Raw genomic sequence first — 54003 nt, 5'->3', positions numbered from 1 at the left:
CCATCTACACCTTCCCATAACCACCTTCTTCACTATTAACCACTCAAACAATCAATCTTGATGTCATCTGCAAATTTGCTCAACATGCCCCCTCACCTCAACATTTTCATCGATATCATTTATGTATATAGCATACATTAAAGGTCCCATTACTGATCCTTGTGGTACCCCACTGGACATCAGCTTTTAGTCCATTGAACAGCCTTCTATCACTACCCTGTGTCCTATTACTAAGCCAGTTTATGATCCATCTCACCAAGTTTCCCTCATTTCCATGTACTTTAACCTTCTCAGTAAGTCTCCCAAGTGGGACCTTGTCAGAAACTTTGCTAAAATGCATATAAACTACATCAACTGAACTCCCTCACTCACACTTGATCACATTTTCAAAAGCCTCAACAAATTCGTTAGGCATGACCTCTCTCTGACAAAGCCAAGCTGACTATCCCTAATTATAGCATGCCTTTCCAAGTGTGCATTAATTCGCTCCTTCAGAACTTTCTCCAATAGTTTCCTTACCACTGATGTGAGACCCACCAGTCTATAATTTCTTGGTTTATCTCAACCACCTTTCTTGAAAAGTGAACCACATTAACTGTCTCCCAGTCCTCTGATATTTCTCTCATGGCCAGAGTATGTCAGAGCTCCTGCAATTTCCTGCTTTGCCTCCCAGAGTCGCCTGGGAGGCAATTTATCCAGGCCAAGGGATTTGTCCATTTTTAAGCACAACAGAGCCTCCAATATCTCCCCATTTCCTGTAGGGATCATATTAATACAAAAAATATTGTACAAATTATATTAACTTTTATTACAGAAATTGAACATTTAAGTTTTTATTTACAAACCAACAAAATATCAGATTATATCGTAAACAGTTGTTTTAGTGATAAATAGTAGGTATAAGGCTCCATGATTTATTATTGTTTTCCTATCACTAAAACAATAATCACCAGTTTTGGTGATTAAGAGATGCCCATCTATCCTTTCCTCACAATAGCTTTGCATTGTTGACAATTTTTTTTTTACTTTATATTTCAAAATTAGTTACAATAAGATATAGCTTAAAAATCAGCTCATCAAAACATACATGAAAGTTGCACTTCATCTTGTATACACTTTGGATAAATGCAAAAAACGGAATACAATTCAAAAGAAAGGTTATGCTAGACTTTTCCTTGGTTGATCAGTATTTAGTGTTAATATGTTTTTGCATTTACTTTCAATGGTACACAGCAATTCAATTAAGATAAATTTTCAACAAAAAATGTATCAGAATTCATATTCCATACAGTAACTTACTGATCAAATTTGAAAAACTTGAATTTGCAGCAGTTTACCAAAAATAATCATATTTGCATTCTTAATGTGCTTATTATTGAAATAATTTTACAATGAAAACTGAACAAACTAAATTAAAGGCCTCATATTTCAATGGGGGTGTTGATTAACTGTCACCTGATGTTTTCCACTAAATACAAATTGAGTCAGCTACATCATTTAAGGCCAAATGTTGGACCATTTTATTTTGATTTGATTGACAGTTCAACTGATTTCAATTTATGACAGCTACTGAAATCAGAATGAAATATAAAGTTAATTGTAAAAATGTAATTCTTTACTTTTAGATTTACAGTTGAAAACTTGATTTAAGAACCATCTCTGGTACAATAATACAATATGCAAGTACATAATTCTGTAGCTCCAGTTTGTGACTGGTTAGTTGATTACATTCCATTATAAGCAGGGCCACCACCTCCTTCAGGTACCACCCAGTTGATATTTTGGCTGGGATCTTTAATATCACACGTCTTGCAGTGAACACAGTTCTGGGCATTAATCTGCAATCTCATCCCATTACCACTTTCCAAAGGAACAAACTCATAAACACCTAAGAGGAGGGGAAAGAAATGATTCATATGACAAATATCCAGAAGGTTAGTGCTATTGGAAGTTACAACAGCAACATTTGTAGGAACTACAATGCAGAGAAATCTCACAGGCTAACAGAGAAAAATGTTACTGCATTTATCTCTTTCATGACTGCACGATGTGTTGAAGCACTTTACAATGAAGTGTAGGATATGCAGCAATTTACACATAACAAGTCACACAAACAGTAACATGATCCTAACAACAATATAGTTTTCTGATATGTAAGGAATAAATATTAGTCATGACAAAACAGAGAATGCTACTATTCTTTGAAATAATATCTTGGTATTTTTAAGCACATCTGACAGGACAGATGGTGTGTTGGTTTAATATTGTATTTAAAATGTAGCATTTTTTACTGTGCAAAACTTCAGTATTGAAGAGTGTGGTGCTGGAAAAGCACTGCTGGTCAGGTAGTATCCAAGGAGGGTCCAATCCATCATGAATGGCTTATGCCTGAAACGTCGACTCTCCTGTTCCTCAGATACTGTCTGACTGGCTGTGCTTTTCCAGCATCACACTCTTCGACTCTCATCTCCAGCATCTGCAGTCCTCTTTCTCCTAAAGCTTCAGTATTGTCAGACTAAATCATAGGCCCACATTTCTCCAGTGTTCCCAAAAGACATCTAATTCAGAGAGCAGAGTGTTAGTAGCTGAGCAACAGAATCTCATTGACAATAGTCAGTTTACTATTAGTGGGTTACATCAAGTGCCAGCAGGAAACATACAAAATACAATCACTGAACCTTCCTTCAATTTATAAATCTACTCAAAACAGCAGAATTTCAAAGTTTCTGCATATTGCTTATCACAGACTCGAACACAACTATATCCTATTAGTTTTTCACTTTAAAAAACAAATCTGAAGTAGCTTTCTAAATTGTATCACTTATTTTAACAAGTACAAAATCAAAATTCACCTGAGACTGTGGGTTTTGATAGTTGGAACTTGTAGGGTGAAGAGACTCTTTACACTATTCTTACATAAGTAGATAATCTTGTTATGTATAGTACACTTGAGAATATCATAACCCCTACAGGGAGAGTGTGAGGAAAAAAATCAATCGGAGACTGGTACAGTTGAGAACAGAAGCGAGTCAAACAGGCAGGGACAAGGTGGGACTAATAAATTAAACTGCATTTATTTCAATGCAAGAGGCCTAAAAGGGAAGGCAGATGAACTCAGGGCATGGTTAGGAACATGGCACTGGGATATCATAGCAATTACAGAAACATGGCTCAGGGATGGGCAGGACTGGCAGCTTGATGTTCCAGGATACAAGTGCTATAGGAAGGACAGAAAGGAAGGGAAAAAAGGAGGGGGAATGGCATTTTTGATTACAGCTGTGCTGAGGGAGGATATTCCCGGAAATACATCCAGGGAAGTTATTTGGGTGGAACTGAAAAATAAGAAAGGGATGATTGGGATGAAAGGTCTATATTAGGATATAGACCCCCCCAATAGTCAGAGGGAAATTGAGAAACAAACTTGTAAGATCTCAGCTATCTGTAAGAATAATAGGGTAGTTATGGTAGGGAATTTTAACTTACCAAACATAGACTGGGACTGCCATAGTGTTAAAGGTTTAGATGGAGAGGAATTTGTTAAGTGCGTACAAGACAATTTTCTGATTCAGTATGTGGATGTACCTACTACAGAAGATGCAAAACTTGACCTACTCTTGGGAAATAAGGCAGGGCAGGTGACTGAGGTGTCAGTGGGGGAGCACATTGGAGCCAGCGACCATAATTCTATTCGTTTTAAAATAGTGATGGAAAAGGATAGGCCAGATCTAAAAGTTGAAGTTCTAAATTGGAGAAAGGCCAATTTTGATGGTATTAGGCAAGAACTTTCGAAAGCTGATTGGAGGCAGATGTTCGCAGGTAAAGGGACGGCTGGAAAATGGGAAGCCTTCAGAAAAGAGATAACAAGAATCCAGAAAAAGTATATTCCGGTCAGGGTGAAAGGAAAGGCTGGTAGGTATAAGGAATGCTGGATGACTAAAGAAATGGAGAGTTTGGTTAAGAAAAAGAAGGAAGCATATGTCAGGTATAGACAGGATAGATCAAGTGAATCCTGAGAAGAATATAAAGAAAGTAGGAGTATATTTAAGAGGGAAATCAGGAGGGTAAAAAAGGGACATGAGATAGCCTTGAAAAATAGAATTAAGGAGAATCCAAAGGGTTTTTACAAATATATTAAGGACAAAAAGGGTAAATAGGGCCCCTCAAAGATCAGCAAGGCAGCTTTTGTGTGGAGCCGTAGAAAATGGGGGAGATACTAAATGAATAGTTTGCATCAGTATTTACTGTGGAAAAGGATATGGAAGATATAGACTGTTGGGAAATAGGAGTGCCACAAGGATCGGTGCGGAGTCCTCTACTTTTTGTCATTTACATAAATGATTTGGATGTGAGCATAAGAGGTACAGTTAGTAAGTTTGCAGATGACACCAAAATTGGTGGTGTATGGACAGCAAAGACCTCAGATTACAACAGGATCCGGACCAGATGGGCCAATGGGCTGAGAAGTGGCAGATGGAGTTTAATTCAGATAAATGTGAGGTGCTACATTTTAGGAAAGCAAATCTTAGCATGGTAAGGTCCAATGGAGTGTTGCTGAACAAAGAGACCTTGGAGTGCAGGTTCATAGCTCCTTGAAAGTGAAGTTGCAGGTAGACAGGATAGTGAAGAAGGCGTTTGGTATGCTTTCTTTTATTGGTCAGAGTATTGAATACAGGAGTTGGGAGGTCATGTTACGGTTGTACAGGTCATTGGTTAGGCCACTGTTGGAATATTGAGTGCAATTCTGGTCTCCTTCCTATCAGAAAGATGTTGTGAAACTTGAAAGGGTTCAGAAAAGATTTACAAGGATGTTGCCAGGGTTGGAGGATTTGAGCGAATGGGAGAGGCTGAACAGGCTGGGGCTGTTTTCCCTGGAGCGTCGGAGGCTGAGGGGTGACCTTATAGAGGTTTACACAGTTATGAGGGGCAGGAATAGGATAAATAGGCAAAGTCTTTTCCCTGGGGTCAGGGAGTCCAGAACTAGAGGGCATAGGTTTAGGGTGAGAGGGGAAAGATATTAAAAGAGACCTAAGGGGCAACCTTTTCACGCAGAGGGTGGTACGTATGGAATGAGCTGCCAGAGGAAGTGATAGAGGCTGGTACAACTGCAACTTTTAAGAGGCATCTGGATGGGTATATAAATAGGAAGGGTTTGGAGGGATATGGGCCAGTGCTGGCAGGTGGGACTAGATTGGGTTGGGATGCCTGGTCAGCATGGACAGGTTGGACCGAAGAGGCTGTTTCCATGCGGTACATCTCTATGACGTTATGAGGCTACCTGTTGGCTGCAGCCTGCTAAATTCTCATCTTGGCTTTCATGCAACTGCCTCTTTTGAATAACGTCCCTGCATGTTCCATGGCCACCATTTTTGTTAACCCTTCAACCACTAAATCAAAGTCTTTATTGATGGAATTCTGGTTAGAATGCCATGCCTCTAAGAATTCTCATGTGTGTGTCTTTGTTTCACCTGTCACACCTTAAATCAAAGACATATCAGAAATGGCTTCTAGACTACTCAGACCCCTTGGCATCATGGTAGTTCACAAACCTACCAACACAATTGAATAGCGACTTGTGAACCTAAAGGATCGATTAGATACCACCAGCAAAACTATCATTTACAAGATACCTTGCAAGAACTGTAAAAAAAAAACTACATTGGACAAGCAAGCAGGAAACTTGCCCCCTTGGTACATAAACACCAACTGGCTACCAAAAGACACGACCCGCTATCACTAGTTTCTATACACACAGACAAAGAAGACAATACTTTGACTGGGACATCACACACATCCTAGGACAGGCGAAACAAAGACAGGCATGAGAATTCTTAGAGGCATAGCATTCTAAACAGAACCCCACCAACAAAGACATTGATTTAGATCCTATCTACCTTCCCTCGGTAAAACAAATCAGGAATGATATCACCCACCTTAAGAAGCCAAGACCTATAAATAGCAAGGCAGGACATACCACCAGTGCTTCACCAGAGACTCTCACTGATGATGTTGCCTAGTATGGTGATGGAATGTCCGAGAACAAATTTTCAAGCTCAGCGAGCTAACTTACATACTTACAAATGGCAGCGTATGAAATTCAAAGGGACCAGACTTGAGCAGAATGAGGGGGCACTACCATTAGCCACTGCCATACATGGTCAAGGGAATCATCTCAATCCTGTCTGGGGGTACATGGCCATGTCTGGAAAGAACAGGGCCCTGAGTATTGTTACATGTACCTTTAAGTACACACAACTGTGCCACACTATGAGCATCACTGACTATCCTAATCTAGTTGTCAGCCTAACCATTGCACGTTCAGGATTAACCAACAAATGTTGTCAAAGTGCAGCTCTGTCTAAAGTCAAACACAGTACTGAGAGTTTTGCAAGCATGGGCTGGTTGAATAGTCAGTTCTTTGCTTGTTGTGAACAGCAAAGGGATACGCCGTTTGATACGATCTATCAGTCTTTGGGATGTACAACCTAACACCCTGCTTCACACCAACATTGAAAAATCATATTACATTACTTATTTGACTTAGCAAATGTATAGCATTACTCATAGGCACAAACTCTTTTGACTTGATGTCTGCATCACAGCCTCCTTCACTGGTCCCCAGCATCACAATTCAATTCACTTTCTGTAATATCAAGAAATGGAGGCACTGGATACTGCAAAAGCTATTGAACCTGATAACTCTTCAGTCCTATTGCCAGAATGTGGTGTTCCAGAACTTGACTCCCCTAATCAAAATGCTCCAGTACAGTTATAATACTGGCATCTACCCACCGATGTGGAAAATTGCCCAGGTATGTGCTATTCACAAAAAGCAGGACAAATCCAACCTGGGCAATTACCATCTCATTTGTCATAATCATTAATAGAGTGATGGCATATGTAATCAACAGTACTAGCAAGCAGTACCTGCTCACTAATGCCCAGTTTGGGGTCCACTAGCGCCACTCACCTCCTCACTCTTGCAGCCTTGATTCAAACATGGACAAACAAGTTGAGAGAGACAGCCTTTGACATGAAGAAGCCAAGGTAAAACTGGAATCAATGGGCAAATTCTCTGCTGGTTGGAGTCATACCTGGTACATGGATCAGTAGTTGTGCTGTGGGAGGTCAGTCATTTCAGTTGTAGGACATCTCTCCAGGAGTTCCTTAAGGTGGTATCCTAGGCTCAACCATCTCCAGCTGCTTCATCAATAACTTGCCCTCCATCATAAAGGTTAGAAGTGGGGATTTTTACTGAGGACTGCACAATGTTCAGCATCATCCGTGACTCCTCAGATAATGAAGCAGTCCATGTTTAAATGCAAGCAAGACCTAGACAATATTCGCAGTCAGGCTGACAAGTGGCAGATAACGTGCAAATGCCAGGTAATGAATGTCTCTTCTTGGAGATCATCTAACCACCATCCCTTGACATTCAATAGTGTTGCCATCATTGAATTCCCTATCAATATCCTGAGGGTTACCATTGACCAGAAAACCAAATGGAATCACCATATAAATACAGTGGTTACTAGAACAGATCACAGGCTCAGAATGGTGTGGTGACTAACTCACCTCCTGAATCCCCAAAGCATGTCAATCATCTACAAGGCACAACTCAGGAGTTTGATGAAATATTCCCACTTCCCTGGATGGGTGCAGCTCAAAAAAATCATCCAGGACAAATCAGCTCACTTAGTTGGCACCACATCCTCAAACATCTGCTCCCCCCACCACTGATGCACGATAGTGGCAGTGTGTACCACCTACAAAGTGTACTGCAGAAGTTCAAAGATCCTTAGACATCACTTTTTATACCCATGGCCACTTCAATCTGGAAGGACAAGGGCAGCAAATACATGGGAAAACCACCAACTACAAGATCCCATCCAAGCCACTTGCCATCTTGAGTTGAAAATAGCTCGTCATCCCTTCACTGTTGCTTGGTTAAAATTCTGGAATTTTCTCCCTAAGGGCATTGCGGATCTACCTACGACACACGGAGTGCAGCAGTTCAAAAATTCAGTTCACTTCCATCAACTCAAGACCAACTAGGGGTGAGCAATAAACCTGGCCAGCCAGTGATACCCAAGTCCCATGAGCAAATTTTGTAAAGGTATCTTTGTAGAATTAATGCAATAAACCATGACACTTCACCTTAGAATGAGATATCGATGTTAGATTAGCATAGACTGGTTGGACCGAAAGGCCTGTTTCTGTGTTATATGACTTGATGTAATTTTCTTTCCACATGTCAGAAGTCTGACTACTTATTTTATACTTGTCGTATAAGCTGATCAATAATTTTGGGAGGATTTTTGCATGCTTCAAAAGTCAATACAAATCACAGATTTCCAGTACTTATGGTACTTCATGTCAAAAAATAAAGACCCCAAATAAAAGGAATACGAGTATTAATTTCAAAAGTTTGGTTTTTCAAAAGATTTCAGCTATAAAAATAATTGATTAACAATTATAAACCATTCAGATTATGAAGACTTCATCCAAAATTTAAAAACTAACTGAAATAAAGCAAGTTACTAAAAGTACCTGCAGGACAGAATCTTTGTTCTGGTCCATCAAACTGAGCCAAATTTCTTTTTACTGGTATACTATCATCCAGTAGAGTCAAGTGTGGTGGCTGATCATCTGCATGATTAGTTCCACTAAGGGCCACAGAGGATAGAAGATCAAAGCTGATTTTTCCATCTGGCTTAGGGTATTCAATGGGTGTGCAATCCTTGGCTGGTTTTAACTGAGAATAATCTGCACCTGAAATTTGACAGAAATATTTTATAGACAAACATTACGTAATCCAAGGTTTTACACTGCATACCAGAGAAAGGAGCCTGGCTCATTCCAAATTAAAACTTTTCTTTCAGTGAGACCAGATCATCTGATATCCTTTCATTTCTGTCTGAAAGTCAACTCCTAACTCAGTAGAATCAAGTACTATATTTCAGCACAATGGTAGATTCAATGTGACACTGAGAAAAGACCATATTGGAGATCAGGATTAGCCAGATGTTGGAGGGAAGAGCTCAGGTGCAAGTTGAGATCTATGGTGTGAATATTGAGTCTGGAGAGCTAGACTGAGTGACAAAAAAATTACTTCTCACATGAAAATTTAGCTCTGGAAGAGAAAAAAAGATTTAGGATCTCCCGATAGGTAGGTCAGAAGCTCCTTAAATTAAATCCAAACTGAACAACTCAAGTTATGACTTTAGTAATGTGCTATAAGTGGAGTTTTATCATTTTCCATTTCATCCTGATTTTCTTACAGTACATGAAAATCCATTCATTTCACAGTTAAAGGAAATGAACATTTTTATTATTTTGTTATCATGGCCACTTTCTTTGATTTTGTCAGGGATTACTTTTTGGTTTCAGACTTTTCTTGGATTGGAAAATTTAAGTTAAGAACCAAACTGCTCTGTAAGGAATAATTCGAAAGCTCACTCTGTACATGCATTAGGAGGATATTAAAGAAATAAGAAACTCAGTGTTGGGCTGGTGACCACAAGTTCAGTAATTAAATTATTTAGGGTGTGGGGTTTCAATGCAAGCTACCATTCATGTCACGAGCGTCTGTGCAAACAATCTCAGTGATTGAGTCAATAAATGCAGTCCATTTTCTTAACATTTTCTTACCACATGCCATAAACACAACCATGCAATATACAGATAATCAACTCAAGATGGTGGCTTTATTTTCCTAATATTCCTGTAGTTTTATGATTCATTGGGATTGCAATGAACAAAATGCAAAGAGCAACATTCAGAGAGAGTTACAGTCACATGGCAAGGTCTGATGTTTATAATGAATATATTATTCAATTATGCAACTGACAAATAACCAAAAGGTGCATCTTAAAGATAAAGGATTTCTTTGAAAAAGTATAAGCTTCCTCAATGCTCTGTGACAGTTCACCAGTTTCTACCTGAATACAAATTTACAGATGGTTTCTGAAATAGTGAACCTAATTTCTAAGTAAAATGATAGACTACAACATAATCTATGCCATTAGCAAGACTGAGCAAAACTAAGTCACCTTTGTGTTTCAGTGTCCAGGGCTCCAATCCTCGAAATATCCAGTAAAATATTCCAGTGTAAATCATTCCACCATAAACACCAAATGGTCCATGGCAGGAGGGTCGGATATTCCTCACAGAATAAAGTTCCTTCCAAATCCAAGAGTTTCTAATATCCATGTCATACTCTGGTACATGAAGGCCTGAGTTCAGAAAAAACACTTACTTCAGGTTTCAGAAAATAATTTTAAACTGTTTTAAATTGAGTAAAAGTAAGTTGACAACTTGAAGGGTTCGCAGCAATAAATTAGATTAATCACTTTACAAATCGACATAACGTCTACAATTGAACTTTACACGTTCTTCCTCTTTTGCACAAACTGCAAGGAAGTTTTGTAAAGGAGATTTCAATCAAAAGCTTTCAGATACATACCCTGAGTCACAGGTTGGTGATTATCTTCGATTAGTTTATTAAAGATGGTATCTGCAGCAATCATTCCACTCTTCATAGCAGTGTGTGTGCCTTTAATTTTAGGGACATTCAACAATCCTGGGCTGCAGCCAACCAGCAGACCACCAGGGAAGGACATCCTGGGTATAGACTGTGGAATAATGTTACTTTCGTCATAAATTTCTTAAATTCTACATTAATAACAAAATAAAAAAATCTATATATCTGGCAATGTTAATAACAATATAGCAACATTACAAAAATGGTTTGGTTTTTCTGGGGTTGCAACAACTGAACTCATTACAGCTGTGGTCCAAACATAGAAATATGAACAAAAAAAAAAGAGTTGAACCCAAGGTTGAGATGGCTGACTGCTCTGTACATCAACATTTGAGAATATGGAATCAAGGAATCCTAGCAAAACTGAACTCAATGGGAATCAGGAGGAAAGCTTTTCACTGCTTGGACTCATATCTAGCACACGTTCCACTTTGTCTTGGAATCCATGAGCTTTTACATTCTTGATCAGTCTGCCATGAGGGACCTGATCAAAGCCTTTCTAAATCCCATGTAGATCATATCAAATAAATTATTCTCATCAACACTTCTGATTACTTCCTCAAAAAATTCAAACACATTTATCAAACACTACCTCTGAACAAATCTATGCTGACTATCCCTGATTAATCAGTGTCTCTCCAAGTGCATATTGTATTTTGTTTTGTCAGATTTTTTTCTAATAACTTCCTGACCATCAAGGTTTGGACTCACCAGCTAGTAATTTTCCTGGTCTATCCCCAAATTATTTATCATTAAATCAACTACTTAGTTATGTCAACTGTTCCATTGAGAAAAACAATCTGCTCGCAATAAAGGTCAATCTGTCCAGAAGATTATGCACAATGTAGATATTGGATTGTCACAATACCTGTAAACCACCCTCATTTAAGGCACGGGCTCCATAAGCAATCCTTTTTCCACCTTCTAAGGTCGGTGCTACTGAAGGATGGTGCTTCCATCTCTGGAATTCTTTAAACGGATTCAAATATGGATTTTGATAATCCAAACCCACCTACAGGGCAAATCAAACAAACAATCACCAATGATAAAAATCCATACCTTAACAAGTTTAGGCATAGACAGGCATGGAAAGAAAAATGGAATTTAGTGGAAGTGATACATACAACAGAAATAAATTTAACTGAGGACACCCTACCTACTCAATAGGCACTTAAGAATAGACATTGGCATTCGCTGCAAATAAGTACTGCAGTAGCAATCATACAATGATCATTTTCACACAAATGACAAATTTAATTCTTCCCTGTGTGAAATTATGCTTTTCGGAGCTTTAAATATAACATTTATGCCCATGATATAAATACATCGTCATTTTTCCAGTTGAAGGGGATCCAATTAAAGATTACAAACCAATACCTCAGGATTGCCTATGGATAATTATCTAAGGTCAGATAATTCATATAGTTAGGAAAAAGATTCAGGAGGATTAAAAAAAAATCAATAAATTCAGAGATGGGGGCAATTGAGAAATTGATCAGGGATTGACATCTCTGAGATGAGACCATGGGATGGAAGTAGGAATGGTTAAGGATGGCTAGCACATTGCTTGCAAATGATACTTCTTTCATATTTTTGTAGGGAAATATGGATTCCTGTTGGTCTGTTGGCCAATTCTGAAACACTGCGATGGATAAGATAATTAATTCCCAATGAGCACAAAGGATGATAACAGGAGGAAAATCAGTGGGAACAGCTGCACTTACAACAGCAGGTGCATACACAGAAATATAAATATACATTTAAGCATGTTGAAAAGCTCAGTAAGTAGCTGTGGTTATCAAAAGAGAGATTCAAACTTGGAATGGGAGAAGAACAGGAAGGCTGAGAGATTATATTGAGTTGGGCGGAAAATCAAGTAATGGTATTCAAGAGAGGAAGACTGAATTTGATATGACTTGCAAAAGGAAGGAGAAGCTGACGTAAAATTGCATTGGTTTCAGTGTCAAAACAGCCAGGCAAATTGCCAAAGAGAAAACTTGAGTTAGGTAGCTTTGACAGAATTGAAGTGACATAAACAAATGCATTTTCCCCTAATTCAGGCATCCTGTATGGAAAAAGTTAATGAAATTTTAGTTTTTAGATTAAATTACTTACAGTGTGGAAGCAGGCCCTTCGGCCCAACAAGTCCACACCGACCTGCCGAAGCGCAACCCACCCATACCCCTACATTTACCCCTTATCTAATACTACGGGCAATTTAGCATGGCCAATTCACCTGACCTGCACATCTTTGGACTGTGGGAGGAAACCGGAGTACCCAGAGGAAACCCACGCAGACACGGGGAGAATGTGCAAACTCCACACAGTCAGTCTGCCTGAATCGGGAAATGAACCCGGGTCTCTGGCGCTGTGAGGCAGCAGTGCTAACCACTGTGCCACCATGCCACCCACTCAGACTTATCGACTATAGAGTTACTTATAGACTGATGAAGGAAACCAGTGGACTTGGTGCAGGAAGAATAGAAATTGATAGCAATTGATGTCCAATTGATTATCTTAAACTGACAAATAATGGATTTAGAGATGGTGTAGTTGAAGGTACGGAATCATTACCAACAGTTGCTAGCAAAAAAAATGTAATAGTCATTACAGACCTGAAATTGTTGAACTCAATAGAGAGTCTGGATCAACAAAAAATGTCTAACTGAACAATGAAGGCTATGGACAGAGAAGTCAGAGTGAGCAGGGAATTAAAAATACAGGCAATTGGAAGCTCAAAATATGATAAGCAATACAGGCTTTCAGCAGCATACTCTGCAAGAATTGAAAAGTTAATGGAACAATTTTAAAAAGTTGTTCCAGTGGTCAACACAAAATAAAGAATAAACATTTCTGCAAATGCTCAAATCAGGAATTATCTGTAGAGGGAGAAATAGAATGATTGCTTTAGGTTGATCACATTTTGGTGGAACTAGAAAATGGTAAGAGATGTAAAGTGTTATAACAATTACACAGGCAAAGAAGGTCTGGGATGGATGAGGGACAGGCAGGAAAGCAGGACATTAATTGACAAAAGAGAGGATATGATGGCACACAGCCAATGGTGATAATAGGTCAAATAAAGAAACAAAATATGGATTTAAAGGTAGTGTAAATGAGAGAAGTACAATGATCTAAAGTGAAAGTGGGAACTGGCAAATGTTAGAGGTGGAAGTAGGCAGTCTTAATGATTAACAACTATGTTGTTAGAAGCGCAGAGCCAATTAGAATGGCAAACTTAAAAGCAAATACTTTAAATTGAATCTTATTATAGTACACTTGCATTGAAAATCTATCCCAAAATTAATTAATTTTATTAAGAAAGGAAATTAGTTTAATTTTACCTTTCCTTTAGCTCACCTAGTAAATAATCAGCACACAACCAACAACTACAATTATTAGTAATATAGTAATAACATACTTACTACAAAGCCCAAAGCCACCAAAGGTTCCCCTTCATTCAAGTGATAAAGGAATGATCCACCATATGTATGTCTGTCTAAAGGCCATCCCACACTGTGTTCCACTCTCCCGGGTTTCCATTTACTTTCATCAATAACCCAAATCTGTTGACAAAATGAAAGTCAGAAATTTATATTACCATGATAAACACTTGCTGAACGTTAAGATTTGAAACAATAAACCAGATAAAAACGATAAATAGAAGTTGAAATGAATACACTTCCAGCAACTTCATTACAATGACTCTCTCAAACTGAGCACATTACATCCTTAAATCATTTCTCTTGAGGTACTGAACTTTATGTGCCAATAGAAAATCCAGATTCAACCTTCGTGAAATTAGGTAATCAAGGTGCTCCAGTTGATATAAGAATCCCTGAATTGCATGGAAAGAAAGTAGGATTCTATTTAAATAAAGAAATTGAGAACATTAAAATTTAGGACTTTATTTCACTGCTGATTATACACTCCCACTACCCTTCACCCCCAACTCCACCCTTTGTTCCTTCTTGAAAAGGGGAGTAGTTTTGTTCCACAAAAGTAGTCAGGTGACTCTCAGCCATCATATGCAGCTTTTGTGTTAAATCTAAAAACGCACAAATTAGTTTGAACTTCAAAATATGCATGACAGATGGAGATGTGGGAAAAAGTTCATGTGCAGCATAAACATTAGCAGAGACTGGCTGGACGGAAAACAGCTTTGGGAGACTTAACAAACTGAACCACTTGGGAATAAAACTGCAAGTTTGAAGCTGGTCACATCTGGTGCAAGCAGTCAGTGATCGGAGGGATACACTCGTCCCAGCAAGATGCAAGTTATTTAAGATTGTATGATCTGCATTCGCACTGTGAGCCTGCAACTTGGAGGAGCATTGGCAAGCCTGGGGCACTGACTTGCCACAATCTAGCAAGGTGAAACATCTGTCAAGTCTGTGTACCCCTTGAATGTGACATGTAAATGGTGTATGTTACTCCTCCTTCTTATACCTCACTGATGGAGCACCCAGTGTCAATGAGTAAACCTGCTAAATAGAATGTTATCTCAAATTATGTGGAAGAGATTCTGTCTTCCTTGCAACAGGGAACCACCTCATCTTCTGTCTCCACGTAGGTGAAATACACACACAATGCCCATGGAATCAGTAGGAACTAGGGTGGGATCAATGCCAAAGTTAATATGTAATGAGCAGAAGAGGACCATGGATACTGCATGATTCTGCTGAAAGAATAAGTGTGTGCTAGCAAATCTCCTTCTTATACACAGGACCATGGAAGAGGCTTTACAGACGTGTTTCGTGGTGTTTGTTCTGGTAGTGGATCCTAAAGAATGGTCTTTCTTGGAGGGATTTATGAAAGGGGATGGATGGCAAAAAGAAAATCTGCAAGGGAATTGCAGTCTCCACAGCATGCTGAGGACTGGGAGTAAAAGTAAAAGGTAAAAAAAAATGTAAAGTTGCTATAGTGCAACAAGATGTTAGGGTCGCTCCCTCACCAGAGAGAGGGATAAGTCGTCGTGACTTAACCTGAGGGTCACCATGCTTCAAAAGAGAGATTGAGAAGGACAGTCCTTCATGGTAACTTCAGCCAATGAGAGTAGTGAACATACCAATAGAACATAGAACAGTACAGCACAGAACAGGCCCTTCAGCCCACAACGTTGTGCCGACCATTGATCCTCATGTAAGGTAAATCTAGTGTACGAACCCTCAAATTTCTGTGACCATATGCATGTCCAGCAGTCTCTTAAATATCCCCAATGACCTCAGTTATGCAGCTGCTGCTAGCAACGCATTCCATGCTCCCACAACTCTCTGCGAAAAGAATCCACCTCTGACATCTCCTCTATACTTTCCGCCAAACAGCTTAAAACTATGACCTCTCGTGTGAACAATTTCTGCCCTGGGGAAAAGTCTCTGGCTATCAACTCTATCTATGCCTCTCATTATCTTGTACACCTCAATTAGGTCCCCTCTCTTCCTAAGTATTCCAAGTGCGGTCTAACCAAAGTTTTATAGAGCTGCAGCAAGATCTCACAGCTCTTAAACTCCATCCCCCTTTTAATGAAAGCCAAAACACCATATGCTTTCTTAACCTGTCCACCTGGGTGGCAATTTTAAGGGATCTACGTACCTGCACACCAAGATTCCGCTGTTCCTCTACACTGCCAAGAATTCTGTCTTTAATCCTGTACTCAACTTTCAAGTTCGACCTTCCAAAATGCATCACTTCTGAATGCAAGAAGTAGTCAAGGATCTCTGCTATTTGTTGCATAAGCTTCTATTATGTGTAGCAGAGGTCCCATTGTGGGGAGCTGAGCAGTGAAAACCAGATTATTTCATCAAAACATCAGTGCAGATATCTGCAACTTGATAGGTCAATGAGAGGCTTTAGACTCTGGAGCCTCAAGTGCAAATGTCAGGACTTGTGGGCAGGTTTAAGGCACCTAATCAGTCAATTTGGGACTCTGTTTGGACACCTAGCATCTAAGGTTATCTAAAGTTTACTTAGGCATTGAGCTCTTTTTTTAAAAATTCTAGCATGGGATGGCATTGTTGGTATGACTGGCAATTGTTGCCAATCCCGAATTACCCTTGAACTGACAATTCAGAGGACAATTTAGAGTCAACCACATTGTTGCAGGTCTTGAGTCACATGTAATCCAGACTGGGCAAGGATGACAGGTTATTTTCCCTGAAGAACATTAGTGAATCATGTAGGATTTTGACAACCGACATTGGTTTCATGGTAGCCATTCGACTAGACCTCACTTCCAGATTTTTGCTGTTACTGAACTCAAATTTCACCGTTTTACATTGCGGTCTCAGCCCAAAGCATTAGCCTGGTGCTCTGAATTAGTCCAATAAATTTACTACATCATCACATCACCCTGAATGCACTCTCCATGTCTAAAGTCCATAGATCAGATGACCTCATCATGTTGGGGAGTTTATTTTACACACCAGCTGGACACCTCGAGAATGGTATTTGTTGATAGACCCAGAAATCCTCAGCTCTTTTAAAAGATGCATGAACTTGCACCTGTGACCTGCCAAACTTCAGACCAGGTCATAGAGTCAAAGACATGTACAGCACGAAAACAGACCCTTCAGTCCAACTCGGTAAAAACAGTGACTGAAGATACTGGAACCAGATTTTGGATTAGTGGTGCTGGAAGAGCACAGCAGTTCAGGCAGCATCCGAGGAGCAGCAAAATCGATGTTTCGGGCAAAAGCCCTTCATCAGGAATAAAGGCAGAGAGCCTGAAGCGTGGAGAGATAAGCTAGAGGAGGGTGCAGGTGGGGAGAAAGTAGCATGGAGTACAATAGGTGAGAGGGGGAGGGGATGAAGGTGATAGGTCAGGGAGGAGGGTGGAGTGGATGGGTGGAAAAGAAGATAGGCAAGTAGGATAAGTCATGGGGACAGTGCTGAGCTGGAAGTTTGGAACTAGGGTGAAGTGGGGAAAGGGGAAATGAGGAAACTGTTGAAGTCCACATTGATGCCCTGGGGTTGAAGTGTTCCGAGGCAGAAGATGAGGCGTTCTTCCTCCAGGCGTCTTGTGGTGAGGGAGCGGCGGTGAAGGAGGCCCAGTACCTCCATGTCTTCGGCAGAGTGGGAGGGGGAGTTGAAATGTTGGGCCACAGGGCGGTGTGGTTGATTGGTGCGGGTGTCCCAGAGATGTTCCCTAAAGTGCTCTGCTAGGAGGCGTCCAGTCTCCCCAATGTAGAGGAGACCACATCCTTCAGTCCAACTTGTCCATGCCAGCCAGACATCCCAACACAAGCTAGTACCACCTGCCAGCACCCGGCCCATATCCCTCCAAACCCTTCCTATTCATTTGCACTTCCAGATGCCTTTTAAATGTTGCAATTGAATAGCCTCCATCACTTCCTTTGGCAGTTCATTCCATACACATACCACCCTCTGCATGAAAAAGTTGCCCCTTAGGTGTCTTTTATATCTTTCCCCTCTCACCCTCAACCTATGCCCTCTAGCTTTGGACTCCCCACACCCTAGGGAAAAGACTTTGCTTATTTACCCTATCCATGCCCCTTATGATTTTATAAACCTCAATAAGGTCACCCCTCAGCCTCCGACACTCCAGGGAAAACAGCCCCAGCCTGTTCAGTCTCTCCCTATAGGTCAAATCCTCTAACCCTGGCAACATCCTCGTCAATCTCTTTTGAACCCTTTCAAGTTTCACACCACCTTTCTGATAGGAAGTAGACCAGAATTGCACGCAATATTCCAGCAGTGGCCTAACCAATGTCCTGGGCAGCGCAACATGACCTCCCAACTCCTGTACTCAATACTCTGACCAATAAAGGAAAGCAGACCAAACGCCTTCTTCACTATCCTATCAACTGGCGACTCCACTGCCACTTCTCAGCCTACTGGCCCATCTGATTACCTGTTATAATCTAAGGTAACCTTCTTCACTGCCCACTACACCTCCAATTTTGGTGTCACCGGCAAACTTACTAACTATACCTCTTATACTCACATGCAAATCATTTATACAAATGGTGAAAAGTAGTGGACTCAGCACCGATCCTTGTGCCACTCCACTGGTCTCAGGCCTCCAGTCTGAAACACATCCCACCACCACCACCCTCTGTCTTCTACCTTTGAGCCAGTTCTGTGTCTAAATGGTGAGTTCTCCCTGGTGTTGGAAAATGGGACTAGAATGAGCAACTATATTTTTTTAGGATACCAGGCATCATGGGCTGAAGGTCACTTGCCACGACCTTCATTTTCCTTTCCCAATTTTTCCTGAATATTTTATAATTAATGAAGTATCATTTCCAATCCAGTTTTAAGCCAGATCTCGATTATAAAATAATCCCATATGTAATATGCGCTTGTACTCAACAATCTCATTTGCCAATCTCCATGCATTTCCACACTGTTAGATAGAGTCACAGAGCTGTACAGCATGGAAACAGACCCTTCCATGCTGATCAGATACCCTAAATTAATCCAGTCCCATTTGACAACATTTGGCCTGTATCCCTCTTAAACCTTTCCTATTCATACACCAATCCAGATGTTTTTAAAATTTAATTGTACCAGCCTCCAACATTTCCTTTCACAGCTTGTTCCACCCCACCCACACACACCCACACCCAAAATCCTCTGAATGAATAAGTTGCCCCTTAAGTCCCTTTTAAATCTATCTCCTTTCACCTTAAACTTAGTCGTCTAGTTTTGGACTCACCCTGCAGAAACAATCTTGGTTGTTCACCCTATTCATGCCCCTCACGATTTTGTAAATCTCTATAAGGTCATCCCCTCAGCCTCTGATGCTCCAGGGAAAACAGCCTCAGCCTATTCAGCCTCTCCCGGTCGCTCAAACCATATCATCCTGGCAACATCCTTGTAAATCTTTTCTGAACTCTTTCAGGTTTTGCAACATCTTTCCTGTACCAGGGAGACCAGAATTGAACACAATACTCCAGGAGTGGCTTAACCAAAATCCCGTAGTCGCAACATGATCTCCCAACTCCTATACTCAATACACTAACCAGTGAAGGCAAGCACACCGAATGCCTATTATCCAGTCTACCTGGGACTCCACTTTCAATGAACTATGAACCTGCACTCCAAGGTCTCTTTGTTCAGCAACAGAACCCTGGACCTTCAATTAAGTGCTTTAAGTTCTGCCCTGATTTGCCTTACCAAAATGCGGCACTTCACATTTATCTAAATTTCTGCTTCTGAACTACCTTTAATTTCTCTTTTTCACAGTCTTTATGCACATTATGCCACTTTTCTGATGCTTCATTCCAGTGCTTCAGTTTGCTAAATTAATTTAACCCACCCATTCCACCCCAACTCTAATTTTCTTTCAAGGGCATTGGTCATAGAATTTGGGAAAATGTGGAACTTGTTCATCTAATGCAGGAACTTACTACCTCAGAATCAGACCAACCAACTGATATCTGAACCCCTCCTTCCTGTATTAGATTTCCTGTCAGCATTTATCTTTATGTTTTTGTATAAATACCAGCATGTGGCATTGGAGCTCCTTCTGAGAGCCTGATTAATACGGTGTCCAAATCCTGAAACATTGAGAAATCTGGCAACGTGGCCCTTCTAGGCAACACTCCATTGGTCGCACGATTTTGATACTTTACTGAAGGAAACAGCAGCAAGACGCTGTGTGGCCAGTGAACACTCCCGACTCTGAACTCCAGCATCTGCAGTCCTCACTTTCTCTTAGTATTGACCCAGACAAATGACATCCGACCCACTATAAAATGCAAATTGCTATTGTACTTCATTTTCAAATCACCTCCTTGGATTTACTTAATTACTTTGATTATTTATTTGCCTATTCGTTGCTTTGCCTTGATTTACACTATCTAGCTTCTCTGCCTTACTTTGTCACCCAATTCTCATTATTCTGATTAGCAAGTTATTCTATTAGCTCAGTGGGCTGGATGGCTGGTTTGCAATGCAGAATGATGCCAACAGCATGGGTTCAATTCCTGCATCAGCTGAGTTACCATGAAGAATTCTTGTTCTCAAACCCCTCCCCTTGCAGGAGGCATGACCTAATGAGACAGCAGCTCTATGGTCTGGTAAGACTAAGCTAACTTTAACTTTTTATTTAGCAGTTCACTCAATTCTCAAAGAGCTGTGATTAGAACAAAATATGAAAAGGTTTCAGAAAATACTTTTCATGGGGAAATTCAAAACTTCTTTTTACCTCTTTTAATCCAATACCATATGTCTGTGGTTCACAGTTCTCTCTGAGCTTGAATTGTTTATACAATTGCTTGGCAAGGTGTCCATGGCAGCCCTCAGCAAATATCGTGACTTTGGCATGAAGTTCCATTCCTCTTTCAAATGTGTCCTTTGTGAAAATATGAAGACAATTTTAAATTATTGTTTTTGAAATATTATAAATTACAGGTAACATGGTGAGGGTGATCATAAAATTAAGCACAATCTTGAGCTACCATGAGTGAGTGGGTGTGGGCCCACAGTGAAGCAAATAGTCTCCAAGAACAGATTCCAAGATGGTGTTGGCAAGGCTTAGTGAAGGAAAGTGGCTTCGACACATTGATAGGAGCCCAGTGCTGGATCATAGTGTCAGCAGCGAGTCAGCCATCACAATAGTGGCAGTGCTGGAGGGCCTAGCACAGGATGCATTGTGGTAGCCATCAGCCCCAGGCCCATGGTTAAATTAGAGGAGCCCACAGTGTGCCATGGAGGCAACATTGTTGTGGGCCGTAACAAGAAAGAAATGCGAAGATGACCACTCTCTTTTGCTTTATGCTTTAGATTTGTATTCTATGTTTCAAGATAGTGCCAGACAGTAGTGATACTAAACAATACTTTTCACTGTATTTGTACTATGTGACAATGAATAAATCTAACCCAATAAATCTAATCTAATCCATCCTGTGCATTTATATTTGAAAGAAATATAAACTCACTTAGTTCACAGCGCAATGTATAAAGAAAGCTTCTGCTGTTTAAGTGAACTAAAGAAACATTTGTGCTCTGATACTGGAGCAGGAAGTGAAGGATTCAGCTGTTGTGGTCCACGGAGGGAGAAACAACATAAGCAAGGCCAGGAAAGAGGACCAATTCAGGGTTTATCAAGCAATAGGAAAGAAATTAAGGAACAGGTCTTCAAGGGTGATAATCTCCGGATTAGTACTTGAGCCACGTGCAAATTGTTTTAGGAATAAGAAAATTAGGGAAGTAAACATGTCGCTAAAGAGTTGGTGTGGGAAAGAGGGGTTCCACTTCATGGGGCATTGGCATCAGTTTTGGAACAGGAGGGATCTGTACCAATGGGACAGTCTCCAACTGAACTGATATGGAACTGGTGTTCAGGTGAAAAGGATAAACAGGGTATTCATTAGGACATTAAACTAGTGAGTCGGTGAGGGGGAAGGGAAGGGAAAAACAATAGGAAGTATGACAGTAAATTAAAAAGGTAAGCTGCAAGTTAGCGTGCATGCAGGAGGGTTTGACTCGAAGGCAGTCTACGAAAAACGTAAAAAGGAAAGATAACTCAGGAGATAGTATTAAAGATATTGGAAATCATGTGGGTATGAAAACTAGCATAAGGCACTTTACTTGAATGCTCGCGGCATTCGTAACAAGGTTGATGAGTTAACGGCACAAATCATCGCGAACGAATATGATTTAGTAGCCATTTCGGAGACATGATTACAGGATAGTCACGATGGGGAGTTAAACATCCAGGGGTATTACTCTATCTAGAAGAACAGGGCTGAAAATGTGTTGCTGGAAAAGCGCAGCAGGTCAGGAAGCATCCAAGGAGCAGGAGAGTTGACGTTTCGGGCATGAGCCCTTCCTGAAGAAGGGCTCATACCCGAAACATCGACTCTCCTGCTCTTTGGATGCTGCCTGACCTGCTGCGCTTTTCCAGCAACACATGTGCAGCTCTGATCTCCAGCACTGCAGTCCTCGCTTTCTCCTATTTGGAAGAATAGACAGGAAGGTAAGGGACGTGGTATAACTCCGATATTCAAGGAGACATCAGGGCAGTGCTGAGAGATTATATAGGTTCTATGGAGAATAAGGTTGAATCCATTTGGGTGGAAATTAGAAATTCTAAGAACAAAAAGTCACTGATAGGCTTGGTCAATAGGCCATGCAACAATAATACCACATTGGGGTGAGCAATAATAAAAAAAGAAATAACTAATGCCTGTAAAAATAGTATGAGATTAAAAAAAAACTGCAGATGTTGGAATCCAAATTAGGCAGGAGGCTGGAACAACACAGCAAGCACGTTACTCCAGAAACGTCGACTTGTCCACTTCCTGATGCCACCTGGCTCGCTGTGTTCTTCCAGCCTCCTGTCTGTCTATTTTCTAAAATTATCAATTATCATGCGGGATTTTAATCTACATGTCGATTGATCGAGCCAGCTTGGTAGCCTTGAGGAGAAGTGTTTTTTAAGTGTATCCACAATAATTTTCTTGAACAGTATGTAATGGAACCAATGAGGGAGCAAACTATTTGGTTCTGTGTAATGAGACAGGAATAACTATTGATCTCACAGTTAGGGATCCTCTTGGAAGGAGTGATCACAGATTGGCTGAATTTAGAATACAGGTAAGAGTGTGTGAAGATAAAATCGAATACCAGGGTCCTGTGCGTAAACAAGAGAGACTACAACAAGATGAGGGAGGACTTGGTTAAAGTAGACTGGAAACAAAGATTTTATGGTGGGACAGTTGATCAGCAGTGAAGGACTTTCTAAGCAATTTTTCAAAAGGTTCAGCAAAAGTACATTGCAGTGAATAAAATGGGTAATCTGCCATGGATATCTAAGGAAATAAGGGAAGCTTTCAAATTGAAAGAGAAGAGTTGGGATAAATGAATGCTATTCTGGTTGGCAATCATTAACAACCGGTGTGCCTCAGGGATCACTGTTGGGACCACAATTATTCACAATTTACATAGATGATTTAGAGTTGGGGTCCAAGTGTAGTGTGTCAAAGTTTGCAGATGACATTAAGATGAGTGGCAGAGCAAAGTGGGCAGAGGAACATAGATACTTAAAGTGAGTGGGCAAAGGTCTGGCAGATGGAATGCAATGTTAATAAATGTGAAGTCAGCCATTTTTGTAGGAGTAACAGTAAAAAGGACCAGTACAAGAAGTTGCAGCATGCTGCTATGCAGAGGGTCCTGGGTATCTTGGTGCATGAATTACAGGTTGGTCTGCAGGTACAACATATAATTAGGAAGGCAATTGGAATTTTCTCCTTCATTGCTAAAGGGATTGAGTTTAAAAGCAGGGAGGTTATGCTGCAGCTGTACAGGGTGCTATTGAGGCCACACCTGGAGTACTGCTTGCAGTTTTGGTCTTCTTACTTGACAAGAACAGACTGGCACTAGAGGTGGTACAGAAGAGGTTCACTAGGTTGATTCCAGAGTTGATGGGGTTGTGATTATATTCATTGGAATTCAGAAGAATGAGTAAGATCTTATAGAAATATATAAAATTATAGATAAGATAGACCTAGAGAGGATGTTTCCACTGGCAGGTGAAACTAGGACAAAAGGACACTGCCTCAAAATTAAGGGGAGCAGATTTAGGACTGAATTGAGAAAGAAATTCTTCACTCAGAAGGTTGTGAATCTATAGAATTCCCTGTCCAGTGAAGTAGTTGACACTAATTCAGCAAATGTTTTTAAAGCTAAGATAGATATGTTTTTGAACATTGAAGGAATTACGGATTATGGTGAGGGGGCAGGCAAGTGGAGCCGAGGCCACAAAAAGATCAGCCGTGATCTTATTGACTGGTGGTGCAGGCTCGAAGGGCCAGATGGCCTACTCCTGCTCCTAGTCCTTATGGTCATGGAATTGTAGGTTTTTTAAAATGTGCACTTCAAAAAAAAAACTCTGCAAGGCTACAGACCAATGTAAGAACTTTTTTCCTAAATGACCTACACTCTGCTTCCAGACCTTCTGGATAAAAATCAGGATGTCACCAGGACTATTATGATTGTATGCGAAGATACAATCTGCCCAACCATTTTCAACAGCCTCACCAACGACTTCCATTCCATCATAGTTTGGTGGGAGCGTGAACTGCGACGAGGATGCAGAGATCCTTCAGCATGATCTGAACAGGTTGGATGTATGGGCAAATCAATGGCAGATGCAGCATAAATTTGGATAAATGTGAAGCTATTAATTTTGAAAGCAAAAACAAGAAGGCAGATTACTACCTGAATGGCAATAAATTGGGAGAGGGGAGTGTGCAGTGTGACCTGGGTGTCCTTGTGCACAGTTGCTGAAGGTAGATATGCAGGTGCAGCAGGCGGTAAAAGTGGCAAATGGTATGTTGGCCTTCATTGTGAGGTTTCGAATACAGGAGCAGGGATGTGTTGTTGCAGTTATATAGGGATTTGGTGAGGCCACATCTCAAATATAGTGTGTAGCTTTAGTCTCCTTTTCTGCGAAAGGATGCTTTTACTCTTGAGGAAGTATAGCAAAGGCTTACCAGGCTGATTCCAGGGCTGGCAGGACTAACTTATGAGGACTGATTGACTAGGTGAGGATTGTTTTTGCTGAAATTCAGACAAATATGGGGGCTGGGATTTCATAGAGACTTGTAAAAATTCTAACAGGACTAGACAGAGTAAATGTAGGGAGGATGCTCCTGACAGTGGGTGTGTCCAGAACCAGGGGTCATAATCTGAGGATTCAGGGTAGACCATTTAGGACAAGATGGGGAGATATTTCTTTACCCAAAGAGTGGGAAGCTTGTGGAATTCATTACCACAGAAAAGTAGTTAATGCCAAAACACTGAATGCATTCAAAAGACAGCTAGATATAAGCACTTGGGGCAAATGGGATCAAAGGTTAGGGGGAGAAAACTGATTAGGCTATTGAGTTGGATGATCAGTCATGATTATGATGAATGGGCCAAATGGCCTCCTTATGCTCCTATCTTCTATGTTTTTATAATATCAAGGGAACAGCTGTTCATTGACAATTCCATAGTGTTCAGTGCAGTTTCACTCAAGTTCTGCAATAATGTCAGCTTTTGATAGTATAACCTGGATAACATTTAGACTAAGTGCCAGGTAACAATAATCGCCAATGAGGTAAGACCAAACCACCATATCCCCATACCAAACATTCAAAGATATCACCAGTCCCATACTGTTCAAATCCTGAGTGTCACACAACCTAAGTAGAACCTTGCTCTCTCGCCCCAACTCTCTCTCTCCACCTCGCTCTCTTTTAAGACATAATAAAACGTAGTTGAAAAAGCCTAGCTTTCACTCAAAGTGGATTTGCTTCCTGACACCTCAAAGTCTCTCAATATACTGCAAGTCTCAAATCAGGAACGTTTCAGAATATTCAGTACTTGTGGGGCCGTGCTGCTACACTAGTACTCAGATACTCAGCTTACTACGTTTATTGAATTAATTTAAAAACGGGGCAACATTCAATTTTTTAAAAAATTTGCTTTTGAAATATAGCAGATGATGTTAAAATTGCTGTTACTAATTGCCTTGAGGTGGCGATGGTTGTGACACACCTGAACTGATGTAGGCTAGGACTAATTAATAGACATTTTTGTAATTGAACTTAGTATTCATGCCCTCCACCACTACTGTATCATATTGCTGAATGTTCTACCTGCTGTCGTAATTTATCATGCTAACTTCAACAGTTGTTCTCAACCATATGAACTTTACCACCAAGAATAAAAAGAATAATGAGCTCATATAAATACCTTTACATTCAAGCTATATATGACTCATAACTGGAAATCACTATGAAGTTACAAATCATAATGTATTGCTGGAAGAAAGACATTTTGTCAAGCTTTCTAACTTGCAATCATGGAAAGATTCACAAGAATAGCAATTCAAAAAAGGAAAACTAACATTCTTGCTGCATAAGAGAGCATGGATTGGTTGACAAGTTGTCTACGATTTGTAGAGACATTGCCTTTGAGAACATATCCATTAATGCTGATCAATAGTTAACATTCAAGCTTTGAAAATGAATCACATTGACTGATTGGTCAAAGCATTGAGATATGAACTACGGAACGGTTGACACCTATTCTTTTGAGTTGATAGAGATGTAGTGCGCAACCATGTTTTGTCTGCATGCAAAGAACAGGTCGTGTGTATTAATATATGTAGCCTTTAATGCACAGAAGCACCACATCGTGAGCCTAATTACCAATCTAAAATTGGTTGTCAGCATAATTTGTGTTGATTTTCCCCTCAAAATTGCACTTTTGCAAATTGTCCCGATGAGTGCAAGATAAAATGCTGAGACAACATGTATCTTTTTCAGGGCATGACTATAAGCTTCACAGGGAACTAGTGACAAGCAAGAAGAAAAACAGAACTTTCACAATATATGCATGTTGCAATAACAAATCAAAAAGAATTAATTGCATCTAATGCAAAATAAAAGCCTTTGAACAAAGGATATATCTACATCCACAAGTTGAGTAAAAGGTATTTCATTCAAAAACCATACCTTAGGAGATCCATCTTTATGAATACCAACGTCATTGGTAGAAATCCCTTTAACACTCCCATCTTCATGGAACAAAATCTGGATTGTTCACAAAATATTGAATTTTCTTAGTGCAATGATTTTAAATCACCAAGACATAAAATAGTAAAAGATACCACGATTTAGGAACTAATCTCATTAGCATTTAAATTTCTTTGGCAAGTAGAACAGAAAATAGAGTCAAACAGCATGAAAGCAGGTACCTTTTGATCCAACTCATCCACACCGACCACTCGTCCCAATCTGAACCAGTCCTAATTGCCAGCATTTGGTTCATATCCCTCTAAACACTTCCTATTCGTACACCCATCCAGATACCTTTTTAATGAAATTGTACCTGCCTCCACCACTTCCTTTGGCAACTTGATCTGTACATGCACCACCTTGTCTGGAAAAATTAACCCGGAGGTCATTTAAAAAGCTTTCCCCTCTGATCTTAAACCTACGTCCTCTAGTTTAGGACTCCCCCACCCTAATAACTCATAATACAACTTATTTTCAGGTTATCCTCCAGCAATAATAAAAGATTATGTTAATATATTATATGATTTGTTTTATTCTCATATATCAGCGCACTATTATAGGCGTTTTGCGAATACCTAGTCATGGACTGAATAATGTAGCCCACATACAGCAAAAGTAAGTCCAACCAGAGTCAGTACTGGTAAACAAAATCTAGAACAATACCATTGTAAAGATCCAATAAAAGGTTTCAACTTTTGTACTAAATTATATTACAGAGAGACCTGACGTTTGGGTTTCATTAGTTAAAATTGCAACTTTAAGAGAAGAGACGAAATGAATTTAAATCAGAATGAGTGAATCAATGTTAAAACTGGACTTAAGTTCCATAGTGCCTTTTGCCTTAGCAGACAAAATAAATTAAAACATTATACCTATACCTTATACTGAATCACAGTACCAATTACACTTTGAATGACTAATTTGGAGTGCTGGTGCTGGACTGGGGTGTACATAGTTAAAAATTATACAACACCAGGTTATAGTCCAACAGGTTTATTTGGAAGCACTAGCTTTTGGAGCTCTGCTCCTTCATCAGGTGGTTGTGGAGTTATAACATCGTAGGACATAGAATTTATAACAGAAGTTTACAGTGTGATCTAACTGAAATTATATATTGAAAAAGACCTGGATTGTTTGTTAAGTCTCTCAACTTTTAGAATGGGCATGTTGGCTTCTGTCTTTTCTTATGTAAATCCCTGAACTTTCTTAAAGTTACATTTTCAAGTGAACTTTAACAACAGGTGCCATGCCGGCTAGACAATGTATTGAAGGTGTGAGTTGTCCTGTGTGAGCTGTCCGTGCCACAATGTTCAAACGGATTCTAATCTAAAAAGGGACTTACAGAATCTTACATGGATTTATGCAATTTTTGAGCAAAATGCAAGTACAAATTCACCCCACAAACATTTGTTATATGTGTGTGGGGGGAGTTGTGGTGGTGGCATAAGTGCCTGTGAGAGAGTGTGCGTATATGTGAGTGAGTGAGTGCCTCTGTGAGCGTATGTGTGAGCATACGAGAGAGAGTATGTCTATCTGTCGGTCTCCGTGGGTCTGTGTGTCTTTATGGGTCTGCAACAAACACACAGTCCTACAGACCCATACATTTATGCAGACCCTCTCTCACACAAGTTCTCTCTCATACGCTCACACATAGTGAGTAGTCCCTTATGGATTCTGATTTACGATTACGACTGATGCCAACAATATACATAAATGATGCTCAAATGAACGTGGCATGCAAACCAAAAAGGCCCCTAAAGAAAAATAAGGTCAAGCATGTTGATGGTAAATGAGGATTAGGTAAGATATTGATAGAGGAGAAATGTAAAAATAACAAATCAGAGAAATGGACATAGGCTATATTAATTACTTTCACAAGAATTTTGGGAAGATGGAATAGCTAACTGAGAAAACTTTTCATCAAACCAATTATTATGAAACATTATGACACAGAAATCTCCAACACCTGAGGGAATGAATGCACATTTATGATAATAGGATATTAAAATATTTCAACCAGCAAAATCAAACCTATAACAGATATGTAATGCAATTATTCACCTCAGAAGCTGCATACCCTGGATACAATTCCACACCAAGTTCTTCTGCCTGTTCACTTAACCATCTAACCAAGTGTCCTAAACGCACAATATAGTTTCCATGGTTCCTCATGGGAAGACCTGCACAGAAACCAGAAGCATTAGATGGAGTAGAATTTAAATCTATGCATTGAAGAAATAAGTGAAGCAATATTTTAGTTGTATTAGCCCTTCCAACAGAACATAATCTTTTATGAGGTTGCAAAAGATTTCACTGAGGGGTAATCATTGTTCCAATTCACTGTAAAACTACACAAACTAAAAATTTTGCACTTCAAATTGACAAGCAAAATGCCTATAATAAAACATATTCACTATACCTGGTAACAGTGGAACTGGAATTCTGTACTTCTCTGTTAAGATACTAAATACATCTTCTTTTACTGGAGTATGTAGTGGAGCCTGTGGTGTACATATTCACAAAATTATGAAACATCACATAAAAACAAGTCTTGATTCAATTCTGAAAATGAGTTCCTTATAAATTGATTAAATTCAGATTTAGAAATGTTTTGAACTTGAATGTCAAAATATATTTAGATTGATGTAATAACATGCTGGACTGTTTTCTAAAAATTTAAACTCAGCTAATGTAGAAAAACATACAAAATTTATTTTTATTTTCAAGTTAATTTGATCCGCTATCCAGATGACCAACTATGATGCGAAACTACAGCATGCTACACAAAGTTGATTTTAATTTACAAATGCTAAATGTTAAAACAATGTCAAGACACTACTTGCCATTTGGACTGCATATACCTATGGATTCTGCAATTGATTTCCACTGCAACAAATTGTTTTAGATAAGTATTCAAGCAATTTCCTTGCTTGAATAACAAAGGCATTATCTAAATATATTTATTAGAAAATATAATTCATTGTAGCTAAAATTGTATTTTTATGTTATTTATTTTTGCATAATAGTAAATTAAACAAAAAATATCAGTACTTATACAGTAGGGATACCTAGTTCAACCTCTCAAAATACTGAAAAAGTAAATATAGGTCATCTCTTCAAAATAATGTCATTTTTAATACAATCTGAGAGCATAGACTCAGTACTGCAACAAAATATTTAGCCATGTTTTTGTGTTGAAGATTTCTACAACAGGATTGCTAACAATGTTTGAATGATGAGCTCTCATCATGAGTTTCCAAGTTAGAATACCATAATCACAAATCTATTACTGTCTCCCTTGTCACAAAGTCACAGAGATGTACAGCACAGAAAGAGACCCTTCGGTCAAACTCATCCATAACCAACCTAATCTAGTCTTATTTGCCAGCACGTGGCTCATATCCCTCTAAACATTTCCTATTCATAATCCATCCAGATGCCTTTTAAATATTGTAATTGAACCAGGCTCCATCACTTCCTCTGGCAACTCATTCCACACATGCACCACTCTCAATGTGTGAAAAAGTTGCCCCTTATGTCCTTTTGCCCCCTCTCACCCTAAACCTATGATCTCTAGTTCTGGACTCCCTCACCCCAGGGAAAAAACCTTGTTTACTTTTCCTCTCCATGCCCCTCATGATTTTATAATGTCGAAGGACACCCCTCAGCCTCTGACACTCCAGGGAAAATATCCCCAGCCTATTCAGCCTCTCCCTATAGCTCAAATCCTCCAACCTGGACAACATCCTTATAAATCTTCTGAACACTTTCAAGTTTCACAACATCATTCCGATAGGAAGGAGGCGCAATATTCCAAAAAGTGGCCTAACCAATGTCCTGTACAGTCGCAATATGACCTCCAAACTTTTATACTCAATGCTCTGACCAATAAAGGAAAGCATACCAAACGCTTTCTTCACTATCATATTTATCTGCGAATCCATTTTCAAGGAACTATGAACCTGCACTCAGGTCTCTTTGTTCAGCCATGATTGCCAGGACCTTGCCATTAAGTGTACAAGTCCTGCTCTGATTTGCTTTCCAAAATGCAGCATCTTGCATTTATCTAAAATAAACTCCATTTGCCACATAGCTCCTATGTTCACATCCAAATCATTTATATAAATGAGGAAAAGCAGTGCACCCTGCACCAATCCTTGTGGCACATCACCGGTCACAGACCTCCAGTCTGAAAACCAAACCGCCATCACCACCCTGTCTTCTACCTTCGAGCTAGTTCTGTAACCAAATGGCTAGCTCTCCCTGCAGTCAATAAAATCGAACCTTGCTAACCAGTCTCCTATGGGGAACCTTGTCGAACGCCTTACTGAAGTCCAGATAGATCAGGTTCACCATTCTGCCCTCAAATATTTCGTTGCTTCTTCAAAAAACTCAATCAAGGTCGTGAGACATGACGACATGACTCCCCCCGCTGCCCCCCCCACCCACCCACCCACGGTGACTTCACACATAAGTTGCCTTACTGAAATTGGAGGGGCCCTATTCTCTCCTGAGTTACCCTTTCATGCTTGATGTTTTCATAAAATCTCTTTGAATTTTCCTGAATTCTATTTTCCAAAGCGATCTCATATCCCCTTTTTGCCCTCCTGATTTCTGTATACTCCTATTGCCTTTATACTTTAAGGATTCTCTCGATTTAGAAAAATTCTGTCTATTCTTCTTAACCAAAACCCCAATTTCTCTGATCATCCAGTATTCCCTACACCTACGAGCCTTTTCTTTCACCCTAACAGGAATATATTGTCTCTGGACTATCGTTATCTTATTTTTGAAGGCTTCCCATTTTCCAGCTGTCCCTTTACTTGCGAACCTCTGCTCCCAATCAGCTTTTGAAAGTTCTTGCCTAATAGTCAAAGTTAATGTTCGCCAATTTAGAACTTGAACTTTTAGATCCGATCTATCCTTTTCCATGACTATTTTAAAACAAATAGAATTATGGTCAATGGCCCCAAAGTGCTCTCCCACTGACACCTCAGTTACCTGCCCTGCCTTATTTTCCAAGAGCAAGTCAAGTTTTGCACCTTCTGTAGTAGGTACATCCACATACTGAATCAGAAAATTTTCTTGCACACACTGAACAAATTCCTCTCTACCTAAACCCTTAACACTATGGCAGTCTCAGTCTATGTTTGGAAAGTTAAAAGCCCTATCATAACCACCCTATTATACTTACAGATAATTGAAATCTTGTTGAAAAATTTGCTTCTCAATTTCCCACTGACTATTAGTGGGTCTATAATACAATCCCAAAAAAGGTGATCATCCCTTTCTTATTTCTCAGTTCTACCCAAATAACTTCAGAGATGTATTCCCTGGAATATCCTCCCTAAATAGAGCAGTAATGTTATCACTCATCAAAAACACCACTCTCCCTCATCTCGTCCTCCCTTTCTGCCCTTCCTATAGCATTCATATCCTGGAACCTTAAGCTACCATCCCTGAGCCACATCTAGTTGCAATGATATCCCAAATCCCATGTTCCTAACCATGCCCTGAGTTCATCTGCCTTCCCTGTCATGCCTTTTGCACTGAAGTGCGTGTAGTTTAATTTATTAGTCCTACCTTGTTCTCTGCTTTGTTCCTGCTGCTCTGACCATTTGACTCGCTCCTTTTCCCAACTGTACCAGTCTCTGACAGATCTCTTTCCTCAGTATTTTCCTGAGTCCTAAACCTTACTAGGTTAAATCCTCCCGAGCAGCTCGAGCAAATCTCCCTGCCAGTATATTAGCCTCCTTCCAATTCAGGTGCAATCTGTCCTTCCTATACAGGTCATTTCCATCCCAGAAGAGATTCCAATGATCCAAAAATATGAATGCTTCTCCCCTGCACCAGCTCCTCAGCCATGCATTCATCTGCTCTCTCCTTCTATTCCTACCCTCACTAGCTCATAGCACTGGGGTAATTCAGATATTACTACCCTCGAAGACCACCTTTTTAAATTCCTGCCTAACTTTCTACATTGTCCCTTCAGAATCTCATCCTTTTCCCTTTCTATGACAGTAGTTCCAATGTGTACAATGACATTCTGCTGGTCACTCCCCTTTGAGAACATTCTGCACCCTCTGAGATGTCCTTGATCCTGGCACCAGAAGAGGCAGCACACCATTCTAATTTTTTGCTATTGGACACAGAAACATCTGCCTGTGTCTCTGACTAGACAGTCCCCTATCACAATTGCTTGGAACCCTATGTACCCCTCATTACATTAGAGCCAGTCTCGATTCCAGAAATGTGGCTGTTCATGCTACATTCCCCGAACAATTCATCACCCTCTACATTTTCCAAAACAGCATACTTGTTTGAAATGGAGATAGTGCAAGAGTCTCCTGTGGCTACCAGCCTACCCCTCCAACCTTTCCTGAGTTAACCCATCTATCTGACTATATCTGTGGCTTTTCACCCTTTCTATAACTACTATTCTTGTAAGTTCTTCATTGCCTCTAACCAGGCTCATACCTTCTCATTGAAAGAATACTGTTACTAAAGCCAAAGCAGAATTGCTCCACTCCCATTAGTACCCCTGGTATGTTGCAAAAATATCTTTAATCCTATCAATACAGAAAATTAAATTGCTAAATAGCTTCTACTATTTTTGCTAATTAAAAATTGTTGTGGAGGAAAAGAAAAGGTCAAATTAAACTCAAAACTATTTACTTACCCCTCTGTCTTTCCAATCTGGGAACAACTCAATGAGGGCTTTTGGATCCAGGCAAGCTCCTGAAAGGATATGTCCACCTATCTGCGCAGCCTTCTCCACCAAACATACTCGTACTTCCTTGTCGTGTCTATCAGCCAACTGTTTAAGGCGGATTGCTGCACATAGACCAGCAGGTCCTGCACCTACTATCACTACATCAGCTTCATCTGCAAATCGCTCCATGCTGACCCCTTGAAATAGGATGCAATATTAGTATAAGAACTTTGAATCTACTATGTAATTTTTAAAAGTTCAGATAGATTTGTTAAATTATGGTTCCACATGTTGAATGTAAGAATTTTCCAAAATCATGCACCAGATATAAAACTGTTACTTTGGGATTTTGCCAAAATACAAACAAGACTAAAAAATGCAAATATCTTTTTTGTTGAAACAAATTATCACTGTGTATTTTCCAATATAATTACAGCAATATGAAACCTCATTAAGTGCAGAATATTACAAATTAAGAAATCAGAATGATACAAAATACATGGCACACTATTTGAATAACAATTCACCTGAATGTATTTTAATAGACACCTTCAATCAAAGTTCAACTTGGCTCTTGTGGCACGATGATAGTGTCCCTGCCCCTGGACTTGGAAGTCAGGGTTCAAGTACCACCTGCTTCAGAGGGATGTAATACATTGCTGAGTGGAATGACTAGAAAATTGGTTAATGAGGTTGAGGATGTTCATCTTGCACACTTACTTTGTTCAGCTGACTCTAAATAAAGAATTATGTCTGCAGTGATGAGCGAGAATTTGATACAAACCTCCTGCATTAACATCAGGTTCCATGCAGAACCCACACTTCCAATGTTCTTTGATCATCTCCGTTCTAAATGTGAACTATTTCCATCTTAAAATTTCACACGAAGACTTACATATTGCCAGGGTAAAATGGGCTGCAATAACTTTTACCAACTAGGCTAGCAAAGCCCTCCAAGAAATATCCCATTTTAAGTAGTAACATAGAAACAAGAGTAAGCCATTCAGCTGATCAAGCCTGCTCTGCTGTTCTAGATAGTCACAGAGTCATGGAGATGCAAGGCATAGAAATAGACCCTTCAGTCCAACTCGTCCATGCCAACTAGAAATCCTAACCTAGTCTAGTCCTATTTGCTAACATTTGGCCCATATCCATCCAAACCTTTCCTATTCGTATACCCATCCACATGCATTTTTAATGCTGCAAATGTACCACTTCCTCTGGCAGCTCATTCCATACACGCACGACCCTGTGTGAAAAATTTGCCCCTTAGGTCCCTTTTATATCTTCCCCCTCTCACCTGAAACATATGTCCTCAAGTTCTGGATCCCCACACCCCAGGGAAAAAACATTGCCTGTTTATCCTATCCATGCCCCTCATTATTTTATAAACTTCTACAAAGGTCATCCCTTAGCCTCCAACGCTGGAGGGAAAAGTGCCGCAGCCAATTAGCCTCTCCCTATTGCTCAAATCCTCCAACCTTGGCAACATGCTTGTAAATCTTTTCTGAACCCTTTCAACTTTCACAACTTCATTCCGATAGGAAGGAGACCAGAATTGCATGCAATATCCCAAAAGTGGCCTAACCAATATCCTGTATAGCCGCGACACGACCTTCTAACTCCTATACTCAATACTCTGACCAATAAAGGAAAGCAGACCAAACATCACCACTATCCTATCTACCTAGGACTCCACTTTCAAGAAACTATGAATCTGCACTCCAAGGTTTCCTTTGTTCAGCAATACTTGCCAGGACCTTGCCATTAAGTGTACAGGTCTTGCTTTGATTTGTTTTTCCAAAATACAGCACCTTGCATTTATCTAAACTAAACTTCATCTGCCACTCCTCAGCCCATTGGCCCATCTGATCAAAATCCTGTTGTACTCTGAGGTAATCTTCTTCGCTGTCCACTACATCTCCAATTTTGATGTCATCTGCAAACTTAATAACTGTAGCTCCTATGTTCACATCCAAATCATTTATATAAATGAGGAAAAGCAGTGGACCCACCACCAATCCTTGTGACCAGTGACGTGCCACAGGTCTCCAGTCTGAAAACCAACCCTCCACTACCACCCTCTACCTTCGAGCTAGTTCTGTATCCAACTGGCTAGTTTAGATTAGATTAGATTACTTACAGTGTGGAAACAGGCTCTTTGGCCCAACAAGTCCACACCAACACTCCAAAGAGCAACCCACCCAGACCCATTCCCCTACATTTACTACTTCACCTAACACTACGGGCAATTTAGCATGGCCAATTCACCTAACATGCACATTTTTGGACTGTAGGAGGAAACCGGAACACCCGGAGGAAACCCACGCAGACACTGGGAGAATGTGCAAACTCCACACAGACAGTTGCCTGAGACGGGAATTGAACCCGGGTCTCCACCACTGTGAGGCAGCAGTACTAACCACTGTGCCACCCAATCTCCTTGTATCCCATGAGATCGAAGCCTGCAAACCAGTATTCCAAGAAGAACCTTATCGAATGCCATACTGAAGTCCATACAGATCACGTCTACCGCTCTGCCCTCATGAATCCTGTGTCACTTCATCAAAAACTCAGTCAAGATCGTGAGACATGACCTCCCAGATACAAATCCATATTGACTATCCCTATTCAGTCCTTGTCTTTCCAAATACATGCAAATCCTATCCCTCAGGATTCCCTCCAACAACTTGCCCACCACCAATATCAGACTCACTGTTCTATAGTTCACTAGCTTTCCTTACCACCTCTCTTAAATTGTGGTACACCATTAGCCAACCTCTAGTCTTCCAGAACCTCACCTGTGACTATCAATGATACAAATATCTCAGCAAGGGACCCAGCAATCACTTCCCTAGCCTCCCACAGAGCTCTAAGATACACCTGATCAGGTCCTGGAGATTTATTCATTTTCACACGTTTCAAGACATCTCGCACCTCCTTCTCTTTAATATGGACATTTTTCAATATGTAGTCATCTATCTCCTCACATTCCATATCTTCCATGTCCTTCTCCACAGTAAACACTGATGCAAAATACTTGTTTATTATTTCCCCCAACTCCTGTGGCTCAACACACATAGGCTGCCTTGTTGATGTTTGAAGGGCCCTATTCTCTTCCAAGTTATCATTCAGGACAAAAGGGTTAGATTAGATTAGATTCCTACAGTGTGGAAACAGGTCCTTCGGTCCAACCAGTCCACACCGACCCTCCGAAGAGTAACCCACCCAGATACAACTCCCTCTGACTAATGCACCTCACACTATGGACAATTCAGCATGGCCAATTCACCTGACCTGCACATCTTTAGCTTGTGGGAGGAAACCAGAGCACCAGAGGAAACCCACGCAGACACGGGGAGATGTGCAAACTCCACATAAACACTCGCCCGAGATTGGAATTGAACCCGGGTCCCTGGTGCTGAAAGGCAGCAGTGCTAACCACTGAGCCACCGTGCTGCCCCAGTTGTAATTATAAAATCTCTTTGGATTCTCCTGAACCCTACTTGCCAAAGCTATCTCATGTCCCCTTTTTGCCCTTCTGATTTCTCTCTCGAGTAAACTCCTGTCTTTATACTCTAAGGTTTCAAACTAGTCTTCCTCTCATTTAGAAATTCATCTTTTAGATCCAGTCTACCCTCTTCGCACTCTTTTAATGGCCCCAAATGTCTTCTTCACCATCCTGTCTGCATAATTCATTCACAGAACGCACATGTATTCTAATGAAGGAAATGCTAATTCCAACACTCATTCAGTTCATAAATACCCCAGGTTCTGTCAAATTAGATTCCTCTTCCAGTGATGCTTAATCTCAAAAGCACTACTTCTCTGTTTTAATATTGTTATCCACCAAACACCTTGCATCAACTGCCACTTAGTTCACAATGACATCCCAGTTGATCGACAAAAGTAAACCATTCCTTAACATCCGTTTTGCTGCCCTTGCCATGATTCAACCTAAAATTTTGTTCCAAACCTTTTTACTATCATCTAACTGGCTGGAATTGCACCTGCCTGGTATCATTCATTTCTATCCTGTTGCTATAGGGATTCACTTGTAGTAGCTTTCCTTCTTGCAACTGTCCCGTCACCTCTGGCGTCCACTAAGATTTATCCTTGGTCTTCTTTTTCTTCTAACATGCATACGTACACCAATACAATCCAATTCCACGTCTTGATCCTCCTTGCCCCTAAACTATCTGATCAGTTTTGGTTGAGCAGAAGTTGCCTCCAACTACCTTCTGAGAAGACAGAAGCCATTACCTTTGGTCAAAAAAGCTTCGCTCCACCAATAATTTCATTGCTCTCATAGAACACTAAATTACAGGGCAGTACAGGCCCTTCGGTCCTCGACGTTGCACCCACTTTTGAAACCAATCCGAAGCCCATCTATCCTACACATCCTCTCACTGGAAGTATCTGAGGAAGAAATGTATGTTCATTTCTTGGTGTTATATTTCAATCTAGAGATGATATCCCTACTCCACAGTAAAACATTCAGTACAAGTGCCTTATTCTGCCACTATGGAATTGCCTTTGACCTCATCCAAACTTATTTACTGCTGAAACCCTCACTTATGCCTTTGCAACCTGAAGACCAGATTATTTCTATGCACTCCTAGCCAGTCTGCAGTGTTCTGCCTCATAAAAATACATTGTGGCTATTCAAAACCCTGCTGCTTATGTCTTAACATGCACAAACATTTGCTTATCAATTTTCCCCTACATATATTGATTTACTTCAGTTCCTGGTCAAACAATCAATATTAAATTTCTTGTCCTTGTTGTCAAATCCCTCCCCATGCCCTTAAACCTCTTTGTCTCTAAGTCCTACTGGTTATGTAGATTCTGTATTCTCCCAAATCGGGCTTCTTAAATCATTCCTGATTTTAATCACTGCCCTAGGGCAAAGATGCCTTGACATATAGGACCAAACGTTACTATTCCTATGAAACTTTTTTAAAAAAAAGAGACAAACTTCCCATTCAATCAACGGAAGGACAATTTTTCATATTTTCAAATTTTTACCACTTAACATATAAACCAAAATTTAAGAACAGTGGATAGATCAAACATTAAATAATTAACACACTAAAGATAAAAGTAATTCACATTAGGTAACTAATGCTGAGGTACGACTTAACAGGCTTTCACTGTGCACTACACTTCTGGCACATATAAAGCTTCACAAGAAAAGTCCAATACTACAACTGATTCACTTCTCCATGCCACACTGCAGCAAAGTATCCACTGTTCTTAAAAGTTACATGACTCACATAGATCCACTTTCAGATATTATTTTTAAAAATAGCTTGAGGACCAACATGAAAATTCAGTATTCCTGACAGTTACCTTCCCATCGTGAATCTTTATCTCGAGGATGGATTGTGTAGTGAGTAGTGATGCGAGATGAAGAGGCGGCAACACATCTTTTAGTACAAACTGAGGATTGAAGAGGTTCCTTCTGTACTTTTTTCAAATAATGTAAACATCTGTGCACTGTAGAGGGAGACCACGTAAAAGACAAATGTTTAGCAAATATATTCTATACAGTTTAAGTTTATAATTTCATACAAAATATTGTACTCCTTGACACACCTATCAGCTGACATAAACTCAAATAAAGAATCAGGGTGTGGTGTCAACTTACACTACAAATCAAATATACCTGCATACCAGATGTCACCATATTAATCTAACAAGAATGCAGTCACTTCATCTGACTTCACATTCTGGTCTCACTAAATTAGACACAAGATTTGAGAAAACTATTCAAATACAAAATGAAAATTTTTTCATCATGGGTAAAAATAGTTTTACTCCTGCCATTTTTAATTCAAAAAGTATTTTCTTTAAGAATTTAGCTTGCATTCTTGTAGAGGAGAGATTCTGCAGACAAGCCAAGAATTACAGGATCATTTCTGACAAATGCAGTTTTTGTTGGGAGGGAAAGTGGTTGTGGTGCAAGTCAAAGTAGGAAAACCAAAACTGCATGGCCATTATAAACAGACTCCATTTTTGCTGTAGCATCACATCATTTTGATTTGTTTTTCACTCAAGCTCAAATAGGTTGGTAGTCATAGAGTACAGGTATCCCCTGCTTTTCTAACGTTCGCTTAATGCCAATTTGTTTTTATGAAAGACCTGTTTTCACTGGCTGAAAGAGGATCTTTGCTTTTACAAAAAAAGCGCGCAGTGAGTGGCGCCACCTAGCACTATGCCAGAGAACTATACTCAGCATCAAGCTGTCAAAGCTTTGAACTGTGAGCAGCTGTGTTTTATCCTAATTTATTTTGTGCATCTGTTAGTAAGATGTGGCCTAAGGTATCAGAAAAGCCTAAGAGAGCTCGTAAGGCTGTCACACTTAGCGTAAAACTGGATGCAATTAAGTGTTTCGATCATGGTCAACGAAATAAAGACATTGTACACGCACTGAACTTGTCTGCATCTACCATTTGTATTATTTACACACAGAGAAATAATCTTGAAAGTTTGGTTCTGCTAGTAGCAGAATGGTCTCTTTTAATCAGCATCCAGTAATGGATAAACTGGAAAGTCTATTGCTTGACTGGATTGATGGGTGTACAAAGCGTGGTGTTCTGAAAAGTTACCTTATACTTAAGAGAAATCAGTCAGTCTTTTTAATAAGCTGAAACAGAAAGCACTGGGCGATGGCGATAAAAGTTTTGCAAAAGTGGAAGTTTAAGGTAGTCATGGGTGGTTTGATCAATTTTTGAGGCGAGGGCAACTTCGTAGCAGCAAGGTTACTGGAGAGTCACTTCGACTGATACTGAAGCTGCCAAAAAGTTCCCAGAAGAACTAAAGAAGATAATTACAGAATGTGGTTATTCGTATTTAACAGTGTTTAACTGTGATGAAACTAGAATTTATTGGAAAAAATTGCTGAGCAAGACATTTATTCTGATAGAAGAAAAGCAGGCTAAAGGACACAAAGCATTGAAGGATAGATTTACCCTATTGCTATTATTAGCACCACTGGTGATGCTGTCCTTAGGCCTCTGCTATTGTACCATTTAGAAAAGTCAAGGACACTTAGAAGAATTGATAAGAATACACTTCCTGTTGTGTTTTGTCCACATCCACGTGATTGGAATATCCAAGTGATTTTTTTCTGAGTACGAGTGGACACGCTATGCCTTTTTTTGAAAAACTCTGTAAAGAAAATAACCTTAATAATAGGTGTCTTATGATTATCGATAACTGTGCTACTCATTGACCTTCGACATCAAAGCAAGCAGACATAGAAGAACACATGGACGTTAATGATCTGCCTGCCCTGATGAATTCAGATGACGCTGAGCTGTTAAAAGATGACCCTCTTCCTTTCTCTCCTGCACCACAGTCTCCTGTACCTCCCAGCACCCCAAACCTCCGACGACCTTCACTATAGGTTAGTGTTAGTTTAGGTTGCGTGTTATTTGGTAGGTTATTTTTTTGGGAACGCTTAACATTCTTCCTATATAAACTAATGGTAATAGCTTCTTCACTTTAAGCCATTTAGGCTTACAAATGGTTTCATACGAAGGTCTACTTTTGGATAGAAAAATACACCTATAATAGGATGTACAGCACGGAAACAGACCCTTCAGTCCAACTCGCCCCATGCACAAGCCTATTCAGCCTCTCCTTATAGCTCAAACCCTCCAAACTTGGCAACATTCTTGTAAATCTTTTCTGAACCCTTCCAAGTTTCACAACAGCCTTCCAATAGGAAGGAGATGAGAATTGCATACAATATTCCAAAAGTGGCCTAACCAATGTCCTGTACATGACCTCCCAACTCCTATACTTGATGCTCTGACCAATAAAGGAAAGCACACCAAACACCTTCTTCACTACCCTATCTATCTGCAACTCCACTTCCCTTGTAATTCAACTAAGTTATCAATATTGAGTAAAATGTTCTGAACCTACTACTGGATCAAAACATAATCCACGCCTATTATTCAAACAAAACTGCAACCCTGCCAACTTAAAATCAAACAGTACCATTAACCTTTGACTGACTTCCAGTCGAAATAATGTGATGACAGTCTCTTCGGGCTCCAAAGTTCAAACGTGTTATGCACATTTAGAAAACGCCTAATGATGATTCAAATAACATTATTTGATTGTAATGTGCAAACCACACAGCATGTATTTTTACAGCACAGCATGCATCATGATTTGCAGACAATGCCCAATATTGGTTTTGCTAATTTGGTGACTATATCTGATATTCTCAACCTTTTCCTCACATTTATTCAGGCCTCAAGAAAGGCACTGAAACCAACTTCTGAAAACTTCCTACTTTTGATCACATCATTGGAAAGGGACAATGTAGTTGAGGTGTCAAGGATAATTTATTTGATTAAAATTAAGAGTCACTTATGTGGGTGGAAGAGAGAAGAGCAAATTCAGTAATTATGGTTAGATTAGATTAGATTAGATTAGATTATTGACAGTGTGAAAACAGGCCCTTCAGCCCGACAATTCCACACCGACCCTCTGAAGAGCAACCCACCCAGACCCATTCTCCTACATTTACCCCTTCACTTAACTCTACGGGCAACTTAGCACATCTTTGGACTGTGGGAGGAAACCCACGCAGACATGGGGACAATGTGCAAACTCCACACAGACAGTAGCCAGAGACAGGAATTGAACCCAGGTCTCTGGTGCTGTGATGCAGCAGTGCTAACCACTGTGCCACCGTGCACTGCTTGAAAATCGAATTCTAATTGGTCGGCATCATTTGCAGCATAGTGATAACAGGGGATTTCAGTTATTCAACAGAGAGAGGAATATGAAAGCGTAAGGGGAAAGAAAGGGTGAGAAATTCCTGAAATAAGACTTTACGATCAATAAGAAAGGGATATAGAGCATATTTTAGTTGGGGTGGGGGGGTGGGGGTGGAATTTGGAGAAGAGTGATCATAATATTACCAGCATAATATTACCAGGTTTAGAACAGTTACGGAAAAGGGCAACGAGCAAAGGAAGCAAAAAAAAATTTAACTATGTGATGGTTAACTTCAGTACTTTAAGCAAAAATTGGCTCTGGGTAAAATGAACCAAAATTTGACAATACAGTAATGAAAAATGGTAAGGCTTGGTACATGGGACAGCTTGGGTAAAAAAAAATGGACAGGCTTTCATCAGATTAAAAGGAAGGACACCTTTAGATTAAAATCTTTAGATTACTAAAACTGCTTGCTTTAGAGATCAAAACAAACAGAAAAGAGAAGTTTTTGACAATTGTAAAATTGATAACACTGTGGCAAACTAAAGTAAGAAAGGTCTAAAATTGTTGAGATAGTAAGAGATTGAATTAGCATTTTACATTGAAAGGGATCCAAAGTGAACGAAATAAAAAGTTAAATGGTAGTCAAAGGAATGATACGACTTTTAGGGACCAGAAAAATCTTTGTTGGAAGCAGACAGCATTGTTAAGGCAGAGAATGGTTACTGTGCTTTATCTTGACTGAGGAGGATGTGGCCAATATGGCAATCAAGGAAGGAGGTAGTAACGATACTGGATAGAATAGATAGATGAGATTAGATTAGATTCCCTACAGTGTGGAAACAGGCCCAACTAGGTCACATAGATCCTCCGAAGAGATTCGAGATAGTCAACATGGCTTTGTGCGTGGAAAATCATGTCTCACAAACTTGATTGAGTTTTTTGAAGAAGTTACAAAAGAAGATTGATGACGGCAGAGCAGTAGATGTGATCTATATGGACTTCAGTAAAGCATTCGACAAGGTTCCCCATGGGAGATTGATTGGCAAGGTTAGATCTCATGGAATATAGGGAGAACTAGCCATTTGGATACAGAACTGGCTCAAAGGTAGAAGACTCAAGGGTGATGGTGGAGGGTTGTTTTTCAGACTGGAGGCCTGTGACCAGTGCTGGGCCCTCTACTTCTGTCATTTACATAAATGATTTGGATGCGAGCATAAGAGGTACAGTTAGTAAGTTGCAGTTGACACCAAAATTGGAGGTGTAGTGGACAGTGAAGATGGTTACCTCAGATTACAACAGGATCTGGACCAGATGGGCCAATGGGCTGAGAGGTGGCAGATGGAGTTTAATTCAGATAAATGCGAGGTGCTGCATTTTTGGGAAAGCAAATCTTAGCAGGACCTATACACTTAATGGTAAGGTCCTAGGGAGTGTTGCTGAACAAAGTTGGAGTGCAGGTTCACAGCTCCTTGAAAGTGGAGTCACAGGTATATAGGATAGTGAAGAAGGTGTTTGGTATGCTTTCCTTTATTGGTCAGAGTATTGAGTACAGGAGTTGGGAGGTCATGTTGTGGCTGTACAGGACATTGGTTAGGCCACTGTTGGAATATTGCATGCAATTCTGGTCTCCTTCCTATCGGAAAGATATTGTGAAACTTGAAAGGGTTCAGAAAAGATTTACAAGGATTGAAGGATCTGAGCTACAGGGAGAGGTTGAACAGGCTGGGGCTGTTTTCCCTGGAGCGTTGGAGGCTGAGGGGTGACCTTATAGAATTTACAAAATTGAGGGGCATGGATAGGATAAATAGACAAAGTCTTTTCCCTGGGGTCGGGGAGTCCAGAACTAGAGGGCATAAGTTTAGGGTGAGAGGGAAAAGATAACTTTTTCACACAGAGGGTGGTACATGTATGGAATGAGCTGCCAGAGGATGTGGTGGAGGCTGGTACAATTGCAACATTTAAGAGGCATTTGGATGGGTATATGAATAGGAAGGGTTTGGAGGGATATGGGCCGGGTGCTGGCAGGTGGGACTAGATTGGGTTGGGATATTTGGTCGGCATGGACGGGTTGGACCGAAGGGTCTATTTCCATGCTGTACACCTCTATGACCCATTTCCCTCTGACTAATGCACCTAACACTATGGGCAATTTAGCATGCCCAATTCACCTAACCTGCACATCTTTAGATTGTGGGAGGTAACGGGAGTACCCGGAAGAAACCCACGCAGAATATGAGGAGAATGTGCAAACTCCACACAATCGCCAGAGGCTGGATCGAACCTGGGACCCTGGTGCTGAGAGACAGCAGTGCTAACCATTGAGCCATCGTGCCGCCACAGATTTATAAAGAGGATTTACTTATAAGGATGACAGAGCTCAAAACAGAAATGTCAACTTGTCCAGATCAGAAGCATAAAACTAGAAATCTGAAACCTAAACAAAGCGGCAGCAACTGTAGAATTCGTTGCCGGCAAGGCATTAAGTTGAGGACATTTTGAACCACTTAGAAGTACATTCAAAAGGGAAGTGCATGATATTCCAGTTGCTATGAACATCGCAGGGAGAGTGTAAAAAGTCCATTTTGGAGAGTTCCTAGAATTAGGTGTTGAATTTAACTACAGAACGTCAATGTTTGCAACAGCTGAATATCTAAGCCGTATGCAAACTGACACACAGACCATCAAATCAAGTTGAAAGAAACGTGTGGTTTCACTTCATGAAATTCTGGCACCAGGACTGTGGCAGCAAGGAGCTTCACTGTTGAGAGGAGCTCTATCTACATTGGGCTGGGAGCAATATCATCCTAGAAAGTATAATTGGTGTCATAAGCACTTGGAACTACAGGGCAACCCCAATATTCACGGAACCTTTTTCCATGGTTTCATTTACCCGCGGCCTGAACCTATGAAAGGGAACGTTCCAGAACTTGGAACCAGGAGTCTGCCAGGAAAGTACATTTCCCATTGAAATGAATGGACTTGCTCCTATCCGCAGTATGTTCTGGAATACATCTACTGTGAGTATGGGAGTCTACTGTAAAAGTTATTTCGTTGAACAGAACTTGAGAATTGCTAAGAAAATACATTGTGGATTGTATCAAACAGCATGTCCCTTTGGCTGTCTAAAACAAGTCTAGCCATAACCAACAAGCTTATGTTAGCAAACCTTGAAACACTGTCTAATATCAGGTGTGATCCTGCATTTGCTGCATTATCCTGAATATGAAAGGAATTACACCAACAAGCAATTTAAGATCATCAGCCTCACTTTCAGAATACTGGAAGCTGCATATATAGTATTTTAATTGGGTTCTGTTATTTGAACTGTGGTCATTTCAACTCAACAAAATAAGTGACAACCATTTACTACTTTATTTATCTGGACAATGCCCTAAACAATCAAGAGTTGATCTGACAAGGTTAAAATTTAATCAAGACCCAGCCGTTGACTGTCAATTAGCATGTGTGTGCATTCTCTCAGGGAACACCTCTACAATCAGTATGGTCCTCTCATGCAGCATTAATGTCAGCTTTCTCCTTGAATTTATATTATTGTGAAGTGCCCTGAAAAAGTGCAACATGCAAAGCTTTGTCAAAATATGTATTTTCTTAACAAGACATTGAATTAGTAAACAGGAGATGATCCAGGCAGAAAGAGAGTATTGATTATGATTTGATAATGGGATCAAATGCAATAGCTTGTATTTATGGAATACCTTGATCATAATCCCTCCATCATAAGATCAGACATGGGCATAGTCACAGTACTATTCACAGCTCCTCAGATGCCGAAGCAGTCCATATCCAAATGCACTCAGGTTTGTACAACATCCAGGCTTCACCTGAAAAGTGGTAACATTTGTACCATACAAATATGAGGTAACGATCACTATGAACAGAGAATCTAACTATTGCACCTTGACATTTAATGGTGTTACCATCACTGAATCTCCCATTATCAATATTCTGAAGCTTACAATTGGCCAGATACTCAACTGGGCCAGCCATACACTTCATGAGACTACAAGATCAGGCCAGAGGCTAGAAATACAGTAGCAATTGACTCCCCAAAGCCTATGCACCATTACAACTCAAGGCACAAGACAGGAAATTGATGGAACATTCCCCACTGGCTGGGATGACTGTAGTTCTACGTCACTAAAGAAGCTTGACGCCTTCGAGCATAAAGCAGCCTACTTGATTAGCACCACATCCACAAACATCCACTCCACTCCATCAACGACCCTCAGTAGCAGCAATGTGTACCATCTATAGGCTGCACAGAAGAAATTCACTAAGGATCCTTGGATCGCAGTTACTAAACCCACAATTACTTCCTTATAGAAGAATGAGGGTAGGAAATACATGGGAACACTACCAATACCTGCTTGTTACCTCCAAGCCACTCAACATCCTGAGGTGGAATCGTATCGCCATTCCTTCAGTGTTCCCCATCTAACAACACTGGGGCCTACCGATAGCACACCTTTGGCAGTGATTCAATGTGGCAACTCACCACAAAGGATAACCAGGAATAGGCAATTAATGCTGACCCGGCCAGAATTTTCACATCCTGTGAATAACAATAATTAATTGTCCCAACTTGTATAAAAGAAAATGGGATCCAGTCACAAAATGAGACAGAGATATGGTACATGATCAAAAATGTAATCAAAGCGGTAAGTTTTAAGAAGTATCTTAAAAGGAGGAAAGCACAGTGAGCGGTGGACAGTTTTAGGGAGTGAATTTGAGAACTTCGGACATAAGCTGAACCAGTGCAGAGTCATTAAAACATGGTACGCTTTAGCAACTGGAATTAAAGTAGTACAGATATTTTGGAAAGTTGTAGCTTTGTAGGAGACTACAGAGTTGGGGAGGGGCAAGTTAGGAAGGATTTAAAACAAGGAGGAATAAAAAGTAGACAATGCTTAAAACAGGAACTTGCGCAAGTCGGCAAGTATAAGAATGAGACTGAGTAAATGGGATTTGGTAAATGGGATTAGATGTCAACAAGGAGACAGACAGTAAATTAACAATCTGAATTACATATAACTACAAAAGAAAACTTAAAGAATTAAGAGTGAAAAATAAGAAAGTCACCACTCAGAACAAAATATACCAAGTTTCAGGTTGAAATAATTCCAAAGAGGCAGGTAACCTATTATCAAGTAGGCATATATGAACATATGGATGAAAATGGAATAGTGTAGGTTAGGTGGGCTTCAGATAGGTTTCACAGGGCTTATACTGCGCTGTAATGTTCTATGTTAATCTTAAGACGTACACAATACATTGACTCTGAATAGCTTGCTCAAAGCTAATCCCTAGAATGAGGAAGAGATTCAAAGTCTGTTTATAACTGTTAGCCAGGGCTCCCTGATTGGCCCAGGTTAACAACCCCAATCAAGGATCTCAGTAAATGAGATCTACCTGGTTCTTGTTCCAATCACTATACAGATCTATATGAAAGATAAGCAAAAAGTATATATGGGGAGAACTTGGTTTTTTTTTGTGATTCCTTCATGGGATGGGATCTTTGATGATAAAGCCAACATTTACTAACTATCTCTAGTCAATTACGTTATTGAGAAGGCGGTGGTGAGCCATTTTCATAGATGAAATGTAGTCTATGCGCCAGAGAAACAGTCAAAGTGCAATTATTTATTTCCAAGTCAGGATGGTGTGTGCCTTGAAGAACAACTTGCAATGGCATCTTGCTTGAATCTACCATCCTTTATCCTTCTGGTTAGTAGAGGCAGTAGGTCTGGAAAGTAAGGTTCAAGAGAGTTCAGCGAGGTGCTGTTGCGCATCTTGAATATAACGTTTATTACTGTGTACCAGAGAAGGGAATGAATCTGTAAGATGATAGTTGAGATGCTGATAAAACACATTGCTTTATCTGGATAGTGACAAGTTTCTGGAGTGTTTTGGAACTGTATTTATCTAATGAAGTGGGCATTATTTCATCATACCCCTTACTTGTGGTTTGTAGATGATGGTAGACAGGCTTGGGAAGTCAGTGAATGAGCTGATTCAGCATCTACATCTTTCTGATTCTACCCTCTGACTAGTTCTTGTGCCCATAATATTTCCATGAAATGAAGAGGTTCCATTTTTATTTGCCAGTGAAAATAAGGAATTGGCAGACATGTCAAATAATTACTTTGCACCCATATTTATATTATTGTCAGTAGTCCATATATCTGAAAATGTGTTGCTGGAAAAGTGCAGCAGGTCAGGCAGCATCCAAGGAACAGGAAATTCGACGTTTCGGGCATAAGCCCTTCATCAGCATTTCCTGATGAAGGGCTTAATGCCCGAAACGTCGAATTTCCTGTTCCTTGGATGCTGCGCTTTTCCAGCAACACATTTTCAGCTCTGATCTCCAGCATCTGCAGACTTCACTTTCTCCTCGAATAGTCCATATATCCCAAGGTACATTAGGGGCAGAGAGCTAATAAAATTAGAGTTGTTTGATAACAAAATAGTTTAAATATTGGTATGGAAGACTGACAAATTACCAGGATCAGATGGTTTTCATCTCAGCATTTTCAAGAATTTTAAAGTTTTTCAAAATTTTCAATTTGTGAACTATTTCTTTTGTATGGAAAATTATGTATGTCACTCTAAGATTTAAGAAAGAATATGATGGAAAGTAAGGAAATATAGATTAGTTTATCTAACATCTGTTGTTAGAAAATCCCTAGAGTCTATAAGGAGGATTAGTGTGTGGCAAAACATGTTGAAAATCCACGTTTGATTAGAGAACCAGCAATTGAAGAACACTACTGAAGTGCTGCATGGCAAAATTTATAAGAATGGCATTATGCGGACTTCCAGAGTCACATGGTAGTCTCTTCTGAGGATTTTGTCAAATAAAGATAAGGCTGAAGTTCATGGAATTGACTTAGTTAGGAAATTGCAGTGGTGGGAGACAATAAGTAAGAACTGAAATTTGCTATTTGTGACTAGCAATGTCACAAGGATTTGCATTGCACCTCACCTATTCACTGTATTATTTAATGATTTATTTAAGTAACTTTCCATGCTACATTTTAAATTTATCCATGACACAATGATAGGTGTATTGTAAGCATTACCACCAAACGGAAGCATTACATCACAAGGTGATATAATAGACCATCATGAAACAGCACAACTGAGACAAACTAACTTCAATGCAAGCAAATATGAAGTCTGCTTTAGACCAAAAAGAAAAGAATGCTGTACTTTTTAAGCGACGAAAAGCTAGGAAAAAAATGGCAGTCCAAAGGGATTGAGCAACTTTGTACCTAGTTCACGAAAATGTTGTGTAAAAGCACAAAAAGTAATTAAAATGCAAATGGATTTGTAATTAAAAGAGCAGAATACAAAGGAATAAACTACTGCTACATCAGTCCCAAATCCTTGATTAGATCATATTTGGAACAGTGTACAATTCTGCATGCTGTACATCTTTGGAAGGATCTGGTCAGATTCGCTTCAGTGTAGGTTTACTAGAACGATACCTGGACATAAAAAGGTTTAGCTACAAGGAGAGATTAAATAAACCAAAATTTTGTATTCTGGACACTTAGAAAGTTAAGGATTGACTTGATAAAAGTTTTCAAGATATAAGAAAACTAATAGGAGACAGCTGGTAAATCTAGGACTAGGCGAAAGTGAGTGCTGCAGATTAGAGTAGTGCTGGAAAAGCACAGCAGGTCGGGCAGCAGGAATCCTAATGAAGGGCTTTTGCCCGAAACGTCGATTTTCCTCCTCCTCGGATGCTGCCTGACCTGCTGTGCTTTTCCAGCACTACTCCAATCTTGACTGTAATCTCCAGCATCTGCTGCACTCACTTTCGCCTAGTTGATTTTAACCTTGCTGCGAATCCTCTTCCAAGGATTCCCACCTTGAAGAAGTTCTCCTCCTCTCTCTGTAAGGATCTCATTGAATCTGAGACACTCTCTCTCTCTCACTCCAACCCCCAGGTCAACCTCCTCTGCCCTGAAGCTCTTCAGCCACATCCTCAAACAGAATCTAGGACTGGGGCTGACCTTTCAGAAGTGAAATTCATAAACACTTCATCATGCAAAGAATGAGAGGGATTTGGAACTCTACCACAAACAATTGCCAGATCAACTGATAAATAGAAAATTGAAATCCATGAATTTTTGTTAACCAAATGTATCAAGGGAGTTGGGAAAAAAAAGGACATAGAAATAGGTCACAGGTGAGCCATGATCTCAATGGCAAAATAGGATTCTAGGGCTAAACAAGATATTCCTGTTTCTATGTGTGGGACAGCTTTGTCAAAAAGCAAGCACAGATGGGATGCATGAAATGCCTTTCTACGCTGCATCATTCTGATTCCCACACTTGTGGTGAACAGGCAAAACAGGCCGGTGATAGAAGTGCTCACAGAAGGTTTCACCATTTGTTTGGAGAAGGTTAAAAATAAATTAGCAGGAAGGTAGACATAGTCATATAGAAAAGAGAAATAAAGGTACATATCAGTAATTCTTCTATAAAGTGCGTTTTGTTAACGCAAATTCACTGTAACACGATTGACGAATTTGGTATGATTCTTCTAAAACGTGAACTTTTAAAATATGTGTTTCCTGTAATGTGATTGCATCACCAAAACTTTTCAGTGTTGTTTCTATCATGTGGGGTTGCACAAGAATGTAACCATCGCATTATTGAAGAACTACCTGTACAGAGAGAGAATTAAACAATACTAAGGAAGGAAGCACATCAGTTCGGTGAAGACCAGGATTTGAAGAATACAAAAACACTGAAAAGTAAAAACCAAAGTTGGAAGAGGGCCAACTGCAATGGAGCATGAGGGTATCTAACAGGTAAAATGGAACAAAGGACTGACAAGAAATATTATGGAACAATGAATGACTCCAGGACGTAAGTTACGTACAGGCTAGGTACATTTTAACAGGAAGAAAGGTTGGTGCCAAGGCTCCTTGGATGACAAAGGAAATAAACAAAAATAGAGATAAACCTAAGGTGAATTGAATGAGGCCAAATGGCACAGGTTAAAGGTGTAAGTGAAGAGGAATATAAATCCAAAGAGAAAATATGAGAATACAACGGCACCAAGCATAAAAAGGAACTGGAAAGGAAGTGCATAGAAAGGTTACATGGACCCTATTTGGAACAAATGTGATATATGCTTAGAGGTGTAGGGTCAGGCTAGAATACTCTGTATCGACATTTGCAAAGAGGAGGCGGCTGCAGTGGGTGCAGAAGAGATTTAGGGAAATGGTTTCTATAATGTATTTTAACTTTGTTTGGTGGGAGAAACCGAGGCTGTTCTCATTTGAACAAAGGAGAGTGGGAGAGATTTGACAGATGCACTGGTTTATGAAAGGTTTGGTAAAAGGTAGATGAAGAAACACACTGCCCATCAACTGAATGGCACTGAAGCAATATCACCAAAACTGCCTATGCAATATCCTGCAAATCAGTTGGGAAGAAAGACAAGAACAGATTAACATCACAGCAGAGGCACTAACCTCATATTATCAGCTATGATGGGTGAGGTACATTGTCCACATGACTGACGAGAGAGACTCCCCAAGGTGCTTGTAAATGTCAGGCAAGCCCCAAGTGGACAGAGCAAGTACTCCAGGGAAACCCTCAAGGCCTCAATGGCCAAGCACTGCATTCCCACAGACAACTGGGAATCACTGGTTCAAGACTGTCCAAAGCTGTAAACAGGAAGACATCAAGCATCTTGAGACTTATTGTCAGGAAACAGCAGAAGCCAGGTGAAAACAGGGAGAGGAACACACTGCCCATCCATGACCACCACCTGCCCCAAGTGTTACAGAACCTGCAGTAGCCACATTAGTATATAAAGCCATTTACAGTCTCACCCTAAGAATGGGAGAGTCATCCTTGCCTGTGAGGGACTGACGATGAAGGTACATGGAACTGATGTAAACTTTGGGGAGACGGAAGACGTCTGGTGAAGAATATTTTTGTACAGCTCGTGGTAATGAATGAGACCTGACCTTTAAAAGCGATAAGTATAAATGATTGATTATCTCAAAAGTGAATGGATGGACAACTTAAGGAGCCACAGTGGGGGCAACTGAACTGCTTAGATTGTTAAAAACAATAGTATGATTTCGATCAGCTGATTGGTAACCTTGTGTGTGGTACTGACTTAAGTGGACGTGTTTAATTTTTTTTAAATGTGCGTGACTGCTATGATTTAAATGTCAGTCTTTAGCATATCTGCGGTCAGAGGCCGATCTTTACCGGGGGAAGAGTCTCTTACCTCGTGCTGTAAACCGGTTACCCGCCGACCACATTCCGGAGCTACCTGTTATACACTCAAAACAATATGACACAGCCTCTTTGAGGCTGCAATGTAAAACCCTAGAGCTCAGGTTACTGCTCCCGTTTCAGATTAAAGCTTCACTCCGCCTCCTCTAGGCTAACTGATTGAAGACTCGCAATACCCGCCTCTTGCGCCTGCGCTGAATGGCATACGGCCCTGTAGGAAATAGGCATAAAAGAACTGGAAATCTGAACGAAAAGCAGAGTGTCTGAGGACGGCAGCATGTGTAGTGAGAAAACAGAGCCAACTTTTCGTCACGCACTTGGCTGTTGAAGTTTGAAAGGGGTGTCGTCGCGACGGCTCGAGTTGCACTGCGCATGCTCACCGGTACCAGGCTAAATGAGCATGCGCATCATCCGGTTCACAATCCGCCTGTGGTGACGTCAGCATCACTATGGCCGCACTTCAGCAAAAGGGCAAAGGAGAGCAACACAAACACAATCCTTACCATTCCTTTCACACTCAGGGAGACTTTTAAAATAACATCTTATTTCCACTTTTATAACGAACCAGATCTGAGTGTGTCGCATATTTTTAATTCAGCAATATCAACTAAGGCCGCTGGTATCGTAGGCTGTTCAATGCGATTATTCAGGTTAAAGATCACACAACACCAGGTTATAGTCCAACAGGTTTATTTGGAAGCACTAGTTTTCTCAGCATTGCTCCTTCATCAGGTGATTGCCTGATTCGAAAGTTAGTCCTGGTGTTGTGTGATTTTTAACGTTGTCCACACCAGTCCAACACCGGCATCTCCAGATCATCATTAAAGTTGTCCAAGACTCTCCCTCCTGTGGGAGGCTAGTCCCTCCTCCCTACCTTTTATCTCAGCCGGCTTGGCTCTCTCTCTCTTATTCCTGATGAAGGGCTTATGCTCGAAACGTCGAATTCTCTATTCCTGAGATGCTGCCTAACCTGCTGTGCTTTGACCAGCAACACATTTGCAGCAAGACTCTCCCAATCTCATTTAGAAGAACTTAATATCCGTATCCTAAAGCATATTAAAAAAACAACGACTGCAGATGCTGGAAACCAGATTCTGGATTAGTGGTGCTGGAAGAGCACAGCAGTTCAGGCAGCGTCCGAGGAGCAGGAAAATCGACGTTTCGGGCAAAAGCCCTTCATC

General features: G+C 40.2%; 1 protein-coding gene across 3 annotated transcripts; it reads right to left on the bottom strand.

The window, feature by feature from the left end:
- Positions 1-849: 849 nt before the first annotated feature.
- On the bottom strand, positions 850-53343 carry etfdh (electron transfer flavoprotein dehydrogenase). 3 transcript variants are annotated; one of them, XM_060851357.1, is made up of 13 exons: positions 53326-53343; positions 39140-39286; positions 33755-33984; positions 29495-29576; positions 29137-29255; positions 27013-27090; positions 20712-20858; positions 13966-14106; positions 11409-11552; positions 10463-10631; positions 10050-10232; positions 8548-8769; positions 850-1888 (listed from the first exon to the last, which is right to left on the bottom strand). In XM_060851357.1, the coding sequence occupies exons 3-13, from the start codon at positions 33974-33976 to the stop codon at positions 1725-1727; spliced, it is 1671 nt and encodes a 556-aa protein (XP_060707340.1). In that variant the 5' UTR covers positions 33977-33984; positions 39140-39286; positions 53326-53343; the 3' UTR covers positions 850-1724. The 3 variants fall into 3 exon arrangements, with proteins under 3 accessions (XP_060707340.1, XP_060707338.1, XP_060707339.1); XM_060851355.1 differs by lacking the exon at positions 53326-53343 and adding an exon at positions 52815-53172; XM_060851356.1 differs by lacking the exon at positions 53326-53343 and adding an exon at positions 53140-53157.
- Between the last annotated feature and the right edge of the window lie 660 nt (positions 53344-54003).

This window comes from Hemiscyllium ocellatum, chromosome 36 (assembly GCF_020745735.1).
Source record: "Hemiscyllium ocellatum isolate sHemOce1 chromosome 36, sHemOce1.pat.X.cur, whole genome shotgun sequence".
Taxonomy (NCBI): domain Eukaryota; kingdom Metazoa; phylum Chordata; class Chondrichthyes; order Orectolobiformes; family Hemiscylliidae; genus Hemiscyllium; species Hemiscyllium ocellatum.
Note: the sequence above shows the minus strand (reverse complement) of the source record. Positions and strands in the feature narration are given on the sequence as shown.

Bases quoted from the DNA above. Each gene is read 5' to 3' on its own strand.
- etfdh (XM_060851355.1), bottom strand. From the start codon at position 52,848: ATGTGGTCGGCGGGTAACCGGTTTACAGCACGAG. The intron at 10,233-10,462 runs GTATGTATCTGA...TTCTGAACTCAG, and splicing joins TCACCAACCTGTGACTCAGG to GCCTTCATGTACCAGAGTAT. The intron at 8,770-10,049 runs GTGACTTAGTTT...GTCAAATTTCAG, and splicing joins CTGGACACTGAAACACAAAG to GTGCAGATTATTCTCAGTTA.